Genomic DNA, 51,347 nt, shown 5'->3' on the forward strand with positions numbered 1-51,347 from the left:
GAGCACCTAGGCACGCAGTAGTTCCCAGTTTAGACAGTGGATGGTTGCTAAATGTAGCTAAATAGTTAGGAGACAGCTTATGTAGACTTGACACTCTACCATATAGGATGTATATGTGCCTGCTATGTGATCACATTAGTGAGTGCTGGACTTATAGGGGATCTGCTGGATTCAAAGTAGGACCTAGCTTTACATCAACCTTTCTTAAAGTTTCCCATAACTCATATGAATCAAAAGTACATCTAATCTTGAACTTTGAGAGAGTGTATCTTATTTCATCCAGCTTTTGATACCAAATGATGAAGGACATGCACGCGTGGCTATGTTATATTTGCAAGTTAGGCCGTCTCTCAAATCTACCTTCAAATGACAAAATGGCAAAACAAGCTTTGCCTAGAGCCTAAGCTCTGATACCATATAAGAAAACACAATAGTGGAAGCAAGATCTTCACAATGCAAAGCACTGAATTGTAGAAAGAAGTAGAGAGTAGACAATATTACTGTGCTTGCAACCGAGGTTGATGGAGAGCACTGGTGTAGGAGTTATATGCCTATGAGGGATGTATGCATCTCAAACTGTCTGGACCCTCAAACCATCTCCTAGTGTGTCCTTAATTTGTTGTCCAGCGCTCACTAATGTGATCACATAGCAGGCACACATACATCCTATATGGTAGAGTGTCAAGTCTACATAAGCTGTCTCCTAACTATTTAGCTACATTTAGCAACCATCCACTGTATAAACTGGGAACTACTGCGTGCCTAGGTGCTCACACCACATCTACTCCTCATATAAGGGGACTTACAAAATAGCGCAAATCCGTTACCCTCACATTAATAACATTAGGGTGGAGCAAATGTTTTTTCAAATAGATATCTAGTTTCTTTTCTAGTTTTTCTATGGCTCAGTATTTCTCATGGAAATATTATAGTTTTTCAGTCTAAAAGCCCCTTTAAGTCTTTTTAAGAGCTCTCTCTCTCTCTCTCTCTCTCTCTCTCTCTCTCTCTCTCTCTCTCTCTCTCTCTCTCTCTATGCATACTATAAATATCATGTCAAAATATATAATAATTATTATTATGTTAAAATTTTTTCAAAAGAAATTTATTTATGTAACAACATGAAGTAATTATAATTAATACTATTAACTAATAATAATAAATTAATATTTATTATTAATCATGGTAAAATATAACCAAAAATGAATAAGGGAGATAGAGAAACACGCTCACAAAGATTTTTAAATTCAAAAGATAAAGCATTTGTAGTTCTAATTATAGAATCCAAGATAGTTGTGGTAGTGCAAAAGATAAGGAAAATCGAGATAAAAAATGAATAACTAGGAGTTGAGTGTGGTTATATGTGAGGCAGTGGTGGAAATGATATTGATTGAAGAATGTCTTCTTAATATTATTGATGATTTTTAAACCAAAGAATGTAATGCGGTATCCAATGGAAAAAGGAGGTATAATATTTCATCTTCACTCTGTCAAATGATCATTCAAATTCATGCTAACTTTTTCATTGAAGTAAACAAGCTTTTCAAGAAGTACCTTGGATGGGATAGAAATGGTCCACTTGGAGGCATTGTTATGTGTGGAGCATTGAAACAAAGAACATGTATACTTTTCATGGCATGCTTTGATGTTGCATAAAAGAGATAAATCTCATTCAAAAATGCATCTCATAATATTAGATTACATGCATTTGGTGCTGATGTGATGATACAATTGAGTCTAATGAGGAATGTTGTTGCCCTACTATTTGGTGCAAAATAAAGCTGTATTTGAAAAATAAATTTCTAAAACAATTTTAGTTCGTTGAAATTGATTAGGTATTATAGACTTTATAAAATTTGTATCATTTGTACATCCTTGTGAAAAAGGAAAGGTAAAAAATGCAACTTTATAAAATAAGGAACCTTAACTTGTGGATACTTTAGTTAATTTTATAGTAAATAAATTCACCTTTTGATCGCTCTCTCTCTCTCTCTCTCTCTCTCTCTCTCTCTCATAAATTTACCTTTTGATCGCTCTCTCTCTCTCTCTCTCTCTCTCTCTCTCTCTCTCTCTCTCTCTCTCTCTCTCTCTCTCACACACACACACACACACACACACACACACACACACACACACACACACAAAGTTTATGGATATAGATAATAAGCTATGATTATGGCTTAAACTTCTGGTTTTTGTGTAACTCTCAAGATGAGAGATGGGAAATTTGCAATTATCTATCCATCGGCTTAAATGTGCTATAAAATCTTAGCACCCTTACCCATCCCTCGTCTTGAGAGAAACAAAAAAACCATAAGGTTAAGCCAAAATCGTAGCTAATTATCTTTTTTTTTTAAAAAATTTGTAAATTTGTAAATTTGTAAATTTGTGTGTGTGTGTGTGTGTGTGAGAGAGAGAGAGAGAGAGAGAGAGAGAGAGAGAGAGAGAGAGAGAGAGAGACCAATAGTGTTTCAAATCTATTTAACATTAAGTTTAATTCTATAAAGATTTTATTATGGTTTTGAGGGTCCTCTTGTACAACAACAAAATTATTATATCAACAAAATACTACACAAAGTGCCTAGGGCTAAAGCAAGGTTACATAGTTGATCATCTTTGCACTATTCATATGTTCCTTCTATAGGCTGGTTTATGGATTATACCTTTATTAAGGTTTTGTTATAACTACATTATATATTTTGTTTTCCCATACATTGTGCGCCTAGTAGATCTCCTAGCTTCCAAATTTTATAGTTCCAAATCAATTGTAGTAATTTTAAAATTGTTTCCATAAAAAATTTTAAGAAGAAGAAATCTGGAGAAAGGAAGAAAGAGAATGGAGGGGGCTGATCTTGAAAGGAAAGGATCAATTAACTGTAAAAAATGTTTGAGCTAAATACTATTAAGGATATTGTAATATCATAATTGAAGTTTGCCTTGATTATCACTAAAGATTTGCTAATTATGCCCTCACTAGCAAACATGCAAGATAGGCTTTTTTTGCAATGATCATAAGGCATGGTTCCTAATCTCCCATTGCCTAAAGACGTAAAGAGAGAGAGGGAGCAGTTAGAAGGCTTTCAATGGGTTGTGAATACCTTAGGAAAATAAAGTAATTAGATTTATTTTACTTTATGCTTCATATCACTAATGCCTCTACTATATCTAAATATTCATAGCTCCCTAACATCTCTAACAATGAGAGATCTACCTCCATATATATTATTTAAAAAACATGAGAAAATTCCTTATCTAAACATCTCTGAGTCTCAACCTTTACTCATTTGCTAGAACAATCTACGTGGTTGTGTATAGCAGCAAAAATTTTCATTTGCCGTTGTCGGTGTTCTCATATAAGTGACCAATCATGGTTGTGATTGAGACTCCATGCACAAGTTTTGGCCCATTTGCGAGATCGTCCCTTGTTGCATGGTTTGTGGGGATGTCCAACACTTGGGCAGTGTCCACGACCTTCGGTATGGCACAAAGTGTACGTCGACTAGTGGTAGTAATTAAGGAAGTAGCGAAACACTAGAGATGATGAAGCTAATGACAAAAGTGTTTCTTTGTTCGAGTCTCTCTTCTGACCTCGGCTCGGAAAACAAAAACAAAAGTAGTGGCAATAACTTCACAACGTGTATTTAACGCTAACCACAAAAAGTGGCGAACAACTTGACGTCCTTTGCAATCCATCAATGCTGAAGACCTTGAGCACAAAACATTGACCACATCAAGCATACACACTAGCTTCATAGGGCACGTTCAACGCAAATGATAAGAGCAACTAATTGGAAACACGAGTAGCCTCACCTGTCTTCAACGGGTAGGAGCTAGGCATAATTTTCCACTCAAACACACAATTCAAATTTTATCTCTAGAGGTTGCCACATGGTACACCTCTCTCCTTGCTATAATTTATATAATATTATAGAGATATAGAGAAGAGAAGATAGTTCTACACTTTTTAAAGCCCTTGCAAATACTTTACTTATTATAACAGTTAACCTTGAGGCTTGAGGTCTCTAAAACTTCAATGAAATACTCTCGTTAAGTTAAGCATAAAGGCTAATTTAAATCCAAAAGTGAAACGCTTTCAATGAAAAGAAAATGCTTTTTGTACCTTCCATAACATGCACATGAGAGACTCCAGCTAGTTCCTTGCCATCGAATCGCCCATGAAACTGAGGGTCTCGCCTAGCATGAATCAGAAGAAGGCTTGCATGGGCAGTTCACTCCCATGTGGCCTCCACCTCCATTTCTCGTAGCCTCTATCCGGCCGCCCATTGCCTTGGCAATTTTGGGTCTCCTGCATGAGAATAGGGCAAGAATTGTAGAATGTCTACCCCGCATCATGGGGCACCCATTGCTCCCTGAAAAGATCACATCAACCTGCAAAAAAAGGGGGGGGGTGGGATGGTCACAGAGGAGGGGAAAAAAAGCAACCAAATTTCAGTAGAAAAAATGGTCACACATGGGAAGGAGGGAAAAAAATTTCAGCTAATGGAAAAAGAAAGAAAACGGAAAAACAAAAGCTTTACCTTAGTCGAGAGCTCTCGTCTTGCTCAAATTTATGAGCTATCTTAATCTAAGAAGGGTGATTATCACAGCTATTCTTTGGCTCAGATGTTAGTGTTGAAGGGAAGTGCACTAAGATGATGCCGATGCCAAAGGTGAGCAGAGCGATTGGCAAAGTAAAGGAAGGGGATGGAGCAACTACCCTTGGCTAGGAAAGGGAGGCCGTTGGAAGGAGAACTATAAACCATATCTTACGTAGCTACCACACATACACACACATTATTTACTACATAAGAAGTATACACTCTTTGTAAACGTAACCAAAATACCATTGGCATAACCAAAATACATACCAATGGCCTCAAAAGGGTTGTAGCTAAATGAAATGATCACGTCTATGTTGGAGTATATTGAGAAGATAGAAGCACCCTGTAGCTAGAAGGCGAACTCTAGGAGCTTGGCTTTGAGGGCTAGGTCACGCCCAACGAAGTCACCCATTGGATTTCAAGAGCTAGCATGTGAATGACTTCTAATGCAATGCCTTCATGCCAAAGTTCGCCGCTCCAAACCTCCCGGTTGAAATCCGGTGGCACTATGCCCACCAGTCTCTCAGGTTGTCGTCCCATGTGTAGATCGGATACTTGATGAGGGACGTACGTTGACGTGAAGCTGGTGCAAGCGTTGTATGTAGGGATTTAAGAAAAAGAAAAAGTTGTAGTGTGGACACCTAATGAGGAACGCATGTTGATGTGAAGCTGATGTAGGAGTTATACGCATTTGAGGATGTCTGCATATGGAGCAAGGATAGTGAAGCGCAAGAGAGACGTCCAAGGTTGATGGAGAGCACTGGTGTAGGAGTTATATGCCTATGAGGGATGTATGCATGTGTGGTGATGCGAGCAGGTCGGAGCAAGAATAATGAAGCCGAGGAGAGGCGTGGGCCGATGGACAGCATTAGTGCAGGAGTTATACACTTATGAGGGACGTATGCATGTGGTGATGCGAGCAGGTCGGAGCAAGGATATTGAAGTGCAAGAGAGAAGCCCGAGGTTGATGGAGTGCTGCTCGAAGCATCCACAGTGAAGCGTAATAGGGACTCAGGACCGCTGAGGCTGATGATGTGACATCGAAGAGGAGTGGGGCATTTGAAATTGAAGCGTGAGCATCACGCTCACACTTGGGCTGCTATCACTTGGCGCTCCCCAAAATTACAAACGTCAAGGCATCGTTGTCCAATCTTTTGACCATGCTAAACACATCTTCAAATTCTAAAATTTAAAATTTATCCCAAGTTTCTCGAACCCCTAAGTAAGTGGGAGCTTTGTGAACCTCTTCCCTAAGATAATATAAAAAAGAGGTAAGAAAAGAGGGAGAGTTAATAAAAAACATTGAGGTTTGAAAGAGGGGATGTGGGCGATTACGCAAGGATTGTCTCGCAGTGCCACTGCTTGCTGTGAGTATCAGTATGCAAGGTGCAACGAAGGCGCGCAAGCCCTTGGCTTTTTGCAGCCAATTTCAAGCCAGCAGGCGAAGAGTCTCGAGTGTGGACCAGTGTGCCGGGGGCCGCGGCCCGGCAGGGGGGAGGCATGCATTCAAGTGAGAAATGAATGAAGGGTGTCGTCACGAGGCGCCCACCAACGGCAACCAAATTAAACGGATAATTATTAATCAAATTGGGAGGAGGGAAAATAATAATAAAAATATGAAAAAAGGCCGGCGAAGGGGCGCAATGCAAAGGGAAAGGGTGCATTTGACCTAGGTTGCCCAGCAGGTCCCTAAAAAAAAAAGAAAAAAGAAGAATAATTTCTCGCACCCTCATTCTGTTTGGGAAAAAAGAGGCGGAGATAGAGAGAGGGGGGGGGGGCCTGCTGCCGCCATAGCCAGCCCCTTTGATCAAACCTGTTTTTTTGCTTTCTTGGGTGTGCTTTTTGGGCAGCAAAAAAGCAAGCATTTAAATGGCTGAAATGGGATCTTCATCCTCATCAACTTGGAGCAAAAAAAGCCATCATCATCATTGATCAACACCGTCCTCCCTTTCTCGATATCTCTGCATACCCCGTTCCAGATCCACTATTTCTGCATCTCCCTTTCTCCATCATTACCCACTGAAAACAAAACAAACAGCAAAGTAAGAGCAAGAAAGAAGACTTACAGAGTCTACTGCCCACATCGCCCATCAAACCCATTTCTGTAAGGTGTGCGCGCGCGCATAGTTAGCAATGGCGAATTTGGCCCCTTCCTGACAACCCCCCTCCGTTCCTCTCCTTCCCCTGCATGTGATGCGCCGTCTGAAGAGCATTGCGTCTGGTCGTTCCTCCTTCTCTGACAATGTAATGTAATGCCTTCCCCTCTCAACTCTTTCTTTGTTTTTCTGTTCCTTTTCTTGTCCACCCGTCCCACCCACCACAGCTGCATCTTCACCCCACTGCTGATCGTGGGCGCCGTGCACATATGCTTCACAGACACAGACGCCCGCAATTTTTTAAAACAAATCGCTCCGTTTCCACATTGGGCAACCTTCTATGCATCCCAATTTCTCTGAATTGAGCATCTTGTGAGGTTTTACAGCTTCCCTAACCCTAACATTGTGGTCGCGTTTATATTTAGCCTGGCGACAGCAGTATCAAGAGGGCAAAATTCGAACAAGAGGAGCTGGAAAAGCAAGCAGCACAGAGCAGCATCGCAGAGGCCCCCAGCAGCTCAGGGTTGTTGGTGGTGGGCAGCAACAACAGCAGCTCAGAACGGCATATGGCCTCTGTAAGTGCGGGGCCTCTATCTGCCGCAAAAGTGGGTAGTAGCACAAGTGTTGTGGTGGGTGGCCTCAAAGCTGGAGTGAGCGGTGTTGAACAGCTGCCCAAAGAGATGAATGAAATGAAGATCAGAGATGATAAGGCTGACACCAGTGAAGACAAGGTGGGTATATCAGAGCACAATTGTATTCTCGTATATCAGGTATACGGGTCATCATTTTTGTGGCAACCCTCGACCCTCGTATCTTGAGGATTTAGAGCTTCCTTGCTCTTGCTTTGCATCAATTTTTTCTTATCATTTTTCTGATCTGTTGGTGAGATGAGTACCTTTCTCTGGTGTTGCCAAGGCAGGACATCGAAGCAGCCATCGTGGATGGAAATGGAGCTGAGACTGGCCATATAATTGTGACTACCATAGGTGGAAAGAATGGTCAGCCCAAGCAAGTGAGTTGATTTGTAGTGTACTGCACTGTTTTTCTCATGATTATGATAACCACAGAACAGAAAAATGGTCAATTCAGGATGTTTACGCACTGATTTATGATGGGCAGGCAATGAGGTTGATTTTTAGTGTGCTGCACTGTTTTCTCATGATTATGTTATTGACAGATCAAAAGAATGGTCAATTCAGGGTGTTTATGCACTACTTTATGCTGGGTAGGCATTGAGGTTGATAGACAGGGAAGACTCCCTGTCAAAGCCCTGACAGCCCTTTCCCATTGTTGGATTTGTCAAAAGCACGATGGGCAGGGAGTAGTGTATAAACACCCTCAAGCTATGGAGTTCATTTATAGTGATTCTTCACTCTGTAGTTTGTTTTGTATTGACTGAGTGCTACTGCTACGACAGACCATCAGCTATATGGCCGAACGTGTAGTTGGCACTGGCTCTTTTGGTGTAGTTTTCCAGGTAATTGATCATCCCTTAGCTAATGTGAACATTTAAATGGTTTGGTGCTTCACCTGACCTTGTGAGAATTGGGGTTTCATGCTAGTCAATCTATACTATTTTTCATGGTGATGATTGATGTGGGTGGAGATTCAAGTGATTTGAAGGTGTAACAGGGGAGTTCACTTCTGCTTCTCTAATTGCAGGGAAAATGTTTGGAGACTGGGGAGACTGTTGCGATTAAGAAAGTGCTTCAAGATAAAAGATATAAAAACAGGGAGCTTCAGATTATGCGGCTGTTGGATCACCCCAACATTGTGTCTTTAAAGCATTGCTTCTACTCATCAACTGAAAAGGATGAGGTTTTTCTAAACTTGGTCTTAGAATACGTTCCAGAGACAGTCTATCGGATTGCTAAGCATTACAACAGGATGAATCAAAGAATTCCGCTTATCTTCGTGAAGCTATACACATACCAGGTTATTGTTTTGAGTTCATATGATGCTGTGCACTCTTTTTGTGCTGGCATGCTTAAAGACAGGAAGTGGTTGTGAAGTCATGCTTGATAAGGTTACACAATGCATGTGCAGATCTGTAGGGCACTGGCTTATATCCATGGTGCAGTTGGTGTTTGTCATCGTGACATCAAGCCTCAAAATCTTTTGGTGGGTTGAATTCAACAAGCGTTTCACTTAACCTTTTCAAGATCATAATGAGGAGACCTATTACAAACTTGTGTCTACAGTTGTAGGTGCCTTATAACTGTAGCTTCTTTATGTCAGGCACTAATGATTGTACTCTGCTTCAGGTGAATCCTCAAACCCATCAACTGAAGCTATGTGACTTTGGGAGTGCTAAGGTTTTGGTAAGGCACTAGTGCAACGAAGCTGAGTTTTATGATTTTTCACTTGACTAGTCATCTCAGATGGTGCTCTCCTCCGGCATCTTTGAAGTTTTGTGGGTTTGTCCATGGCTGCAGGTTAAAGGGGAGACAAACATTGCATACATATGCTCTCGCTACTACCGAGCTCCTGAGCTCATTTTTGGGGCTGTGGAGTATACTACTGCCATTGACATATGGTCTATGGGCTGTGTCATGGCTGAACTAATGCTTGGACAGCCTATTTTTCCAGGAGAGAGTGGAGTTGATCAGCTGGTTGAGATTATCAAGGTAGCCTTTCTTTCTTCAAGTGTACTTTATCATAATCATAAACCGTAGTAAGAATGTTCTTTGTTGGACCTCTTTTGAAGTATATCATCTCAAGGTTGTTATTATAAGGTACTTAAAAACTTTGCAACACACTTCAAGGTTTTTTACACCCCAAGGGTGTTTGTGTTTTACCTCATGATCCCGTTGTGAGCTGCCCTGACGCCGACACTCACAATCGACATGCATTGTAAAGTCTGCATTGGAGCTCAAAATTTCAGCCGTCTTTCCTCATTAAGTGAACTGTTTTGATACCACAGGTTCTAGGTACTCCAACTAGGGAGGAGATTAAGTGCATGAACCCCAATTACACAGATTTCAAATTTCCACAAATAAAGGCTCATCCTTGGCACAAGGTAATTGGTCAAGGATTATATATTTACTCTCAAGACAATTGAATCAGTATTTAATTCCTGAAAGCCATTGGTCTGGTGCAAGTACATAAAATGAGGTGTGTGCATGTGCATGAGAGAGAGAGAGAGAGATGAATGTCTAACTGTAGACCTGAAGGGTCTATGTGATAATTGTAATATATTCATCATGCACAGTAGCATGCAAGAAAAAAGTACAGGAAAAAAAATGATAACTACATTTTACATAGTATGCATACAATTAATTAGGCGGCAAATTGTTTGAATACAGTGAGATAAGGGGTGAAAACATGATTTGAAACGCACAAATCACCACTACAGATCTACATGGGCCTCAATAATGATCAAGAAGAGGCCGTGGGATGGAAGTTTGTCAAATTTGGATCAGGGCGGCTAGTTGCATTACACTCGATGGACACTTCTTTTTTTGGATCAGGGCGGCTAGTTGCATTACACTCGATGGACACTTCTTTTTTTGGGGGAAATGTTTACATATCATAAAAACACAAAATATACAATATCCCAGACATCTCAGAGCATTCAGCTACAATTATCAGCCCATGCCATGAGCTCCATTATGAATCCAACCAAAAAGAAAAGGACTTCACATCAATGCTTCACCTTCTTCTTCTTAACTTTAATCTCACTTGCATAAAAAAGCTGAGATCTTACAAGTTTGTTGTTGGCCAAAAAAACCTCTTCAAGCAACACTGTCCCATTGTCAAAGAGCAGTTGACCAAGTGGATTCCTTGACCTTAGACACCCCCGTAGCCGCTCCGCTTGTGAAATTTCCATCCTCCTCCCCCTCCTCGTCCACAAGAGGCTGACACAAAGGCATAACCCCCCCATCATGCTCTTCCGAGACCCTACTGTTGAGGCAATATGCCTCCCTCTTTTCCTTGCTACTGAGGAACATCTCGGGTCCCATGAGTATTGACCCTCCTCCATGTCTTAACATGCCTCCACTCTCCCTCATCACCCATAGGAGATCTTGGGGCCTCCATCACTTAGCATTGCGGCCGTTTCTCTTTTCCTGTCATCCCCTTTCACCATACAATCCCTGGCATAATAGTGTCCAATCTTCACACCGATAGATTAGGAAACGAGGAGAAAGTTATCAGTTGCCGAAAGCACTTATACTCCCAGAACCATGTCTAGACCCACAAAGTTTTCTTCATCAAACCAATAGAAAAGAAAAAGAAAAAGAAAAATTTGGTGGATGCTTCTCTTTGGGCCTAGGATCTCAACTGCATCTCATTTCACTTTAGTAGGTGGCATGTAGTTCTTGGATGCATCTTCGCATAATTTTTTTAAGCACGAATGGGGAAGGGGTCAACAAGGAAAGGTGGAAGGAAGTCTGTTAAGAGCCTTACTTCATATGGGTGGAGTTAGCAAGAGATTGGCATGGGTCCATGTGCTCTATGAACTTCAGCCATCTCAGATTTTGCATCTACAATGGCTGTCATTTGTAACAATAACACGATGACTTCGAGCACGAGGTGGGGCAGCCAACTGCCTCTGTAGAGCTCATAGAGCGACGGGATGAGCACCGTTCCCGGTCCAATAAGCCATTGTTGGGAGCACCTTGCAATCTCATCAGTTGCCATTCTGGGAGACGTTGCCAGTGGTCTCTTTCATTGATTCCATCTCCACCGGGTTCTTTGCACAATTCCCCTTCCCCCTTCATCCACTTGTTGATGAGGAACTATTGGAGCCACAAGTTTTTCCACCATGTCTTGTGAGGAATGAACTCAGCTTTTGAAGTTGTAAAAGTCTCCCAAGCTCAACAAGAAAATGATGGTGAAATTGTCACCAATTGGACCCACAAGATGGCTGCCACCCTTGTTGCAGGCTGGTGGTTTTGATGTTTTTTACCTTCATCTTGTTTTCACGACGGCATTGACCAATGCCGCTCTCTTGTGGTGGAAAGTCGATGTGACACACTCATTTTAATCCGGTGCTACGTAGACATGATTATTCCCTACCCTTTAAGGCAAAGTTAAGAAGCAAATTATGGGGTGATTGGGCAATGTTTGACAGTCCACCTATAGGCACCAAGAGGTGCCTAGGACATTTACCAATAGGCAACACATTTTATGACATTTTTGTAATATTTGTGGTTTGAGAAGTGCTAGCCGACTAGCATACGACCAGCCCTCTATCAATATAAAGGGAAGCTTGAGGGGCACTTAGGGCATGTTTAGAGAGAGTGGTTTGTAGCTGCAGTACCCTAGGTAGCAACCCAACATCTACATCAGCAGAAAGCTTCCATATCAGTGTTTCCATTAATGTGCAGCATTGGGATATCAAGTATAGCATGATAGTTTTGCACAACATTTATGGTCGAGATGTCATGGCCCTGTGAAAATGGAACAGCACAAGTGTGGGCATGGTGGTTGCTGAGCAAAAATATTAAAAGATTCACATTTGGGGTGCTCGGACAAATGAAATGATGTGTGGACACTTCAGATGTGAAAGGGGGGACCAAGACATTAATGTTTTTAATGTTTTATTGATGGTTACCCCTAGGCCTCAGTGGCCCCTAGGGAACTTTAATGTTTATTAAAGTTGGGGCCCTAGGACATTTTTGGGGAGAGGCCACTCCACTTTTGGAGTTGCATGCCTCTCTCACCTCTCTCTCTCTCTCTAGCTTTTGGGGAGTCGTGCAAGAAACAAGCGTGGAAGAGAAAGGGGAAGCTGGTCGACTGCTGGATGTGGATTTTGTTGCTGTTTTCTGTGCAAAGTTGGCCGTACAGTCTACGTGTGCAGGCCGTACAGCAAGTACAGCAGTACAACTGCTGTAGTTTCTACTGCTGGTACAGGCGGCGCTGACAGGCTGAGCAGGTACAGGTGCTATGGGTTTTGACAGAAGCTGTGCTGTGCTGTGCTGTAGGTACAGTCGTACGGATAGCAGGTACAAGCAGCTGTACGACTGTTGACAAGCGACTGGTTGCAGGTATAGAACTGTACCGCTGGTACAGTCGGGTACAGAGGTCGATTTCAGGCAGCGCAGGCAGGGCCACGTGGATTGCTGGTACAGGCTGTATGGACAGGAACAGTACTGAATTACTGGTCTGTACAAGCAGGTACAGCACCTACAGTTGCAAACAGAGCTTTTCCAGAGCTTGGTTGGCGCGATAGTCAAGTGGTTGCAGGGGAAACAGTACAGACAGTCGTTGTCAAGTGCAGACTGGTATGAACTGTTCCACGGGTGCAGAACCACGTGCTGACTTGGTAAGCTCTGAATTTGTTTATCTATCTTTCTGTCCATTGGCTTATGTCTGTTGCAGATTTGTGCTATCTGGCCCTTGTGAGAGGAGGGGTTTGGTAGATTGAAAAGGGTGGAAACAGAGATTGGACAGTGAATGTATGTTTGTGTTGAGTTGTGGAATCATGTGCATGAGGTATGCCAGATGTATGCTCAAGGCTGTCCTGCTGAATGGTCTTGGCTGATCAGAGGGAAGCACAGAGTGTTGCTTTGAGACACAGATCTGTGTGTGTGAATCCTCTGTGCTTATGCAGCTCACACAAAGTGAGAAGTTTGCTGAATTTATGAGATCCCGTACAGAGCCCGAAAAGAAGAAGAAGGTGCGTTCTAAGAACCTTCCTCAGGGTCATAGTGGTGCCATCCCACAGGATCATCTTTTGGACAGTTTCCGAACATGCAGCATGCTTATGGTGCTAACTCTCAGAGTTCCTTCTTTGGACAGCCATCTATTCCTCAGCAGACTATGCATCCAGGGTGGATGTTATGACCGCATGGCACAAGTTGGATGCTTCAAAATGTGAAAATTTGGAAGATTATAACAAAAAGTTTTGGGAAGCTTTACTCCTAGTGACTTCTTACCATGCAGTGCCTTTGTCTGAGCAAGTAGAGAAGTATTGTTGTGGGCTGTCCAAAGAGGTGCGTGATTATTGTATCAAGACTCGAGTAACGAACATGTCACAGATGATAGAGAATGCTATGACAGCTAATGCGTTACTCACTGGAGGTTCATCTGGGTTTAAAGGAAGTAAGAACTCGAGCAAGAAAGCTGAAAAATCTGGGCATGCTTCGCGTGATGCTAAAGGGTCTTCAGAGACACGGTATAAGAAGTTGCCAATGCCCAAGAGAACTTCTGAGGAAAGACAGGCTTTGAGAGATGCTCGAAAATGTTTTTACTGTACTGAAGAGGGACATATGTCATTTAATTGTCCCAAGAGAAAGTCCCAAAAGGACTGTGACAATAAAGGATAGCCCAAGTCAAAGAAACCAAAACTTTCTGCAGGGTTAGTTCCTGATCTTGTTGGGGAACAGCCAGGTGGTGAAGAGACAGAGTTGTGCAGGGCATGGGGCAAAGTGAGAGATCAAAATGCCTTGATATTCTTTGACAGAGGTGCTAGAGCCAACTTCATTTCACTAGATTTGGCTGGCCGATTGGGGATTCGTGCAGAGGAGATGGGGCCGTTATATGAGGCTAACATGGCTTGTCCAGGGTATGCAGAACTTGTTACTCCTATCATTGGGAAGCTCCGGCTTCATTTGCAGGGTTACGTGGACAGCGAAGAATTTTTCATCATGCCTCTGGATGGCTGTGATGTTTTGTTGGGTATGCCATGGTGCCACAGAGTACATGCGGTGGTGGATACATACAATAGGAAAATCACTCTGACTCATAGAGGGAAAGAACATGTTTTGGATGTAAAACTTAAAGGGGAATCTGTTCCTATTGTATTAGCTTCGGCAATTTCAAGAAGAAATTATGAGTCAGGTACAGGAGCTTTTGAATAAAGGGTTGATACAGCCTAGCTCATCACCCTTTTGCTCACCTGTACTCTTAGTGTAAAAGAAGGATGGTTCTTGGCGCATGTGTATTGATTACAGGGCGCTGAACAAGAATACCATCAAGAATCGATTCCCCATACCGAGGATCGATGATATTTTGGACCGCTTACAGGACTCCACAGTCTTTAGTCGCATTGACTTGAAAAGCGGGTATCATTAGATACGTATTAGACCCGAGGATGTGCATAAGACAGCATTTCGAACCACATTTGGGTTGTATGAGTTTTTGGTTATGCCCTTTGGTTTGACAAATGCACCTGCCACATTTAACAGAATGATGGACAGGATTTTCAGGCCTCAGAGAGCGTTTGTGGGCACATTCTTTGATGATATGATTGTGCATTCACAAACTGAGGAAGAGCATAGAAGGCATTTGGCCATTGTGTTTGCAGAACTCAGGAACCATAGACTGGTTATTAATGGCAAGAAGAGTGAGTTCTTTTTGCAAGAGATACATTTCTTGGGGCATATTGTGTCTAAGCATGGAGTCCGTATGGATCCAGCATTGGGGCAGTTCTCATGCAGGAGGGACATCTGATAGCCTATGAGAGTAGAATATTGCAAGATGCCGAGAAGCATTTACAGGTTTATGAGAAAGAGATGTTGGCTGTAATTCATGCTCTTTCTACCTGGAAACACTATTTGCTTGGGGCTGATTTCACTGTGCAGACAGATCATCAGACCTTGCGTTATTTCCTCACGCAAACTAAGCTTTCAGAGAAGCATATGCGTTGGGCAAACTTTTTGTTTATGTTTCACTTTCAGATTGTGCATGTGGAAGGCAAAAAGAATGTAGTGGCAGATGCTTTGTCACGCAAGCCATAGGTCTCCGCAGTTTCACTTGCTTATCATCATGAGCTTGATGAAATGAAAGAGCAGTATGCCCATGATGAGGACTTTGAAAGGTTGTATGATCAGATGTCTGAAGGTCAGCGGCATGAGCATTATACTCTCAGAGATGGGTTTTTATTGATGCATGGCAGACTGTGTGTTACCAGGCCATTGCGCCTCAAGGTTATGATTGAAAGTCATGCTCCACCGTATGCAGGTCATAGAGGTATTGATGCTACGATAAAAGCAGTTGAGACTTTCTTTTATTGGCCAACCTTGAGAAGAGATGTTGATGCCTTTGTTAGGCAATGCATCGTATGTCAGAAGGTAAAGTTTGACCGTCAAAAGACACGAGGGTTACTACAGCCTTTACCTATTCCAGATAGACCTTGGGAGAGCATTGCCATGGATTTTATATTTGATCTTCCACGGACACAAACGAGCAATGATGGCATTTGGACTATAATATGCAGGTTCAGTAAGCAGGCTCATTTCATTCCCGTGCGTAAGACGATCAAAGTGGATCATATGGTGAAGTTGTTCATGGCGAACATCTTCAAGTATCATGGCTTGCCTACGTCTATCATTAGTGACCGTGATCCACGGATGACGAGTTTGTTCTGGAGAGGGTTGTTTGACAACATGGGTACAACTCTCAAGTTTTCATCGTCATTTCATCCACAAACAGATGGTCAGTCGGAAGAGGCTAACTCTACAGTGCTAGATCTTCTCAAGTGTTATGTGTCAGAGCACAAGCAACAATGGGAAAAGTATCTTCCTTTGGTGGAGTTTGCATATAACAACACTGTTCATACCTCGATAGGCAAGGCGCCTTTTGAGATTGTGGAAAGAGGGAAGAAGGTACCACCCATTTTGCATACAAAGGATAAGATCTTTGAGGCTGATCAGTATGTGGAAAATATGGATGAAGCTTATCGGAGAGTTAAGTTGGCACTCCAGAAAACTCAGCAGAAGCAAAAGAAAGCCGCAGACCGTCACACGTGCTTTAGAGTTTGCATTGGGTGATTGGGTTCTTTTGCGCTTTGAAAAGGCTAGACTCAAGAAGATGAAGGGTAAAGAGCGCTTATTCCCTAAGTTGAGCATGCGTTATTATGGGTCTTTTCAGATATTGGAAAAGATTGGTGAGGTAGCCTATCGTTTGAAGCTACCAGATCACTGGAAGATTCACAATGCTTTTCATGTGAGTCTCCTTAGACCTTTCCGTGGGGATGTGCCTGAGGATGTATTAGATGAGGCTCAGCCGGAAGTTGAGGAACTTGATGAGGTTCTTATTCCAGAGCAGATACTGGCACATAAGGAAAGAAAGGTACGAGGTAAAGTTTTCCGTCGCTATCTTGTGAAGTTCAAGAACTATTCACTGATGGATGCGAAGTGGATGGAGGAAGGTGACTTAACAGATTCACCTCAGGTTTTGCAGCTTTATCTCGATGCTTGAGCCGACTCTTGTTGTGGCTCATTCAGGTTCAGCAGAGCATGGGTCTGGAGCATTACCTGATGCTCAAGAGGGGGGTAGCACCTCCACTCCTTTGGTACAGACAGGCTCAGATGACATCTAGAGGTCGCTTGGTGCAGTTTTTGTCTCACCCGAAGGTACTGATGGCTGACAGTACATCTGTTTATGGGACTTCTATGATGTATGTGTACTAGTCACATTGGATGTTGTGGTTGTGTATGGTTCACAGTGGTATACAACTTGGACTATTACTACGCCATTGGTTTGCAGTGAATGTTGATACAGGTGCATGGCTTAGAGAGATTGGGACGCTGATCTTGCCATATTGTATATTTAACTCTGAATATTTTGCTGTGTCACCAGAATGCAATCGAGGACGCTTGCCATTTTTCAAGAGGGGGGTATGTCATGGCCCTGTGAAAATGGAACAGCACAAGTGTGGGCATGGTGGTTGCTGAGCAAAAATATTAAAAGATTTACATCTGGGGTGCCCAGACAAATGAAATGATGTGTGGACACTTCAGATGTGAAAGGGGGGACCAAGACATTAATGTTTTTAATGTTTTATTGATGGTTACCCCTAGGCCTTAGTGGCCCCTAGGGAACTTTAATGTCTATTAAAGTTGGGGCCCTAGGACATTTTTGGGGAGAGGCCACTCCACTTTTGGAGTTGCATGCCTCTCTCACCTCTCTCTCTCTCTAGCTTTTGGGGAGTCGTGCAAGAAACAAGCATGGAAGAGAAAGGGGAAGCTGGTCGACTGCTGGCTGTGGATTTTGCTGCTGTTTTCTGTGCAAAGTTGGCCGTACAGTCTACGTGTGCAGGCCGTACAGTAAGTACAGCAGTACGGCTGCTGCAATTTCTTCTGCTTGTATAGGCGGTGCTGACAGGCTGAGCAGGTACAGGTGCTGTGGGTTCTGACAGAAGCTGTGCTGCAGGTACAGTCGTACGGACAGCAGGTACAAGCAGCTGTATGACTGCTGACAGGCGACTGGCTGTAGGTACAGAACTGTACCAGCTGGTACAGTCGGGTACAGAGGTCAATTTCAGGCAGCGCAGGCAGGTACAGCTGCCACGTGGACTGCTGGTACAGGCTGTACGGACAGGAACAATACTGAATTACTGGTCTGTACAGGCAGGTACAACACCTACAGTTGCAAACAGAGCTTTTCCAGAGCTTGGTTGGCGCGATAGTCAAGTGGTTGCAGGGGAAACAGTGCAGACAGTTGTTGTCAAGTGCAAACAAGTACGAACTGTTCCACGGGTGCAGAACCACGTGCTGACTTGGTAAGCTCTGAATTTGTTCATCTATCTTTCTTTCCATTGCCTTATGTCTGCTGCAGATTTGTGCTATCTGGCCCCTTGTGAGAGGAGGGGTATGGTAGATTGAAAAGGGTGGAAACAGAGATTGGACAGTGAATGTATGTTTGTGCTGAGTTGTGGAATCATGTGCATGAGGTATGCCAGATGTATGCTCAAGGCTGTCTTGCTGTCTTGGCTGATCAGAGGGAAGCATAGAGTGTTGCTTTGAGACACAGATCTGTGTGTGTGAATCCTCTGTGCTAAGAGGTATTGTGGGCTGCCAGATTGGACATACAGGTGTATTCTCTTGGCTGGTTTTGTTGTACTCAGCCTTACATATTTTTGAAATTAAATAAAGAAATACCACAAGGGGCGCCAAGCTTTGGGGCCAACAGGTGTCGTTCTATTTTCAGATTTGGGGCACTCTAGCTCCAATCACATTTGTTTTATATCAGGACTACAAGTGGAAGGGTGACTGCTAGTCTACCGCACTTTGGTTTCTACCAGAGGCTGGTTTCACGAGATCTGATGTGGACAACTTTGTATATATTCATGTTTTGGCATACAGTAGTTTATGTCAAATCATGTCTTCTCTATTGTGTTATTACAAAGTTAATGAGCATTAATCGCTTTTGCTTAGTGTTAATTTACACTTTGGCATAATTAGCATGCTTCATTGGTATGAGTGTGGGGTTTGTGTAGAGGTAATTCAACTACACCAACGTCCATGTGTTAGCATATGATAGACCTCCTGAAGCATCATGTCGTCACTCGTGGGAAGATTGCCACAAAGCCGTCTTGAAGCAGTTCGTTCCCATGGACTACTAGCACAACATTGAAGCAATGTGAGCACTTTGCATAGAAACAGGTGAATCAATAACTGACTATCTGGCCTGTTTTTGGAAGTTTGTGCTCATGTTCCCAACAAGGACTAGCAACGGTTGTAAGCAGTTTGTAGATGGCTTTAAGCCATCCTTGCATGTTGATGTGCATGTAAGTCGTCCTTGTGATCTCTCATGCGGTGCATATAGCTATGACTCTTTGGTGTGGAGAGTTCCGAGTCTTGGACTCAACAATAGGCTTAGCAGAAGGGAGAAGATAGGGGTGGGTAAGGACAACCAAGCGGGAGAGCCTCGGCGTCTCGCCTCACCCCTGAAGAACGTTGCACCAAGCTAGCTGCCATGTAGTGTCCTTTTGTGACTCCATTGAGCACATTGTGAAGGATTGCCCAAAGCACCAAAAAACGTAGAATGATAAGGGCAAGCAAGGAGAAGACAAGGAGAAAGTGGTTTGTTTGCCGCAAGTGTCATTATGCTGATAGGGCCTCCTCATCTCCCTTCCCTCTCCCATGAGTATCAGAGGTGCTCTTCCCTTGGACCTGGTCTTGCGGGATCTTAGTTGTCCTAGGTCAACATGTTTATGATGACGTGTGAGGGACAAGTGAGCTCCTTGGGAATCTGGTGGTTATCTAAGATGAAATTGAGTACTTATGGTGGCTCTTCGGCCACTGACATGAACATCTTCTGAGGATCTTCCATTGGTCTACACTCCTTAATTGAGAAAACCGTCTCCCGTTGCACTTTTGGACCTCGAAGCTCTCCGGAAAATCCTTGGAAACTTCCTCTTTATGAGTTTCAACCTCAAGTGAATTCTCCACTTTCGTGTACATCGTACCGATTCCAAAGAAGGGTATTCTAGATCTAACTGATTGAAAATGAGTATGTGTATCCATCTAGAAGAAAAGGTACGCCACCGACCAAGAAAGAGTATGTTACTGACCATGATGGATACGCGTACTGATTTGTCAAAGGAAAGGCGCACCTAGTTCAAGATGAGTACATGATTAAATGCGCATGTCTGTTGGAGAAGATATGTAGGCTGTACCAATTGAAAGGGCATGTACTAGTGACACTTCATTTAGGGATTTTGGTCAACTTTTTGAGAAAATGAGATTTTTATGAGAATTAAGGAAATTTTGGCATATTACAAAATGGAATAGTAAAAGGTGTCTTTTTTTTGGGGGGAAGAAATATAAATATTCATATCATTATCAACATCTCTTTCTAGCAACACCAAGATATATAGTTACATCATCAAAATGAACACTTGGGGTTTGATACAATGCTAAAAGGCTAACTGTTGTATATATACATTTAGCCACAACAGGCACTGTTGAGTTGCGGGTTGCATACATAAATTGTTTGTTTGTAGATTTCTGATTGTTGCAAGCAAGACACAGAGGGTACTTTCAATTGGACTATTGCAAAAACCATGTGCATCCAAGTATGCATCAATCTTCTCATACCATGCTCTAGGAGCCTGCTTAAGGCCATACAAAACTTTATGTAGCATGCATACTTTCTTTTCCTGCCTCTTCTGAACCAAACTGTGAGGTTAAGATACATATACCTCTTAATGTAAATCATTGTTCAAGAAGGCAGTCTTGATATCCAAACAATGGACATGTTGGGATTCGGGGTCTCATGTGTGTGAACCCCCTGTTTGTGTGTTCGTACACGGTGTGTGTGTGTGTGTGTGTGTGTGTGTGTGTGTGTGTGCACGCGTGTTTGAAGAGCCCCTAAAAGGTTTAAGGGTTATTATGCTAAGTAGTGAGTGAACACACTCTTATGAGTGGATAGGATGTGTCATGTAGCATGCACTTATTAGTGTGTGTTATTTGTATGGGTTAAAAGATAAGGTTACAAGCCTACAAAAGCATTGTACTTTGTAAGCGAACATCGCTTCAATCAAATCAATCAAATCTATCATTGAGTCGTGCAATACTCTCTCTCTATCGTTTAGCTCTCTCTACACACACACACACACACACATCCACCTTAGCTTAGGTTCTTTTGTACATATAGTGTCTCCTTCTATTCCCTCTTCCTCCCCTTCTTCAAGTATTTTTATCATGGTCAATTAGTTCATGGGGGTCAGTGGAGACGCTGGGGCACCAATGAGAAGGGATCGAAAAAAGTCTGTGGCGATGGTTCTCACTTGGGGGGGATCTGAAACAACAACTCCAGACTGGAGACTATGTCTTGGCCTCGGGGGCTGGGATGCTAAAGGCGGGGCGGAGTGCGTTGCGGTGGGTATAGTCGGTGTCGAGACTGGGGAAGGAGGTGGGGGAGGCAGCGGGAGAGGGCTGAGGGGTGGAGAGGCCGAGGAGGGGTGTTGTTATGAGGGATCCATCGGAGAGGAAAGCTGAGGGGAGGAACCCATCGGGGGCTTAGAGAGGTCGACCGGCCTCTCTGAACCCTGGGGGTCGGGGTGGGAATCTCGACGAGGAATCGGCCGCCAAACTGGTGGGGCCGGAGGGGCCCGCTCCGAGACTGGAGAGGGCGCGTTACCAACAGGAGAGTGCTGAGATAAATGCTCATAACGGTTCTCCGACAGAACCGAAACCTCTTGAGATCTTCCAGCCTGGCGCGCACGGTGGCGGCACTCGGCTTTGGTCATCTGGTGGCCTGGGCGCGGTCCAATCGTCCGCCACTCGCTGTCCACTGGGTCACCCGAAGTCGGGGCATGGTGCTCTCGTGTTTGAGGGCCTTGCCTCTCGCTCTACCCCCTAGTGAGGGTCAGCCGAGAAATAGGGGGAGGAACCACCGGAGGTGGTCTCTTGGATTGTCGCTGAGGGCAAGCTCTAGCTAAATGACCCATCCGGCTGCAAATGAAGCATTGGCTCGAAACGCTAGCCAATGGATCAGGCGCTGGATTGAAGCCGTGTTGCCACCGTGCAAAGAAGGCCTGTGCCATACGCAATGCAAGGGGACTCAGTTGCATGACTTGGTTTAACGCCGATGGCGAGTCGAACTCCACCTGGTAGTATCTGTGCCCCAAAGGGTGAATATCGGTGATCTTGGTAAGTTCGCTAATGAGGCTGGCCTGAAAAAGATCCCTAGGCTGTCCGCGCGCAGAGCGGCTACCAACAATTTTGCAAACTGGGGTGGAGGCCTCAAGTGAGGCAGTAGTCGTTGCAAGAACTTGTAGATCCGCTTCGGAGAAGGCAATGCAAGCAACGGCGGCTTCGGTTCGGGATGATGGAGTGGCTGCCATGGGTGAAGACCAGAAAAGGCCGAAGCTTGCCGAAAAAGCTGAAAACCCCAAAAAGAAAGCACGAACGTGCATTGAGAGAAAGAAAGGAGAGGGAGGATGAAAAAAAGAAGAAGAAGAAGAAGAAGAAAGAAAGAAAAAGGAAAAAAGAAAAAAGAGAAAAAAGGGGAAAAAAAAAGAGCGAAAAAGAAAACTCTGAAGAAAAAAAGAAAAAAAGAAAAAAGAAAAGGAAAAAAGAAACTCTGAAGTCATGATGTCAAGGCATTTAGATTACCCTTGACCAAGAGTCTAATGATAGAAGCAAAATTTTGGTAGGAGCCCGGCAATGCATTGAGAATGATGGACACCAATGAATTGTTTGGATACACCTCATCCACACTTGGCAAGGTGCTCCTTCAAATCTTTGATTTTCATGAGAAAAATCCCAAGCCTCCTTGGCAGTCTTACATGAGTGAATATGAGGAATTATGCTTCTCTTCACAGACAATGCTATTAAAACATGTGCATTGGCATCATTGCCATCCCATGTAGCTTGCTAGGGGGTGTAGGATTTGCTGTCATTTGGACCAATTACTCTTTGTGGAGTTTTATGCTGTATAATATGTTGGTTTGCCAAAGGCTTTTGGGACATAGTGTAAGGTGATGATGTAAGGCCAGTGGCTATACAACAAGGTACTTAGAGAGGTGCAGCTGCAGCACTTCTTGTACTTCAGTCTATTGCAGAACAGAGATGATGGGATACCAAAGATGCTCAGGCAATGTCTATTATTGCTTTGTCTGTCAAGAGAGCAATTATACCTCATATTAGGTCATGCACAATTGGATGTTCTGTCAATGAATGATTCTATGATAGATCATCTCACTAAAGTCAAGGATTTAAGAGAACAACTCTCTGGGATTGATAAGATCGTAGATGATACACAACTATTGTCTACCACGTTGAACTCCTAGCCTCCATCCTATCTCAATTTTGTTACCTTTCAATTTCTCTTTGAGAGGTGTTCTTATCACTTTTGATGAACTAGTGGGATTAGTGCTTTAAGAGGTGCAAACAAGAACCGATCTTATGACCTCTCATGGTTCAGTACAAACATTTGTGACAAAAGGACAAAGGCAAAGCAAAGATAAAAATTCAGCCTCCTGCTTCTAGTGGCAAGAAGACCACTGAGGCTGATACGGAGAAAAAGGGTGATACGTCAAAGGCATCCATGAAGAAAGGCAAGTGCCACTATTGCCACAAAGTTGGGAATGGACTTGCATAATGTTCTGTCACATGCCTGTGAATCAAAGCAAAAGTAGCATGCCAATCTTGTTATGACTAAGGAAGAGCAGGATTGGATATTCTTGATTATGGAGGTGAATGATGATTCTTCTAGTGTCACCTTAGTATCTAATCATATTGATACATTCCAAGGTATGTCTCTTAGTGCTTCTGCTAGAGAGCACGTGGTTTGGTACATTGATATTGGTGCTACCAGACACATGAAGGGAGCTGCACAAACGCGTTGAAGAAAGTGGAAGCTGAGGAAGACTAGATGGGTCTGGCTTACTGATTGAAAAAAGCAGCTGTTGTGGCTGTCTGTTTGATATGCTGGGGAAGACAAGCTAATGTGTGGGTAGCTTGTTCAGCTGAACCCAAATACAGTTAATGGCTCTCTCCCAAAGCCGTCTTGCTGACCCCCATACTGGGCGCACGCGCACGCGCACGCGCGCGCGCGCACACACACACACACACACACACACACACACAGAGAGAGAGAGAGAGAGAGAGAGAGAGAGAGGGGAGATTTAAATAACTTGACTTGTGCAGATGTTTCATAAGAGAATGCCACCAGAAGCTGTGGATTTAGTTTCCAGACTACTTCAATACTCTCCCAATCTTCGTTTCACAGCGGTAAGACTTCAAAAACCCAGTATGTTGAAGATAAGACAACTCTTCCGGTGCAAAGGCCAGCATGTTGCTCACTGAAATTTTGGAACCTATGCAGCTGGAAGCTTGTGTCCATCCCTTCTTCGATGAGTTGCGCGACCCTAATACCCGGCTGCCTAATGGGCGCCCATTGCCTGCAGTTTTCAATTTCAAGCCCCCAGGTATGAAAGGAGGTCTGGTACAGGTCTCTCTTGTTTTTAGTTGCTCACTGAAAGGATACTTTCAATGACTATCTTTGCAGAGTTGAGAGGTGCTACCCCTGAAATGATCCAGAAGTTGATTCCAGAGCATGCTAGAAGGCAAAACCCCTTGTTGGGTTAAGCAGAGGGCATGCAAATCAGGTCATGGCAAGAAGTTGGATCATTTTTAATGGTGTAATTATGCAGACATCTCACAGGTGAAGGTTGGAATGGAACAGTTGCACTTGACTCTTCCATGAGGCAGCTGGGATGCTTAATTCATAGTTATGCTATCATCCTTGTGAAGGCTACTAAACATGGAAAAATTTGGAGATTTTGGTGCTCACAAGGAACACGCCCAAGATGCCAGAGAATTCTTTGATGCTGGTTGGAAGGGTGTCATCTGGCCTTGAGCCAATTATCCTTCTAGTTACCGTCTCTATTGTGAACATGCTTTTTTGATGAACATATTCCACAAGCATTCCCAACTCTTAAAATTTTCAGGTAGGCTCAATTTTTGTATCAATCTTGGTCTCAACAACAAATCAGTTTCCTTTAATTGTTTTTTTGTGAGTAGATACCAAGTGTGTCAAGTTTGCAAAACTCGAGAAAAGAAAGAGAATATATATATATATATATTGATGGAAGTGCTGATAAGTAGGGCTTGTAAGGGGCTCTGCTTTCTCTGATTTATTATGGGGCATCTCGTAAAATATGTTAGTAATACAGCATATTGGGAGAAGCCTAAATGAAATTTAGTTGTTGGACGGATATGTTGATATGCATACATAGTTTTCAGAAAAAAATGAAGGGCCATTACCATTGCTCCCTTTGTCAAGGAAGTGTCATACATGATGTATTCATACTGTAGGGCATCTACACACATCCCAATGTTGGGATTGTTGAAAAACCATTTGCTTAATGTTACACCCTCGTGTTGTTTCTGTGGTTGATGGATGTCCTATATTTTGCAAGGCTCCCTTTATGAGTAGTAGTTTGCAAGACCAATAGCATCATCTATTAGTCTTCATGTCAAAGGTGACTTATATTGTTAAAGGAAAAGGAACACTCAATGTATTAGACAAGAGTTGTCTAAAAAGTGTTGGAATTAATTTAATGAATATTGGGATTATTCTCATACCTAGCATAGAGAGAGCGAGGATTATCAAAACACCAATAGTTGAAATTGAGCAAGACGATTGATCTAGCAATCTCATGTTAAAATCCCAACGCCAAAAAATGAGTGACATACATACATACATACATACATACATATATATATATATATATATATATATATATACACACACACACACACACACACACATTGAGAGTGCACAAGGGAAACTTGGCCTCTAACACCTGTGTCTCTCTCAACTCACACCAAGCACCGACACACATGGTTCCTTCACAACTCACACACACTTCTTCAACACTCAAGCGTAGCACTCAGATTGCAGAATGAGAGGAAAAAAAAACATCACGTTGATCCTTATTGCCAAAGTCCTCTCTTTTATAGAGAGAAGCTCTTTCAAAATATATTAAGGGCACATGCCCATGCAAAAAGTGAGGTGGAAAGAAAAGGCTCTCTTAAGGGTGCAAGATGCCCAAATGAGGGCGTGGAGGGCCCTCACCCCACTCTTTCAACTAGCCAAGTGGGCCCATTCCCTAGCCATTCCATACAAAATAACCTAATTGACCTCCCTATGGAAACCAAGCAAAAAACAAAAAAAATTGTGTGATGGTCCAACAAAAAGAGAGTGTATGGACCTAGACTAAGATGGCCTAGTATTAGGTGATAAACACTAATGAGAAAAAAAACAAAACCGGTGCTAAATCTTTGAGCAAAAAACAAAATAGAGCTATGCTCCTTTGGAAAAAAGAAGCTAACAACACCTTAAATTACACGTGTGCCAAAAACACCCCATTTATGCTGTGCCTGTCCCCTTTTGGAGTGCGTAGAGTGAAGAGGAAAAATTGTCATATTAGCCATCCCCCTTGAAAGTAAGGCATTCATGTCTTATGCCATAGCCTTGCAATTATATACCATCAGCGTGTTAGAAACTTTAAACATGATGTTTAGTAGAGGCCCCATTTAATATGCAAAGATTAATTACCGTAAACCTGCCTAATAATCTTAGTATCATAATCATATGGTATCAACAGAAACTAGAACATGTATATTTGTTCAAACCTTCCCAAATATACACATCGTGTATCTCAGCAAGACTGAAACCAAACGGTCCCACATCAACATAACTTTGTCTCCATAATCTTCAAGGGTCTCTTGGTCTTCTTGTTTCACATCTTTAAAGTGCACCCACAATCTTTCTCACCTTTACACAAAGCCTAACTCATCCACTAGTTCTTTGTTGAAGAAATCCCCAATCTCCTCAAATGCTCTCATCTTGCCTTTGATACCAGTCCCTTGCATAATCTCTTAGCCCTCGACTTGCATAAATAGCCTCATCGTGGTCATCAACGTTCTCATCATCTCACCCATGGAGTAAGATACGATTTTTAGAAGACACCATATGTGTATTTGCTTTTAAGAAATATCCAACAACGGTTTTGCAAACTGAAGATCCACCAGTGGAGATCCTCAATGGGGACACTAAATGAGAGCGCTCAAGGGAAACACCAAATACACACATGGTTCCTTCACAATACACGCACACTTCAGCACTCAAGTATAGCACTCAAATTGCAAAAAAACACCATAACACGTTGATTTCTCCTCCTTATTACAAAAGTTCTCTCTTTTATAGAGAGAAGCTCTCTAAAAATATAAGGGTGCATGCCCATGCAAAAAGGGGGGTGGAAAGAAAAGGCTCTCCAAAAATATCGTGAGGGCGCATGATGCCCAAATGAGGGCGTGGAGTGCCTCATAAAGCCCTCACCCCACTCTTTCAACTAGCCATGTGCAATAGATCTCCATTCCCTTGCCATTGCACACAAAATAACCTAATTGCCCCCCTCCCATGGAAAGCAAGCAAAAACAAAAAAAATTGTGATGCTCCAACAAAAAGAGAGTGTATGGACCTAGATTAAGATGGCCTAGTATTAGGTGATAAACACTAATGACAAAAAAACAAACCCCCGTGCTAAATCTTTGAGCAAGAAACAAAATAGAGCTATGCTCTTTGGGAAAAAAGAAGCTAACACCACCCTAAATTACGTATGTGTGCCAAAAACACCCCATTTGTTCTGCCCCCCCCTTTTTAGAGTGCATAGAGTGGAGAGGAAAAACCGCATCAATACACACACACACACACACACACACACACACACACACACACGTGGGCGTGCACACACATGCACCCACCACACACACACTCTCTTTCTCTTATATACATACGCATATATGCGTACACGTGTGTGTGCGCGCGTACACACACACACACACAGAGTTATAAGATATATGAAAATGTTATTTATACTTATACAATTCATAATAATACAGGTAACCTAAACATATATGTTGATATAATGATCTAGAATAGTATATTTATTTGCTTCGATATGAACCAACACACACAAACTATTGTAATCGTATATCCTAGTATAATATTTTGGTATAATGCTCATGATTTTGTGTGTGTGTGTGTGTGAGAGAGAGAGAGAGAGAGAGAGAGAGAGAGAAATAAATATTTTGGTATATTTATTTGCTTTGATATGAACCAACACACACGTGTGTGTGTGTGTGTGTGTGTGTGTGTGCATCTCTCTCTCTCTCTCTCTCTCTCTCTCTCTCTCTCTCTCTCACACACACACACACACACACACACACACACACACACACACACACACACACACACACACGTGTATGGACATCATCTTTTTTAAGATTATAGCTACGTAAGAATTGCATCTTATCTTTGTTCAGAGGGAAATCTTCTAAAAAACCATAATCAAGGTATTGTGATATTTCATCATGCAATCAGGCACCATGTCAATTTTAAATAAGCATGCATGTGGAAGGTCATCATTAATTATTGTGGCAGGTTTTCCATTAGCAACTTGGGATATGTGATGTGCTAAAACATGTTGTGATCTCATCCTTATAGTGACTTTAAAGTCAAAATATGGAACTAAAAGCAGCCATCGTGTAATTCTTCCCATGGGCAAGGCTTATTGATAAGAAACAACACCTGATGGTCAACTCTTGAAGTTTGACCATCAAAAACCACCTCAAATTTCAATTACAAGCATGCCCCAAATTTAAAGAGTGACCCATTCGAAGGACAAAATTTTAACCACTTTCTGTTTCTTTTATCTTGAAAGGGCATATCAAAGGACTATTGAGGGCGAACACCTTAAGAGGAAAAAAAAACTTAAATTATTTAAAAATCAAATCACTGAGTTTATTAGATCAATGAGGACTCTAGTTATTAGGCTATGGATCTTCTCATATTTATGGTTAAGAATAATCATTTGAACATAAGATGGTGTCATCTATAGGGTTACTACCTCTTGAAGATACCATACATTCTCAATTTAGGCATGTTTTATTTATAGGACATTTGTTCTTGTCTTTATTGGATTTCTTCTTCATTCTGAATTAGATAGCATGGCCATATTCTTATGCTATAAGGTAAAAATCCTCATGATGGATATAGATACAATCTTTATTGTAAAAACCCCATTCTTCAGAGATAAAATCCCCTCAAACCATGACAAGGATCTCAAAGTTATCATCTCTCCTAATAAATTACTCCCTCTATCCTCGACTTCCAAATACCAATCGATTCGATTCTCCTTTATGTGCCTACTAAACTCTCTCTCAAACATTCCACCACTTTATACCCATACTTGTCTTAATAAAACCTCATCGTGATTAAAATATATTAAACCCATGCACAATCACATGAACCCAAAATAGGCTAGCATATCCCCAACAAGCCTCAACCTCATAAGAGCTTCATGGTACTTACATGAACAAATACAAAAACATAAAACATTTGCGAAGGTATATTGAGCCAGTTTTTGTGAACCATTGCTGAAGTGGCTTTCACAACAGACATGACATCAGGAAATCAAAATCCAAACACAAAAACACATTTGTTAAAGTATCCACCACCACTAGCAAAAGTGGTCATTAAGGAGCCTCACATGTTTCGTCTTTCCCCCCCCCCCTTTGGAACAAGATAGGTGATGGCTGATAAGAACCAACTAGCTAGTGGTTTTGTGGCTAGTTAGTTGGACTTTTTAAGGATCTTACAAGATATCAATCGGGAAAACCAACTATCTAGTCCTTCTTGACCAAAAAAAAAACCACTTGGCCGATTTCTAGGCTAGGATATTGGCTCAGTTTCGTAGCTAGCTAGATGGCTAGCTTATTTGATGTGCTAGCTAGATGGCTAGCTTATTTGATGTGCTAACTAAATTTTTATATATGTGTAAATTCTACACATTAATTTTAAAACGAGGGAAAATTTGAGCTTTGAAAACTACAGTAAAATAATTATCTTGTCTCACAAAGCAAATTAAGTGTTAACAAAAATATTTAAAAAATTTAAACTTAATTAAATTCAAAGCTAGGCAAAATTTAAGCTATGAAAATGCAGTTGTTTCATTACAAAAATCTAAACATTCCTACCAAGTGCCCACAAAAATCTTAGGATAAGGTTAGCCCTCACAGGCACCATACCACAAAGCACAAGAGGACTTCATTAAGTGCATCCAAAGGTTGGAACATACTGACTATGTAAAAAGGCTACATATTCCTCTTGTAAACATCCCTAAATTGCATGGTCAAATTGGTAGCAATGCAGATTTTTTAAGCATTTGAATCCGCTTACAAAAAATTTAATTGGGGCATCCTTAAAGTTGTCTCCTTTAGTACAAGAGGTGTGTGCTAAATCAGATTAGAGAGACGACATTCCTACAAGGCAACTTATGAGAGAAAGAAGGAGCTAAATGACAAAGGTGTTTGGAAAACAAAACTTAGATAACCCATGGAGGTTTATATAGACAACCACCCATCAATCCATTGTAGCCAATCACCTGTAAACTTGCTGCCAAAGGCAGCAAGTCCATCTCGGCTACTACAGATCATTCCAATACAAAGGATATGTTCATGCATGATTCTGATTATCAAGTTTGGCATCATATTCATACCATGGTGCTACAAACCATGTTGTTGGGACCCAAATTCCAGCCTCATGTTCAAGTCATTCACCATGTTGTGTAGACCACCCAATGGCCTTTGATTAAATTACAAGAGAAAGCCTTGCATTTGTGACACAATTTTGTTGATGTCATGCGGATCATAATAGCCAAGTTTTAGATTTTGGCACAATTTAAATAAAATACTAAAGATCTTAATACTTTTTTCAAAATTGAGAGGAAAAAATTTAGAGGTAGAATCGAAATTGTTCTCATAACTCAAGAAGAAATGTCTAATAGAAGTTTATATAGATATTGTTTTTTTCTTGTATTTGATTCAACATCCATGGTTTACAGGGAGTAGGAAAACGAATTGAGCCGCAATGCTCACGGTCACTGGGAATCATCTACCTCCACCAAGCTCCTCCCAAATGCCTCCACCAAGCTCCTCCCATGTCACGTCCAAGCTCTTGCAAACAGGATAGTCTATGGAGACATCAAATTTTCTATTAGTAATCGCACAGTTGAAAGTTTGCTATACTCATCCCTGAACAATCGATTTGCAGGCAAACTACTTGGAGAAAGCATGGAAAAAATAGGAGTTCTTGAAGGACCTTGCTAGGTAAGAAACCCACCTTAGCAACCCACTTTATTGATTGATGGCTAAGAAAACCAGCTAGAGTGGTGTTAACCACTTTGAAAGTTAGTTAGCATAGTTTCTCTCGCTCATCCTACCATAAGGCACTTCACCATCTTACCCGCATGTATGGAAGCCCATTCCTTGTAAGATGAGACACTCATATTTATGAAGTGGCCTTACTTTAAGCTTACCTATGGCCTTACTTTTAAGCTTACCTATTCCTTGTAAGATGGGACACTAGAATCTATGAAGCGGCCTTACCTTAAGCTTAATGCTAAACAGGAAAGTCACAAACTTTACTTAAGACCGAAACTAGTGGCCATGGACCTTTTTTAAGTTTTGTCTATCCTAATGTGAAAGTTAAGACCTTTTTTAACTTTACTTAAGACCGAAACTAGTGGCCATGGACCTTTTTTAAGTTTTGTCTATCCTAATGTGAAAGTTAATCATTTGTATATAAGTTAATCAATGCACATTCATTCCCTTGCAGTAAAATACTTGTGGCCTCTCCCTCTTCTCTCTACCCTCTTACTTGTGTCCTTTTGAATCTAGCTTACTAGATGGATGCTCACTTGGATAGGTTTCATTCTAGGATATCCCTTGCATGAGCTTCTCCTCTCTATCCACCTTTTGTGTGGTTGATCCATAGTGTAGGCAATCTTCTTCTCACATCCATCAAGGTAATTGAAGCTCTACCTCCACACCCTATAGCCATGGAAGCATTCTAATGTGACAACAACGGAGTGAAGATGCAATGGATATGGCGAGCTAGTACACCCAATGGGAAGTTGCATTTGTGGTTCTACATAATAAGAATGACACTTGTTTTGGCATAGGATAAGGTAATCTCTTGTCTTGATATATTTGGTGTTGTCCACGAGGACTATAGCCTAAGGCTTAGCTTTATGTTTCCATCCATTCCAAGCTATTGGGATTACCCAATACTGCTCGATGTTGATCATTAGGAGATCACACTATAAAAGACATTTAGTTTTGGAATTTTGTGGACGTGTTGGATTTGTTGTTTTGATTTTGTTTCAAAGCTTGTTTTACATTAGGTTAGAAGGGAAAAACCCTTATTTCTTTAGCCATTTGCATGCTTTTAATCCCAAAAGGCTTTAATTTAATTACATTAAGCCAATAAATAACTTAGAACTTGTGATTATATGAGTGTAGTCCACTATGAAAACATAAGCTACAAGCTCCATTGTGTGGATTAAATTAAGGAAGTTGTTTTTTAAAATTCATACATTGCTTTCAATTGGTAGCATTAGAGCATGTAAAATCAACCAAAAATAATCAAAAACACACAAGATCTTGAGAAATCACACTATATGGCTCGAAATGCATATTTCAGGCACACACAACATGATGGTGGAAAAAGTACGGCAAAGAGCCTACAAGAAGTGTTCCAATGGTTCTATAGAAGGATACTGCACAAAAAAGAAACTGATGCAAACACTCAGAGATATGGAAAGGAAGAGATTGAAGAATTCCAAAGCATTTAAAAACTCAGATGCCATACAAGTACAAAACAAATGGAGAGAACAAAAGATTTTTATTAATCATCGTTGGATAGATAGATATAACACATAAGTCTTTTACAATGTATCTTTCCATTCTAATGACTTTTGTAATTCCTGTGTGGTTCTGGCTTTCGTTTATACCTTACCAAATGGTGTTTGCCACTCTTCTAGTTCTTGTGGGTTCTCTATGCCTAGAGACAATGCTATTGCAGCATAGGTATGAAAGTAACCCCTTTGGGTGCTGGCATAACCAGTGTAGCATCCAAAAATTTCTAAGGAAGTGGACTTCTCTATCAAAATAATCTTCTCATAACTTTTAGGAATAATTGTTTCACCTAGAAACAGGGACAATGACTTGAATAAAAAATTTGCAACTCTCCCTTCCTGGCTCATGGCATTGTGGTAGATTATCATCTTTGCCTTAGACAATTTGGGTAGGTAGTGAGAGAGAACTGCCTCTTGGCCACATTACTCCCTTTTATGCCGCTACTACAAATTCATCATTGACTTTAAACATACTCTGCAAAACAAAATAATTAAGGAAACATAAATCTACATATCACTTCTTCACACACACACACACACACACACACACACACACACATAGAGAGAGAGAGAGAGAGAGAGAGAGAGAGAGAGAGAGAGAGAGAGAGAACCCGAGTCTCATCTGTCATAAACAGTTGGTCTTGCCAAAGGTTAATAGAACTTTTGCTATCTTCTCCTACTCTGTTCATCCACTCCTTTGTGGAGTCATTCAACTTATCATAGCCGTATTTGGCCTAAAGCTCCATGAAGGTCCTATCGTTTGGCACAAAGCCATCATCTTTGAACTTCTGTGCGTTGCTCAAACATATGCTGACACACTCTTTACTATTGTAATTCTAATTCTCCTCCAATGCTAAGTCATCACTATCATCTTCTGAGACAAAACTACTGCTCTCTAGCACATAGAGCAAAATCTTCCCTAAGATTGAAAATATTCTGAATGTCAGATAAGAGTACATAACGTTTGTTATCCACAGTGAATTCTGGTAGTAGTGGCAATATTAGACCATACTGGTTCACTTTATAAAGATCTACGTCTAGAGGTCTCTGTATAATGCACGTCTTAAGAGTAACAATATCCATAGACTTGGCCTCCTCTTCCTCCTATAGTACTAACTGTATCTCTTCCTCAACTTCTACCTCTTGAAAAGGTAACTCATCTTCTTGGGGAATCTCATCTCTTCAATAGTACCTTCATAGAGAAGTTCTTCACCCCTTTCAAGAAGCTCTTTATAGAGGCAGTGCAAGTAGCAGAGGAATCCCAATGGCTCATACAGCAGGCCTACACAGCAACTCATGTGCATGGTACACCAAGTACGCTTGTAGGAAGATGGGAGTTGCTAGTACTTCTTGTATAAAAAATTGTTTACCTTCTTGCTTGGTGCACAATCCAGCAAGTGCACATAAGCATGATCCCTTAGCAATAGCCTTCCTTTGGATACTGCTTTTTCAAAATCGTCCCTCTGTTTTGACAGGTACTCTGCATGCTGGTCCAAAATTGACTCTACTGGCAAAGGCTTGTTAAACATCTCAGCAATTATGTGAAAGTCATCAGCAGCTCTAGCGTTACAAACAAAATCGAAAAGTCTCTCATCAATTAAGGCAAGATCATTGCTCTCGACAATTTCCTCCTTCTTGTCCTTCATGTCTATGCAAAGAACTTGCTTCTTCTTCTTCTTCTTCTTCTTCTTCTTCTTCTTCTTCTTCTACCTCTGTGTCACACCAATTGGCCCTTTCTCCTCCTTAGCCTCTGTTGAGAAATCGAAATCCCTCTTAATAGAGGGCCTTTGGTGAGTAGGTCGTTTGGAAAGGGACACCAGATTAACACTGACTTTCTCTTGTTCATCTTCATCTGCCCCATATCCTAGTCTTCTAAATAGGGTTGCTCATCATTATGCTCTGCTTAACAAAGTAAAGGGGAGAACTGGATTCTCTCAACTCCACAGTTGGAAATCCTTGCTCCTCTGTCTGTCCTCTCACAAGCTGTGGCTCCTCTATTCGTGCCAAAACCTCCTCAGGGTCGTCAGTAGAGTGAAGTCAATAGACCTTTTCTTTGTGGTTCTCAACAGCTCTGGAGCCTTCATCCGCACATCACTCCTCCCCGCAGCACTAATTTTGCATCCAGCGTCCTGGCTCCCTGCTTAAGCCTTCTCTGTTGTTCTGATCAGTAAAACACTAGGAGGAATTAGAACCCGAGCGGCCCCTCTATCTATATTTGTGCGATTTGGCGCGATAATGCACTTCCTCTTGCAAGCACCATATCGCACCAAACTGCACAACCAACTCTCTCTCTCTCTCTCTCTCTCTCTCTCTCTCTCTCTCTCTCTCTCTCTCTCTCTCTCTCTCTCTCTCTCTCTCTCTCTCTCTCTTTATGTGGGTGTACTTTATGCGCGCGCGCGCGTGTGTGTGTGTGAAAGATTGTGTGTGTCTGTCTGTGCATGCATGTCTGTGTGTCTTGTGTCTGAGTGTGTGTGTGTGTGTGTGTGTGTGTGTGTGTGTGTGTGTGTGTGTGTGTGAGAGAGAGAGAGAGAGAGAGAGAGCAAGCGAACTTACTTGTTGCCATTGCTGCCTGCTTATGTGGGAGTGGATTCTCTCTCTCTCTCTCTCTCACTCCCACATAAGCAGGCAGCAATGGCAACAAGTAAGTTCGCTTGCTCTCTCTCTCTCTCTCTCTCTCTCTCTCTCTCTCTCTCTCTCTCTCTCTCTCTCTCTCAAAAACAAGAACCATTAATAGTAGTGTGAGGTTTAAATAACTCTCACGTGTGAGTCCATGTGATGACCTTAAACACGTGTGAGTTATCAAAATTAAAAACAACACATTTTTAAATCTATTTTAAGGGTCTGCGTGAGAGAGAGAGAGAGAGACATTGACATTTGTCCACGTGTGAGTAATAACTGACACGTGTGATGTTGACCATTCACACGTGTTATGAATATTTAATACGACACATTTTTTATTCTATTTGTAACGGTGCGCGTGAGAGAGAGAGAGAGAGAGAGAGAGAGAGAGAGAGAGAGAGAGAGAGAGAGAGAGAGAGAGAGAGAGAGAGAGAGTTATGTCTCTTTTTTCCAGGCTTATTCATAGCTCATGGCGAGGACAAAAGGAGACAGGGTAAGGGGCCTGGATTGGCAGCAAAGGCTGCCTCTCAGAAGAAGCCAAGAAAGGGAAAGCCTGTCCACATTCTGAAACAGGCCAAAACAAGAAGGTTTTCCAAGAACTTCTACATTCTGAGGAAAATCAAGAAAGCTTAGAAGTGTGTAGAGTTGTGTGCTCCAAAGCTCCCCATTTTCAGAGGCTGTGCAGGTCCATTTGTGAGCAGTGGAACCTAACTCTAAGGTGGAAGAGGACAGAGGTTGCTGAGAGAAGATTTTCTCCTAGAGTACTTCAATGACCTATGTGTTGTGAGTGCCCACGCGCATAGGATGACAATAATGCCCAAGGACAATGACACATTCAAGAGGCTTAGATGGAGATATGAAAAGCTTCTACACTCTACAGAGTTTATAGATCCAAATATGAGAGAGATCCTGATGATTCCACCAGTCGAGAGCTCCAAGGAATAAAATAAAAATTGTAGAGATTACACATGATGTTAACACAAGAGCAAGGACAGAACAGGAGGCCAGACGGGAGGAAGAGAACAGGATCAGAAAAGAAAAGGATCAACAAGTGAATAGACCCCAAGCGAATCTGAAGAACAATACATCAAAGAAACAGAAGAGTTGGAAGCAGCCAACCTGGAGATGCTAAGGAGATTTAAGAGGGATGTGTTTGTCTTTGTGCCAATGGAAGATGGTGAGAGACAACGCTCCCTTGACCCGGTGGATCTCAAGACTCTGATGGATAGGACATCACAGATCTCAGACACTATCCTATATGTGTGCCTAAAGTAAGTATGCGAATTGCCTTTACTGTGATGATATGGTCCTTTGCTCTTTAGGTTTTTTCCATTTTTCTCAATGAGCTACCCTTGTTTTTGCAGTTTAATAAAGTTCCAGCTTCCTCGAGAGAGCCATTCTACGGTGTTTATTCTGAACTCACATCTGGCACCATTGCTAAGAAAAAAGAGCACTTCCCAACAAGAGATACAAAAGTGGTTCACGTATTTGAACATGCTCGAGGTTATAGTAGTAATTCTTCCATATGAATCAGGGTATGTTACTATCTCTATCTTGTTAGTCATATGCATCTAACAGGTAGGGGATGCCTTAGTTTTAGACATTTGTGTTTTTGCAGGAACCATTGGAGCCTTGCGTGTATAGAATTGGATAAGAGAATTGTGTGGACCCTTAATTAAATACCAAGATCATATCCTGAGCTAGGACTGTAAGTAAACATCCAAAGCACCTTTCTCTAGTATCTTAGAGTGCTTGAAGTTGGCAGTGTATCTTATTGTGAAAGCTTATTTGTTATGCAGGTGTATAAAAAGGCTTCTTGTTGCTGTTCTTGGTGCCCAATATGGAGACTATGAATTGTACAAGTCAGAGATCAAGTACGTTCAAGTGCCCAAACAAGGAGACTCACACTCCTGTGGTTGGAGAGTGATGATCCATGTAGAATATATTTTTCAGTCTCTTCTCCATGAATCCCTTCATGTCCAAGGTAAGTGGAAGAATCATTGGGTGGACATTGATTTAGCTAGATTAGTTTGACATTGTGAATTTTGAGTATTCCAGACCATCTTACAGAAGTATGATAGAAACTATGTGGAGCGCTATAGAGTGACCATGGTATTTTTAATACTAAAGAATGCCACGAAGATGACTGAGAACAACCAGTCGGACTTCCCCAATGCTACAGACGTTGAGATGCTTCTTCAGGATGAAGGGGGGGATCCAAAGCCTTCTGAGCCATAGAGGCAAATGCTAAAGAAAAGACAAAGCCAAGGCCCGATGAGACGAGGTGAACAATGAAAGAACCTAAGGCTGATGAGGCAAAGCAAGCTGAAGAGGCAGAGCGAAAGCCTGAAGAGAAGACAAAGGCAAAGAAAACTGAAGAGACAGAGCCAAGGCCTGATATGAGGAGTTGAACAATGAAGAACCCAAGACTGATGATGCAAAGCAAGATGAAGAGACAGAGCCAAAGCCTAAAGAGAAGACAGAAGCAAAGCAAACTGAAGAGACAGAGCCAAGGCCTGCTGATGAGGAGGTGAACAATGAAGAACCCAAGGCTAATGAGGATCCCAGGGCTAGTGAGGATCCCAAGCCTCATGAAGATCCCAAGACTAATGTACCTCATGTAATGTAACCAACTCAATTTCAACAATTGTTTTTATTAAGTGCTTCTTGTCCCTTAACAATGATTATAAGTTTTGAGAGAATCTAAGATTGAGGAGACAGAATTGTATTTTGTATATGACCAAAGGCACTGTTATCTTGACCCAAGTGTTTGTCATCCCGACAAACCTAGGGTACTATTGCATATGAAGCGCTATGAGGATATCCAACATGATTCCATATTTAGATGGATTGTACAAATCAAAAGACACTGTGCAAGATTATGTAATGAGAAACCCATTTTTGTAATGTAATGTCTTCAACTGTCTTATTCTCATTAAAGTAATGTGTCCTGAAAAATAGTATACATTGTCTTGTTTTTTGAAAATAAAAGTCAGACAAAAGGCTCTTGATTAATTATGTTAAAAGAGTACATTCAAATGGGTAGAGTCAAGTAGGAATGATCTTGACTGTGTTACCCAATTCTTTACAGTGTATTAGTCGCACCCTTCTAAGGAGGACCTTTCTTCCATTGTGAATGAAAGTAAAGTGTGCCAGCATGTCTTGCAAGGATTCTTCGACAATATCCTTCCTTAGCTATTGTGTAGATTGCATTTCTCCTGTATAGAAACAATTGTCACCAGTGTTGAAGCTTCATCAATCACTTCAATGTCTATGACTTTGTTGTCCATTGCACTTGTAGCTTCCTGATCCATTGGCACGAACTCTCTTGATGTAACGGGACCTGCTATACCAGAAGGATAAGATAAAATTTTGAGTTGCAATCATGTACTTTGCAACTATTATCTCCAGTGCAATTTTACAATGGATATCGTCAAGAACTTTACTCTGCCATCCCTCATCAAGAAGTCTTGCTAAGAGGAATGTATCCAAATCTTTGCAGACGAGCATGGTTCTTGCTATCTTCACTTGGAATAAGCTAAAAAGCTCCACAAACACAATAATTGGTAGGTAAACCACAATTTTCACTACACAAGTTGGAATGCTCCCTCGTAGAGAGCGTTACACATCCTTGAAGAGCTTGCTCCTTGCTGACTCCATTACTGAGAAGTCTGGGATAGGCCAATCCATGTAGTTCCACTCAGCTTGCAAAGGTAGCTCTTCCAAGTGGCCACAATTGTGTTTCTTGTTTAGCAGATGGCAGAAATGATCATAGAAAAAGATACCTGCATCTACAAGGCTTTTGTTGCTCCTCCCCTCATACTGTAGGTGACCAATGTGTGCATGAACCACATTCATAATTCCAATGATGCACTCAACTGGCTCCCACTCCTCATAGGATGAGGGATACACATCTACAACCATAGAGATGGATAGTTTACATAGTTCATGAGACCATTATGAGAAAATGGAAGATTGACAAAAGCAATAGATTAACTTACAGTTTGGTCTATGGGAGGGCAAAGATATGTCATCTCTTGACTCTCAAGCACAAGCTCATTATGCATATATACATGCTGCACTAGGACCTCCTTAATTGTTGTCCTTCCATCCTCTATCTTGAAGTCTTTCACTCTTCCTTTCCATGACGCCCTGAAGATATTCTTGTTGCTTGTCTCTCTTCTCTTCCTTGGCTGCATAAGGGCCCAGGTGCCCTTGTTGGTGATTAGCACTTCAATCCATTGATTTTGCGCATTGAGAGAGTTGGAAACAAGTATGGCAAACACTGATGATCTTGGTCTCCTTGCCCTAGGAATTGAATAATCTATGATGGCATTAGTGGGGGGATGATATAAAACAAGATTTTCTACCCATCATTTTAAGAGGAAATGGAGTGCAGAAAGTTGAAGCTTGGGGAAATGCAGTGCATAAGGTAGACGAAATGAAAAGAGTGCGAGAAATTTTTTAAGCCCAAGGAAGTTTGAGAAGGAGGGAATTTTGCCTCCTCTGTAAAGATACGTGTATTTAATATATGGATAGGAATAGAATTTTCCCTCTCTACAAAAGTGTAGGTGTGTTTAATGCATTCGGGTGTGAAAAGTGGCTATCAAGTGTAAGTAGAATACATTTTGAGGTGGAAAAGAAGAATTTTTAGATTTAGGAAAAAGAAATAACCTATTTTTCAACGTAATGTTGCCTTCTTCCTGATTGGATGCGCTCCTTTTTCTCTCTCTCCTACGAAAAGGCCCTACGAATGACCTCCAAAATGTCCTAATGATTGGGATTGTAGCATTAGTGTCGTCACTTTCATAATAACTCCCCAATTGATTAACCAGTATTTTGATAAATTTGGACATTCTTTCCCTTGCGTGTTTTAAGTTTCTTTCTGCTAGAGGTGACCGAATCTCCTCTGCAGTGTCTGTTGGCTTTAGTCCGCACCCTCTACCCATTCTTTTATGTCTACCCACAATGTTGGTGAACTGCGTAGCAGTTGTCTCGATGGCATTTGCACGGAAGTGGACAATACAGCTGCAAGACTGCCTATGTCTCTGGGCTCTCTGGCAAGTGAGGGTTCCTTCCATGTGTGAGTCTCATATCCATCCCTAGGGAGGAATGAATGAATGGACTCATCCTGCACAAACTCTTCAAACATTATTGACGTAAGGTTTCCTTGAGATCCCTCTTCTGACTCTTCTGGAACTGGAGTAGGTACGTCAAATTCTCTTTCCCTTGTCGGTTCGTTTCTTGGATACATTGTAGATTTCTTATCTCTTCTTTAGCATTTGGGTATTCCAATTCCTTTAGGGGTTGATGGTCTTTCTCCTTGCGCCTCTTGGTCAGGTTCATTTGGTTTTAGCACTTTATCACTTTCTTCTCTTGATTGAGTGGATCCGGTGTCGATAGTATCTTATTCATAGCCATCCTGAATTGTGACCCTGGTGTCACCTTTACCCACTTTTTTCACCCTCCTTCTCCTGCCAGTTCTAGAGGTGGTGGCATCTACTGGGTTCTTCCCTTTGTTCCCTAGTTGGGCTTGGGCTTGTGTCAGGACATTCAGTGGCATGATGTTTCCAGGTTGCACACTTATGGTCTGGACGGTGGATGTTAGAAATGGAAGCAAAACCAACCTCATGCGCGGTATGGGCAATCTTTGATCAAATGATCAATCCCACATTTAGTACAAGTAAGTACTGGCATGTCATTAGGTGGTATAGTCAATTGTTAAGTTTCATGCGTATGAAGACATTCTTGTTAGGACATTTAGCTATTCGATGAGGTCCACCGCAACCAAAACATTGTAATGTCCCCCTCCTCATATTTGCGTTTATATCCTTACCTTTCCATTGTACCGTGGTTTGAAACACAGGTACTGGTGTGTTATTCTATAAGACATAAAATTTTGGTGCAATCTCTGCAGCTTCCTCATAGTAATCACCATTGATTTCTACCTCACGCACCATTTCAATATCCTCTGATGGCTCCTCAATCAGTACTTGGTTGATTTTAGCCTGTGGTGGTAGAACAAGTTGCGACAAAGGTGAAGTGTCCTATATTTGAAACATTCTCCTGGGTAAATAGGAAGGGTTTGGCTGTCCTGCAACTGCAGTGATTTGCACGGGTGGTGCTGGTAAAGCCAATGGTGCTCTAGGTGCCGGCAGCTGTGCTACGGTTTGGAACCTTGGATACCTGCACATGGAGGTGTCATGTTTCCCTAATTTTACACAATGAGAACAATAGAGTAATGGCCTTGATCTTAATTGTGGGCATTCAATGGTAGTGTGATTCAATGGTAGAACACCATACCAAATCTCTACAAGGGTAAAGATGGGTATGCCATGCCCAAATGTTTCTCTTCCATCCTTCACCTTCAATTTGTCTAGTATGGCATTACTGAGTTCATCCACAGTCATGTTCCCAACTTGCTTGCTCCGAATTCTTGTTTCTTGGTGACTCGAAACTAGTGAAGTCGTTGCTGCCAAAGATATTTTGACATCTTCAGGTTGTGGCAATTCCAGCATATTATCTTCGTATTCAATTGCCAACTTACAACATGCATCCAGAGTAGCTCGTCGACGGGCTAGCACTAGATAATCATGCATTTTGTAGTCTCGGACTCCTCTTCGGAAGCATGGCAATAACTAATCATCAATTAGCCTCTCCCATAGTTTACATCTTGAATTGAAGTGCTTTAGCCGGGACACATAGTCTTGCATAGACTCAATTTCTTTTTATTTGATGTTATGCAGTTGTGCCACAGGACTCCATCTGTTGCCACTTTGGGCAAAGCTTGGCACAAACACATTCTTGAGCCGAGTGAAATTGATCTTATCTTCTGGCTTGAGGGTTCGAAAACATTGACGAGCTTTTCCTTCTAGGGTCAGTGAGAATGCATGAATCATGGTTACATCACTTACTGGCCCGCAGGTTTCACATGTGGACTTAAAGATCTCCACCCTGAGAACTTTTATATGAGCTTTGAAATGATGTGTGGCTTCATTTGGGATGGTCTAGATTCTAGAGCAGTGCCTAGTTGACCATTCCTCGGCCCACTTCCGCAACCATATTCAACAAATCTGTCCTTGTGGCTCTACATTTGGATCCGCCCTTGGTCTTTGAGGAGCTACTCCCCCCTACCTAGACCTTGTCCTCTTCCAACATTGGCTCTTCTAGGCATTTCTGGTCTATAAGTCAGTCCGACCACTTCATTCTAGATTGGCTCATCATTAACAGTCTCCGTACGCTTTTGTAGAATCAAGAGCTCCATGTCCTATAAGAACGTGGGATGATTGATCATTTGCTCGATGTCCTTCTTGGTGTACAGGCAATCCTCTACTTCACCAGTTTCCATTAGTAGGTTATCCCCTTCATCCTAGGTCACGAACCCTTCCTTCGCTCTTGGCTCTTCATTAATGGGCTCTAAATTTGGAATATCTCCCTCCATCCTTCCCATAACTATTTCTAATTCTTTGCCATATGATTGAAATAGATTCACATTTTCTTCTTCTTTTTTGTTCAGTCCTAGCTCTTCGATTATCGAGCTCTTATTTTCTTAAGCTCAATTCTCGCAGTTGCCATTCTACTTCAATCCTTTTCAAATCTAATTCCACTTCCTCTGAGGTTGGGAAGAATACTTGACCTGTCTTGGCTGCGTTTTTCAAGTCTCTTCTCATTTTGGGGGTGCAAGTGTTGGACAACCTAGAACTTGAAGGTTGGGTTGGTAATTCTTGCCTAAAACCAAGTCCATCTCTGGTCGACGGACCCGTGCTGCTCGCGCAGATTGTGCTTCCTCGTTGTTTTGGAGACTGAAAAATACCCGGGCTATATCAATGATACCACTAGATCTTGTAGGGGAGGGTGGTTTCTCCTGTTTCCCAAACCTAGAGAATCGTAGCCCTTCTTCCATGGATTCTTCACTACTTGTCTCGACAGTGGTTAGATTCCTTAAGACACTCAATTAAGTGCTCACTAAGTAGCCTAAACCAACACTCTTTTGATAGGAAGATCTGGGTGATTTGATGCACTATCGTCTCGGGAGTGAGGTCGTCTCTGATGAGCTTTCCAGACCTCAAGTACATGTGAATGTGATTTGATAACCTAATTTGCTACCCCAATTGAATTTTGGTAAGGTACTGTCGATCTGATTTTCTTTGTTTTCTCTGCCCGTGAGATTGTAGATAATAGTTCACGGTGTGAGATGTCAAAGAATCGTTCACGTCGTGAAATGGTAAGTAGTTCACATTGTGAACTAATTTTTGTACTTTCACGTGCTCCAATAATTACTTCAGTCTCAGAAATTAACATTATCTTGTTCTAATTTTACTGGTCTCAAGCACTTCCCTAACCTTAATCTGACAATACTAGGTTCGTGAACTAGATTTGGTTACGCCGTGAAATTGTAGAAACAGTTCATGTCGTGAAATAGTAAACCGTTCACGTTGTGAGGCTACACCGTTCATGCTATGAGATGTACAAAAACCGTTCATGTCATGAAATCTAAATCGTTCACGTCGTGAACTATATAGTGTTTCATGTTATGAAGCATATTTTGCTAGTTCACGGATTACAATTTTGTCGGACTCGTGGTGTCAAAGATGTCAGGATAAGACGACCTATTTTTAGCAAGGTAATCTCGTGATTTGCGGTGCTGATTACGGGAGCAGTTCACACTGTGAGATAGCAAGAAGTAATTCACGTCGTGAACTGTTTTCCTGCAGTTTCATGTGTAAAGTTCCCGCATTGATAGAGAGGAGTTTGGGTGCAAATTACCTATCTAGATGCTCCAAAATGATTGTGTTAGACATAAGGATAGTAATGCGTGTTCAAAACACAACCAATGGCTCCTTATTTTTGTGATTTTTGTGGATTTTTTTAAAGAAACAAAAACAAAGTATCACCTTGCTCATTCACATTCACGAATTTGGTGATACAAACATCAAAATTGAAAGGAAAAAATAGTGGAGCTTTTCTCTAAGGTCACTCTAGTACACACCCACACAACAAAAACGACCAATTTCTCACATACCTTCACTTCCACTCAAACCTTATCCAATCATTCCATACACAATGCACTACTAGAATGCAAGGGCAATGATGAAACTTGTGTAATGGGAGTTGAAACTCAAAGAGGATGGAAGAAACAAAGGTGTTTCCCTGGCAGCGATGCCAAAAATGTTATGGGCTACCACACCTCCAAGATGGAACTCTATGCATTCACCTTTGGAAGAAGCAATAGAACACAACTGTCATAGAGAAAACTTACTAATGCTTCGAGCTCGTGTTCCTTGAGGTCTCCAAGCTCACTTGAGAAGCTCTAATCCTCCAAGCTTCACCTGCACGTTGTCACCGTCGTAGAGTCGCTCATACCACCACACAAGGCAATCACTATCTCTCACCTCTCCACACAAGCATACAAGCATACAAGTATAGAGAAGGCACATGTGCTAGAGTACTCTCTCTCTCTCTCTCTCTCTCTCTCAACAAAATCAAGAACTCTCATAGCACAAAGGGAGATTGTGTCCATTCATTTTTATGAGAAAATACCTTATATACAATTGGCCCTTATTCACACTTGGGCGCCCAAAACTTACTAACTAAGGCCTTGGGTGGCGAATATCTCATAATGTTACAACTTTTATAGTGCCTTTGCATGAGACTTATTAATGTCCTCAATTGGAGGAGCATAATTGTTAATCCTAACTAGGATTAACAATAAGAAATCTGCCGAGACAAGCATAGAAGAGAGGTAGACATCAAAGAAAATGATTGGGTATTGCTGAAATTTGAGAAAGCAAGACTTCGTAAAGAGGCTAGAAAAGGAGGGAGCATGTCGTAAGCTCTCTACTAGGTATTATGGACCTTTTAAGGTGATCAAGCAAATCAATGAGGTTGCTTTCTGGGTTGCATTGCCTGATCATTGGAAGATTCACAATGCATTTCATGTGAGTCTATTGTGTAAGTATGTGGGGCCAGAGCTAGAAGAGCCGCCGAGGTTGATGAGCTAGAGGAAGTTCTTCAACCTAAACAGATTGTGTTTTACAAGGAGAGAAAGCTACCTACTCGGTAAGCTTTCCAAGAGATACCTTGTGAAGTTCAAGAACTGTTTGCCTATCGACGCGCAAAATGGGTTAATGAAGACTACTTCAAAGATTATCCACAACTTCTTTGGGCATATTTGGAGGCTTTCAGTTGAGGTCAATTGTTTAGAAGCTGAGGCGAATGTGAGGCCAGGACTCACGTCACCTACGGGAGACCAGGCCTCATGTCACCCGTAGTGTGGCCAAGATGTGGAACCCATTGTTAGGTATCCCAATTTAGGCTTCCCATTGAGTTAGTTAGTTCTGTGCTCGAAAAGACTTGATATTTACAGGTTCCACAAACCAGAGATATTTCCATTGCATAATGCATATGCATGCATCTTTTCCTCTTTGAAGTTGTTTTCGTGTGAATGCCTGTTATGATGTGTCTAGTTCACAGGTACGGGATGCCCATCCATGAGCCATGTGAATGTCCTGTATTCTAACATGATTTGTGGCATGTGAACAAGTGGTAAGTATTCATTTAATCCTTGTTTAAAATTGCAAAGATTATATAACCTTTACAATTCAAATTTATTAAAGCTGGCCACCGGCTCAGTGCTCGGGGCCCAAGGTCTAAAGTGTGGCCAGCCCAAATGTTGGGCATCCACACAGGGCCTCATAAGTGTGTGGACACTTTAAGGAGGTGCCCACCATTAATTATGGTGGGGTGTGCCACATGGCACAAGGGATTTTCACCCCTCCACCTTCTCTCCCCCATTCTTCTCCACCTCTTTGCACTTTCCCTTCTCCTAGAAGCTGGCACCCAACTCTCCTTGGCTCACTTCCCTTTTTCTAATATGGACACTTATTGTACCTGCGAAAACCCTAACAATACCTCTTGTACCAATAGTACCGGTTGTACCTGTTATACTTACTGAAACCTTAACAATACTTGTTGTACCTTCTATACCAACAATACTTGTTGTGGGCACCTATGTTAAAAGCTAAAACCCTAACAATACCTGTTGTACCTACTATGTACCTATTGTGGGCACCTGTTGTGCCAACTGTATCACGTGTACTAGCCAGTGTACCTACTGAAACCCTAACTGTACCAATTGTACTTGCTAAAAATCAAAACTGTACTCCCTATTGTACTTGTTGAAACCCTAACTGTCCTAGCTATACTTGTTGAAAAATCAAAATTGTACACACGGATGTACGTGCTGAAACCCTAATGGTATCAGCTTGTGTACCGAATCTTCTACAAGTACCTATTTGTGTACTTGTAGAGTGTGAGCACCTGTTTGTGTGCGTACACTTGGTGTTACCATATTATAGTAGTGATGTGTGTGAACACACTTAGGACCGCCGGGGCACTTTTTCCCTCACTAGGAGGTTTTTTCCCCCGTGCATTGTATATACGCCCATTATCTTCTAGGGTTTGTTATCTTTCATTTTTGGCACTCATAATACACTACTGTGTTGTGCTCAAGCTTCCTCATCTTCTTGAAGTTGTGTGTGCATTCCTGCAACCCTAATTCCAACAATTGGTATCAGAGCAGGCTTCCTCCTCCCGGGCAGCATCACCGGCACCTGCCGCTTCATCTCCTCCGATTGCGACGAGGTTTCACGAGCGTCTGCAGGTTAGTATATGCCGTGGGACAGCCCGTAGGGCTTGTTCGTTTCAGAATTTTGATCTGAAGTCATTTCGCCCTCCGTTTTTGCATTCCAAGTACTGCGCAGGCAAAATCGTCCTACTGTGCAGATTTTCTGTCAAGATTAAAATCTGCAGGACAGGTGCCCATTCGTCTGTTTTGGGCTGTGCTACATAGCACAGGTCGATTTTATACAGGTTTACCTCTTACAGACAGCATTTACATCTAGTAGTACAGTCATTGGCCATGGCTGACAACAATGATGTATTCCGCATGTTGGCTGCTGAGGATAAGTTGGATGGCACCAACTATCCATTGTGGGCATATATGATGCGACATGTATTGATAGCAAAGGGGTTATGGAACATTGTGCAGGGTATTGATGCACGTCCTATTGTGGCTGGGAATGCTGCAAACACATCAGAAACAGGTACTGTTGATGATGGTGCAGGCACAAGTGCTGTAGCAGCTGTTCGAGAACCACCACTTTCAGCAGAGCAGATTCGTTGGGATGGTAGAGATGCGCAGGCTCATGCCTTGATTGCGCTGTCTGTCAAACGTACCATTATCCCACATATTCGCTCCTGCAGGACTTCTAAGGATGCTTGGGATGTACTTGCCACATTGTATCAGGCAAGAAATGAGGCTCGTGTTGCTTACCTCCGAAAACAGTTGGAGAGTGAGCATATGAACGAAGGTGATTCTATGGATAAATTTTTGACAAAGATCAAGGATTTCAAAGAGCAGCTCATTTCTGCAGATGAAATCCTGTCAGACAGTTCACTTGTGCAGACTGTTTTGAATGGTCTACCAGATTCTTATCAGGGTTTTGCTTCCACTCTTCGCTTGATGATGAAAGGCAATCCCAATGCCTTATCATTTGAGGAGTTAGTTTCTGTTTTGCTGCAAGAAGACCAGTCAAGGCAAAACAGGAATATTATGCGTGTCGCAGATCAAGCTTTCGTTGCTAGTCAGAGAAGCGGGAAAGGTAAAGCAGGCTTTTCTTCTAGTAAGCAGAAATCTGCAAATGCTGCGCAACCAAAGAAGGAAGACAAAGATGAGAAGAAGGGTGACAAACAGAAGACATTTTGCAAGTACTGTAAGGGAAATGATCATGTCATCAAAGCGTGTCCTAAGCTGGCTGCGAAAGAGGCTAAGAAGAAAGAGGCTGGTATGGCTGTTGCAGATGCCTCTCCTTCTAACAATGAATCTGCTAATGTTGTTCAAGATACAGAATGGGCATTCAATGCGCAGTGCAGTTATGACCCATCTTTGCATGACACATGTATGTCTGCAGTAGATTCAGATGTATGGTACTTTGACAGTGGTGCCACTAAGCATATCACCTCGCAGCGCAGTTTATTCACTTTCCTTGAGTCTGCTCCCACAGGGAATACTGTCACTTGTGCCAATAACTCCTCTTATCCCGTTAAAGGAGTTGGACAGATTGTGCTGAATGTTGCAAATTGCAACACCTTTACACTTTTTGATGCATTGTATGTGCCAGGGATCAAAAAGAATCTGCTGTCAGTCTCCGCATTTGCCAAAACAGGTTTGGTTGTAAAATTTGTGGATGACAGATGTACTGTTCATGATCTCTCTTGTGGTGACATCATTGTAGCATCTGGTTCACTATGTCGAGGGCTGTATAAGCTCAATATGGATGGCAAATGTGTAGAGGATTCAGCATGTGCTATTATGGATACGCAGGCTATTTCAAATGCAAAACTGTGGCATGCACGTTTTGGTCATCTGAATTTTGCAAGTTTGCTGCGCCTGCAGAAATCTGAAATGGTGTCTTCTTTGCCTAAGCTTGAGGCACCTGTCAAGCATGTTTGTGAGGGCTGCATATTGGGTAAAATGCAGCGTGCTTCCTTTCCCAAAGATGGATCAGTGAGAGCTGAACGCAGATTGCAGCTTGTTCACAGTGATGTTTGTGGTCCCATGCAAACTCCATCATTTGGAAACTACCTTTACTTCGTGACTTTCATTGATGATTTTACCAGGCATGCATGGGTATATCCTTTGAAGGCAAAGTCCGAAGTGTTTTTGTGCTTCAAACAGTTTTTGGTTATGGCTGAAAATGTGTCAGAAAGTAAGATGGGCACCCTCCGTTCAGATCGAGGGGGGGAGTATATGTCTTCAGAATTTAATGCATTTCTGGCTGAGCGTGGGATAAAACACCAATGTACAGTGCCGTATACACCACAGCAAAATGGTGTGGCTGAGAGAAAAAACAGGTCTCTCATGGAAATGGCAAGATGTATGGTTAAGAGTCAAAGTCTACCACATGGTTTTTGGCTTGAGGCTGTCATGTGTGCCACTTATGTACTAAACAGGTGTCCCACCAAAGCATTACAGGTTGTCACTCCATATGAGGCTTGGCATAGCCGCAAGCCATCTGTTGGCCATTTACGTGTTTTTGGTTGCCTGGCATATGCATTAGTGCCTGTGCAATATCGCAGAAAATTGGATGACAAAGCTGTCAAATGTATTTTTGTTGGATATAGTGCTGAGAGCAAAGGCTATCGTTTGTATCATCCACAGACAAAGCGCATTTTGGTTAGCCGTGATGTTGTATTTGTGGAAGATGCAGTTCAGCCCTTGGTTTCATGTACTAAGGAGACAGATATCAGCTCACGTGATGTCTATGATACATTGTTGCCTCTTTTCAGTGGTGCACAGTCAAGTGCAATACCTCATGAGGCAGTTTTTCAGCCTATGCAGGTTTTAAATGATGGCACAGATCAGCCTATATCTGATGCAGATGTGCATGATGCACTTGAGGATGAGAGACAAGAGATTGAGGGCTCTAGGAACATGCCTAGATGGCTGGTGCAGACTTTGCGTGACAGCAAGTTGGATGCCCCTTTGTCTAGTCGCACTCGTTCTGGCTCTCATGGTGCCTCTTATGCGTCAGATTGTTATGCATTGGCTGTTTCTAGTATGTGCGATGAAAGTGAGCCTGTTTCATTTGATGAGGCACAAAGTTCAGAAAATTGGATGGCTGCTATGCAAGCAGAATACGATGCTATTATGAAGAATAGTACATGGTCTTTATGTGACTTGCCCCCTGGCAAGAAGGCCATTGGCACTAAGTGGGTATACAAATTGAAGCGTAAGCCTGATGGCACAGTGGATCGCCATAAGGCTAGGCTTGTTGCAAAAGGTTATGCTCAAGAGAAGGGCATTGATTTTGATGAGACTTTTGCTCCCACATGTCGTATGACCACTGTTCGTAGCATCTGTGCATTAGCAGCTCATAATGGTTGGAATGTACATCAGCTGGACATAAAGACTGCGTTCTTAAATGGAGATTTGCATGAGGAGGTGTATGTATCGCAGCCTCGTGGTTTTGTTCAAAGAGGGCAGGAAAACAAAGTGTGCAGGTTAAAAAAGGCTTTATATGGTTTAAAGCAAGCTCCACGAGCTTGGTATGAAAAAATACATGCATATTTGACTGCACATGGGTTTCAGAATAGTCCAACAGAAAGCACTTTGTATGTTAAACGTGTGGATGGTGTACATCTAATCATTGCTCTCTATGTCGATGACATGCTGCTCACAGGACCAAATGAGAGTCATATTGCTGATTTTAAGGCTGATTTGAATGCCTCTTTTGAGATGTCAGATTTGGGGCATTTGCATCATTATTTGGGGATACAATTTAAGCAGTGTGATGGAGGTATTGCTTTGTGTCAGACAAAGTATATTGAAACATTGTTGCGGAGATTTGGCCTTGAAGACTGCAAGCCTATTGCTACTCCAATGGAGACAGGTTTGAAGTTGAGTCTTCATGATGCTGGAGATCACTTTGATGTCACACTCTATCAGACAGCTGTTGGTTGCCTCATTTATGTATGCATTACGAGGCCAGACATTCAGTTTGCAGTCTCACAGGTGAGCAGATTTATGCATAGTCCAGGCATTAAGCATTGGCAGGCAGTGAAGCGTATCTTTCGCTATTTGAGTGGTACTCGGCATCTTGGGTTGTTTTATCCCAAGGGGGGATCATTGCCGCCAGATTTACATGTTTTTTCAGATTCTGACTGGGCTGGTTGTTATGACACACGCGTGTCCACGAGTGGTTTTTGCTTCATGCTTGGAAGCTCATGCATATCATGGTTGAGCAAGAAGCAGCCTACTGTGGCCACTTCTAGTTGTGAAGCTGAGTACAGGGCAGCTTTCACAGCTACGGTTGAGTGTGTGTGGCTCAGACGCCTTATGGCTGATTTGGGTGTTGGGCAGCCATCTGCCACCACCATCTTCACTGACAGTCAGAGCGCATTGGCAGTTGCGCGGAACCCAGTGTTCCATGCTCGTACGAAGCACATTGAGGTGCACTACCATTATGTCAGGGAGAGACTCTCTGCAGGAGAGATCAGTTTGGCTTATGTGCCAACACAGGATAACCT

At 42.1% G+C, this 51,347-nt stretch overlaps 1 protein-coding gene across 2 annotated transcripts; it reads left to right on the forward strand.

Moving 5' to 3' along the window:
• The first annotated feature begins 6,247 nt into the window (after positions 1-6,247).
• Positions 6,248-24,879, forward strand: LOC147630169 (shaggy-related protein kinase epsilon-like). 2 transcript variants are annotated; one of them, XM_086811812.1, is made up of 12 exons: positions 6,248-6,847; positions 7,120-7,425; positions 7,614-7,706; positions 8,112-8,171; positions 8,357-8,629; positions 8,741-8,815; positions 8,959-9,015; positions 9,130-9,321; positions 9,618-9,713; positions 24,022-24,105; positions 24,200-24,302; positions 24,383-24,879. In XM_086811812.1, the coding sequence occupies exons 2-12, from the start codon at positions 7,261-7,263 to the stop codon at positions 24,460-24,462; spliced, it is 1,278 nt and encodes a 425-aa protein (XP_086667938.1). In that variant the 5' UTR covers positions 6,248-6,847; positions 7,120-7,260; the 3' UTR covers positions 24,463-24,879. The 2 variants fall into 2 exon arrangements, with proteins under 2 accessions (XP_086667938.1, XP_086667937.1); XM_086811811.1 differs by having other exon boundaries at positions 6,275-6,842.
• Positions 24,880-51,347: the final 26,468 nt, after the last annotated feature.

This window comes from Cibotium barometz, chromosome 17 (genome assembly GCF_041138505.1).
Source record: "Cibotium barometz isolate CiBa-2024 chromosome 17, ASM4113850v1, whole genome shotgun sequence".
NCBI classification, from domain to species: domain Eukaryota; kingdom Viridiplantae; phylum Streptophyta; class Polypodiopsida; order Cyatheales; family Cibotiaceae; genus Cibotium; species Cibotium barometz.

Bases quoted from the DNA above. Each gene is read 5' to 3' on its own strand.
- LOC147630169 (XM_086811811.1), top strand. From the start codon at position 6,792: ATGCGCCGTCTGAAGAGCATTGCGTCTGGTCGTTCCTCCTTCTCTGAC. The intron at 6,843-7,119 runs GTAATGTAATGC...GTTTATATTTAG, and splicing joins GTTCCTCCTTCTCTGACAAT to CCTGGCGACAGCAGTATCAA. The intron at 9,714-24,021 runs GTAATTGGTCAA...TGACTTGTGCAG, and splicing joins AGGCTCATCCTTGGCACAAG to ATGTTTCATAAGAGAATGCC.